Here is a 60948-nt window from a genome sequence, read left to right as displayed (position 1 = left end):
AGTGGCTACCAGTCAAGCCAGGTGATAGTATCTTGAGGTAGTCTTTCTGCTGCCCACACACAGTGTGCTGCCTACCGGGTAGAGGGCAATGCATGATTGCATATACTGGATTTGATGCGTGTGTGTGTGTGTGCAAGGGATTCAAGGGTCCCAAGTTGCCTGGCCACCTTTCCATTCTAACAGTTGGATCTTGGATGTTTCTTTTGCAAACCTAAGGTGCTAATGCAGGACATATAGCTTCGGGCATACAGTAGGTGCTTAGCAAACTTTTGTGGAGCCAGGCATGGTGGTGCAGCCTTATAAATCCCAACAACATAGGAGGCTGAGGCAGGAGGGGTCATGAATTCAAGTTCAGCCTGGGCTACTGAGTAAGTTCAAGACCCACCTTAAATAACTTAGGAAGACCCTATCTCAAATAAAAAAATTAAAACTACAGCTGGGGGTGCTGAAGAGATGGCTTAGGGTAAGGTGTTTGCTTGCAAAGCCCAGGGACCCAGGTTCAAGCCCCCAGGACCCAGGTAAGCCAGATGCACAAAGTGGCACATGTGTCTGGATTTCATTTGCAATGGCTCAAGGCCCTGGAGCACCCATTCTTTCTCTAAGACTCCATAGTGAATTCCAAGTCAGCCTGGGCTAGAGTGAAACTCTACCTTGAAAAAAAAAGGGAGGGTGTTGGAGGAGTGGGGGACTAGGGGCTGGAGAGGTGACTTAGCAGTCAAGTGCCTGCCTGTAAAGCCTAAGGACCCCTGTTTGAAGCTCAATTCCCCAGGACCTATGTAAGCCAGATGCACAAGGTGGCACATGCATCTGGAGTTTGTTTGCAGTGGCTGGAAGACCTGGCGCACCCATTATTTCTCTCTCTATCTGCCTCTTTCTCTCTCATAAATAAATAAACATTACAAAAAAAAATGACCTTTATTGCTAGAGACTCCACATATTTGGGCTGCAAGGCCACTGAGAAATCCTGCTGGAACTGAGCTGATAACCTCCTCCATGTAGACCAACTGACAGAAAGCTGGAAGAAGCCATTCTGCATGCAGTTCAATGGGAGAAAGAGAAATCACCAGGGAAGATACTCAATAGTGGACATTGCAAGCCTTATATTTGGCCAGTCAGGCCAAACGAGCCAACAGGTGCAATAGTGGCACATGTGTCATGGTGGAAACCACCTGCCCTCTAATTGGACTGGAGGCCTGCTCCATGGGAGGGAACACATCCCTGATTGTTGCAGTCAGGTTCGCATTGCTGGTAGAAATCACCCAACCAAGAGCAGCTTCTGCGAAAAAGAGTTTTATTTTGGCTTACAGGCTCAAGGGGAAGCTCCACGATGGCAGGGGAAAACGATGGCATGAGCAGAGGGTGGACATCACCCCCTGGCCAACAGAAGGTGGACCACAGCAACAGGAGGGTGTGCCAAACACTGGCATGGGGAAACTGGCTATAAAGACCATAAGCCTGCCCCCAACAATACACTCCCTCCAGGAGGCATTAATTCCCAAATCTCCATCAGCTGGGAACCTAGCATTCAGAACACCTAAGTTTATGGGGGACACCTGAATCAAACCACCACACTGATACTACTGAAAACTTAAAATGGGTAGTCACAAGCCCTAGGGGTGTAACGTCTGCTGCTGTCTGGCTAATTGTATATACTATGCTTATTAGACTGCCCAGTAAGCACTTCTCTTAGCGTTCATACCCTTATATTAATGCTACTCTCACTTTTGGTAGAGAGTCTTCTCTTTTCAGATGGCAGTGACCTTGGGATGACTCAGAAGGCATCATGGTGCTGGGAAGAAGCGACCGGAGTGCTCAGTACTGTAATATCTCTATCACACCTTCCAAGGCTTAGGGTCTAATGCAAAAGACGTGGCAGAAAGAATGTAAGAGCCAAAGGAAGGGTAGGACTCCTTACAATGTGCTCCCCCCAGACACAAAATGGCCTGGATATCCATGACCTCATAGTGCCTGACACTACCTACACAAGACCATCATAAGAGGAGGAAAAGATCATGACATCAAAATAAAAGAGAGACTGATTGAAATGGGGATGGGATATGATGGAGAATGGAATTTCAAAGGGGAAAGTCGGGGGAGGGAAGGTGTTACTATGGGATATCTTTTATAATCATGGAAGTTGTTAATAAAAATTTGAAAAAAAAATTTAATTAAATTAAACTAAAAAATAAAAAGTCTGGAGACAAAACTCAGCACAAAAGTGCTTGCCTGGCATACATGAAGCCCTGGGTTCCATATCCAATACCAAAAATGAAAAACAGCCTATGAACCCAACTCTCCAGGGCTGAAATGGGGCTGCTGTCATACATGGATATGTTCAAGCAGCTGGAATAACAGTTAGCAGGTGTCTGACAGCCACTTCCAGCACCTTCTGGAAGGCTCCCAGCCCTGAGCACTTCCACACAGCTGTGTGTTAATGACCGGTTTCCTCTCCAGCCTGCAGTTGCTTGGGATGGACTCCTGTCTCCTTCATCTGTTTATCTTTAAAGCCTGGCAAGCTGTCTCAATGAAGTAAAGGCATTCCTTGGAAAACCAAAATTATTACCACAGGATATGCCGAGACCTGACGTGCCTGATTGGGTTGGCTGTATGATTCCCATTCACACGGGAAGTCAGCCAGCCAAAGGCTGTTGCCTGCTTGGTTTATTTTTTTATTTTTTTAATTTTATTTTTATTTATTTATTTATTTTTTTTTTTTTTGAGGTAGGGTCTCACTCTAGCCCAGGCTGACCTGGAATTCACTATGTAGTCTCAGGGTGGCCTTGAACTTATGGTGATCCTCCTACTTCTGCCTCCCGAGTGCTTGGATTAAAGACATGCATCACCACGCCCGGCTTTTCTTTTTCTTTTTCTTTTAGTTTTGACTTAGGGTCTCACTCTGTTACCCAGTCTTCCCTGGAACTCACTATGTAGTCCAGGCTGGCCTGAGCCTCCCGCTGATGCCCCTGCCTTTCGCCTGCTGAGTGCAGAGTTTAGGGCTAAGCCACCGTGCCTGGTTTCTGCAGTGATTACTAGAAGGGAACAAACAACTTCTCCACCGAGACCTTATTGTTTACAGGAGCCCCGCAGAGCCCAGGACAGCGCCGAAGTGGGAGGGAAATACCACAGCTAATATTTGCTATGACTTTGTTGATGAGGCAGACACACCCAAGAGCATCCAAATCGAGCCATGCTAACTTCTTCTTCTTTCTTTTTCTTTTTCTTTTTCTTTTTTTGTTTTTCAAGGTAGGGTCTCACTCAAGTCAAGGCTGACCTGGAATTAACTATGTATCCTCAGGTGGCCTCGAACTCACTCTGCCTACCTCTGCTTCCTGAATGCTGGGATTAAAGGTGTGTGCCACCTTTTCATTTATTTATTTATGACAGAGAAAGAGGGAGAGAGACAGAGAGAGAGAGAGAATGTGTACACCAGGGCTTTCAGCCACTGCAAATGAACTCCAGACACTTGTGCCCCCTTGTGCATCTGGCTAATGTGGGTCCTGGGGAATTGAACCTGGGTCCTTTGGCTTTGCAGGCAAACGCCTTAAACACTAAATTATCCTTCCAGCTTTTTTTTTTTTTTTTAACATTGGAGTAGGATCTTGCTGCGTAGCCCAGGCTGGACTTGACCTCTCAACTCTCTTACCTCTGCCTCCTAGTATTGGGATACAGGTGTGTGGCACCACTCTGAGCATCCTAGCCTTTTGCACATTTCAGAAGGGAGCCAGGCATGGTATCGCATAACTTGTTATCCATCTACTGTTAGGCTGAGGCAAGAAGACCAATACGGGGTCAAGGCCAACCTGGACTACATAGTGAGTTCAAGGCCAACCTAGGCTACACAGGAAGATCCTAACTCAAAAATAAACAAATAAGAACAGAGGCTGGAGGCTGGAGAGATGGCTCAGCGGTTAAGGTGCTTGCCTGGAAAGCCTAAGGATTCATGTTCGACTCTCCAGGTTCCACATAAGCCAGATGCACAGTGACGCAGGAACGCAAGGTCACACGTGCCCACAAGGGGGCGCACACATCTGGAGTTTGATTACAGTGGCTGGAGGCCCTGGCATGCCAATTCTCCCTGTCATTCTTGCATAATAAAAAATAGTGGCTGTCTGTTAGGCTTGATCAAAAAAAAAAAAAAAAAAAACAGGCTGAGGAGATGACTCAGTGGGTAAAAAGTGTTTGCCTTGCAAACATGAGGACCTGAATTCAGATTCCCAGTAGCCACATAAAATGCAGGGTATAGGGCTGGAGAGATGGCTTAGCAGTTAAGCGCTTGCCTGTGAAGCCTGAGGACCCCGGTTCGAGGCTCGATTCTCCAGGACCCACGTTAGGCAGATGCACAAGGGGGCGCACGCGTCTGGAGCTTGGTTTGCAGTGGCTGGAGGCCCTGGCACGCCCAATCTCTCTCTATCTGCCTCTGTCTCTCTCTCTGTCACTCTCAAATAAGTAAAAATAAACAAGAATAAAATAAAATAAAATGCAGGGTATAGTGGTAATATACCTGGGAGGAAGAAACAGGGAATATCTGGGGCTCACTGGCTAACTAGTCTAGCCGAATCAGTGAGTTCTAGGTTTTCTGAGAGAGCCTGTCTCAAAGAATAAGGTGAAGTGGGGCGTGCGGAGACGGCTCAGCAGTTAAAGGCACTTGCTGGCAAAGCCTGCCTGCCTGGGTTCAATTCCCTAACCACTCACATGGAGCTGACAGGCATTCGAGTGTAGCAGCAAGAGAACCTGGCACACTGATGCACAGACACACCCATACAAGTAAATTAAAAGAAAGAAAAAAGGAATAATGTGTGATAACTGCGAAAGACCCTCAATGTCAACCTCCTGCCTCCACAAACACATGTAAACATGTGGACATACAACAACACGCATACAAACTCCCCCACACATACATACTACACATGCACCACATGCACACGCACCAGGAAGCAGCTAGGAATTCTCCCTGCTTCCTGGTTGCCAGGAGTGCTGCCCCCCGCACCTCCCCCCGCCCGCCCCAACCTTCACTGCTCCGGCGGTAGAGCCCTCCGAAAGCACGCCTCCTTACTTGCAAGTTTGCTGAACCCAAACTACTGATTCTCCTGGATCTCCAGCTTGCAGAACTCAGAACTCAGATCTTGGGACTTGTCCGCCTCCATCTCCACAATCATCTAACCACGGTGGCTCTATGCCCTGGGGACCTGGCACATAGATGCCCAGTGGCTGGATGCTGAGATGGAACCTAGGGATGCACACATGCCAGGCAAGTGCACCAACACTGAGTAATGCCCTCAACACTCGTTAGATAATTTTGTGTGTTTGTTTGTTTGGTCAATGTAGGGTCTCACTCTAACCCAGGCTCACCTGGAACTCTGTAGTCCCAGGCTGGCCTCAAACTCACAGCTATCCTTCTACCTTGGCCTCCTGAGTGCTGGGATCAAATGTGTGTACCACCACACCTGGCTTTCAGATAACTTTGTTTGGTTTTGTTTCTCAAGGTAGGGTCTCGCTCTAGCCCAGGCTGACCTGAAATTCACTACATAGTCTCAGGATGGCCTTGAACTCACAGCGTTCCTCCTATCTCTGCCTTCTGAGTGCTGGGATTAGAGGCATGCACCACCACGCCCAGCTACATATATATGTTTTTAATATCTTTATATATTATTTGAGAACAAGAGACAGAAACAGGCAGATAGAGAGAAAATGAACATGCCAGGGCCTCTTGCCACTGCATACGAACTCCAGACACAATGTGCCACCTTATGTATCTAGCTTTTTTTTTAAATTTATTTTTGTTTATTTATTTGAGAATGACAGACAAAGAGAAAGAGGCAGAGAGAGAGAGAGAGAGAATGGGCATGCCAGGGCCTCCAGCCTCTGCAAATGAACTCCAGACGCATCGCCCCATTGTGCATCTGGCTAACGTGAGTCCTGGGAATCAAGCCTCGAACCGGGTCCATAGGCAAGGGCTGAACCACTAAGCCATCTCTCCAGCCCGGATCTGGCTTTTTATATGGATACTGGGGAATCGAGCCCAAGATGTCAGGCTTTGTAAACAAGCTCCGTTAACTGCTGAGCCATCTCTCCAGCCCTCAGATAATTTTTAACATAAATAAAACATCACCAATTTCAAAAAAAAAGAGGAGGCACGCATGCTGGTGTAAGCCGGTAAAGTCCATCACTTGGGAGATAGAAGCAGAAGGATCAAAAGTTCAAAGCCAATCTTGGCTATATAGTGAGTTTGGCTGGGCATGGTGGCACATGCCTTTTATCCCAGCACTTGGGAGGGAGGGGTGGGAGGGCCGCCATGAGTTCGAGGCCACCCGGAGACTCCATAATGAACTCCAGGTCAGCCTGGGCTACAGTGACACCCTACCTTGAAAACCCAAAACACAAAAATAAAACCAAAAAATTTAAAAAGCTATATAGTGAGTTTGCAGCCAGCACAGGGCTACATGACGTCTCAAAACAAAGAAAGAAAAATAACAGTGCAAACTGGGATTAAAGACATGTGTCACCACACCCAACACTGTCCATCTCTTTAAGAGATGGGGGTCTCTCCTCCGCCTGGAGCTCACCAGTTAGGATAGGCTGGCTGAAGAGTGGCCCCTGGGGATCCTCCTGTCTCCGACTCCCCAGTGGTGGACTCACAGGTGCTTGCTGAGCATTCTGCATGGCCTTCGGAAACTGAACTCATGTCATGGTGAGAGACAAGTGTTTCACTAACTGAAGTGTCTTCCCTGTGCTTTTGGCCTGATGAAAATCAACTTCTAATACGCTCCCTGGTGTTCTACAGCTTGAAGCCTTCCTAGCCCATCTCCAGGGGGACTTCGAAAGCCTGTCCGGAAAACATTCACTTCCTGCCTCTGACTGTAAGATGCATTATGTCACATGGGGGATAAGATCCAAATCCTATTTTTGGGGAAAAGAGGTAATATTGAGAGCAAAGAGAAGGAGGCCAAGTGCACCCTGAAGCTGGAAGGCACTTAAGGGCGCCTCAAGAAACCACAGCTCCAGGGGGATGGAGGCTTCTCAAGCCCTGCCTCCCTGGTCCTGGCTCTCATCCACTCTCTCTCGCATGTTGAGGCCCCCAGTGGCTGGGGGAGGGGGTGGACAGTACAGGATGTTCTCATGAATCAGCCCAAGTTTGATGAACTGTCCCAGAACCAAAGCCAAGGTCAAGTTTTAAACGTGAGTGTGCATTTCCTCTGGAGTGCGCTGAGGGTAGCAGGGCCTCCAACTGGAAATTGAATGCTTGAGCTGCAGTAGAACAGAAAACATGATGCTTCATGGGCTGGGGTGTGGCTCAGTGGTAGAGCTCCTGCCTAGAATCCCCCAGTGAGGGGCTGGGGTCTGGCTCAGGGGTAGAGCTCCTGCCTAGAATCCCCCAGTGAGGGGCTGGGGTCTGGCTCAGGGGTAGAGCTCCTGTCTAGAATCCCCCAGTGAGGGGCTGGGGGCGTGGCTCAGCGGTAGAGTTCCTGTCTAGAATCCCCCAGTGAGGGGCTGGGGGTGTGGCTCAGCGGTAGAGTTCCTGCCTAGAATCTCCCAGTGAGGGGCTGGGGTGTGGCTCAGCGGTAGAGTTCCTGCCTAGAATCTCCCAGTGAGGGGCTGGGGTGTGGCTCAGTGGTAGAGCTCCTGCCTAGAATCCCCCAGTGAGGGGTTGGGGGCATGGCTCAGGGGTAGAGCACCTGCCTCACTACACAAGGACCTGGGGAGGGGGAAATGGAAGGAAGGAAAGGAAAGGAAAGAAAGAAGGAAGGGTCGGAGGGAACAAAGGAAAGGCATCTTACACTCACCTGTTATTCCAGTACTCAAGGGTAAAGCAGGAGGAACTGGAGTTCTGAGCTAGTCTGGGCTTCATAAGCAGGCTCTGCAAGCACAGAGCTGGGCATGGTGGTGCACACCTTTAATCCCTGAACTCAGAAGGCAGAGGAAGGAGGATCTCCATGAGTTCAAGGCCACCCTGAGAATACATTGTGAGAGAGAGAGAGAGAGAGAGAGAGAGAGAGAGACAATGGGTGTACCAGGGCCTCCAGCCACTGCAAACGAACTCCAGACGCGTGCACCCCCTTGTGCATCTGGCGTACATGGGTCCTGGGTAATCGAGCCTTGAACCGGCGACCTTAGGCTTCACAGGCAAGTGCTTAACCACTAAGCCATCTCTCTAGCCCTGGTTGTATACACCTTTAAGCTTAGCACCCAGGAGGCAGAGGTAGGAAGATGGCTGTGAGTTTGAGGTCAGCCTGGGACTGCATAATGAGTTTTGAGTTCGCCTGGGGTGGAGTGAGTAAGACCCTACCTCAAAAAAAGCTGTGATGCCATTTCAAAGTGTTTGCCTGAGAAGCCTAAGGACCCATGTAAGCCAGATGGACAAAGGGGTGCATGAGACTGGAGTTCTTTTGCAGTGACTAGAGGCCCTGGCGTGCCCATTCTCTCTCTCTCTCTCTCTCTCTCTCTCTCTCTCCTTTTTTTTTTTTTTTTTTGAGGTAGGGTTACACTCTAGCCCAGGCTGACCTGGAATTCACTATGGAGTCTCAGGGTGGCCTCAAACTCATGGCGATCCTCCTACCTCTGCCTCCCGGGTGCTGGGATTAAAGGCGTGCACCACCACACCCTACTCGCCCATTCTCTTTCAATCTGCCTCTTTCTTTCTTTTTTTTTCTCTCTCTCTCTCTCTTTCTAAATATTTTTATTTGTTTTTTATTTATTTGAGAGAGAGAGGCAGACTGAGAGAGAGAGACAGACAGAGAGACAGAGAGAATGGGTGCACCATGGCCTCCAGCCACTGCAAATGAACTCCAGGCGCATGTGCCCCTTGTGCATCTGGCTAACATGAGTCCTGGGGAATCCAGCCTCGAACCAGGGTCTTTAGGCTTCACAGGCAAACGCTTAACCACTAAGCCATCTCCTCAGCCCTTTTTCTCTCTCTTGAATGAATAAATAAATAAAATATTTTTTTAAAAAAATCAGAGCCAGGCATGGTGGCACATGCCTTTAATTCCAGCACTCTTGAGGCAGAGGTAGGATGATCATAATGAGTTCAAGGCCATCCTGAGACTACATAGTGAATTCCAGGTCAGCCTGGGCTGGAGTGAGACCCTACCTTGAAAAAAAAATCAAAACCTTAAAATTAAACAAAGCATAATGGAGGGTGAGTGTAATCCCAGCATGCAGGAGGTGGAGGCAGGCGGGTCAGGAGATCAAGGTCATCTTCAGCCATATAGTGAGTGTGAGGCCATAGGAACGGAAGACTGTTTCAATAAACAAAACAAGGGGCTGGGGAGATGGCTCAGTGGTAAATGATGCTTGCAAATCCTGTCACTCAGGTTCACTTTTCTAGCCACTCACATAAAGCCAGATGGTTGTTCATTTGCAGCAGCAAGAGACCCTGGCATGCATGTATGTGGTTATATACACACATGCAAAAAAAAAAAAAAAAATCCCTAGAGATAGAACCTTTGTAATAAAAACTGAGTTTGATAGGAAATTCATGTTAGCTTGTGTGATCCTGAAAAACATATCACAGGAGCTTTGAATATTAAAGTTGAATCCAAGCAGAAGACAGGAAGTAAATATCATGGTAATTTTTCTGCAACAGACTAAAACAGAAATATTTAACAAAGAAAAAGTCTGGAGTTTATTCCAGACTCTGCTTTATTTTAACAAGTGCTAAGTGGTACTCAAAACATTTCTCAGACATTAAATAGCTTGCAAGCTATTTTTATATATTCTATTATCTCAACTTTTTTTCATTAAAAGCATTTTTGTGATAGACCTCCTACAAAAATGCATGAGGAAGAACAATAATTCATTGGTGTTTGGACATTTTGCAATATTTTAATAGATTCCTACAGTTTAAGAATATTTCAAGCTGTGCGTGGTGGTGCACGCCTTTAATCCCAGCACTCGGGAGCCAGAGGTAGGAGGATCGCCGTGAGTTCGAGGCCAGCCTGAGACTCCATAGGGAATTCCAGGTCAGCCTGGGCCAGAGTGAGACCCTACCTTGAAAAACCAAAAAAAAAAAAAAAAAAGAAAATTTCAAAGCCAAGGATGGTGGCGCATGCATTTAATTCCAGCACTCGAGAGGCAGAGGTAGGAAGATCTCCATGAGTTCAAGGCCACTCTGAGACTACATAGTGAATTCCAGGTCAGCCTGGGCTAGAGTGAAACCCTACCTAAAAAAAAAAAAAAAAAATTATTTCAGGGCTAGGGACAAGACTCAGTGGATGGGCAAAGTGATTCCACATGGACATGAGGACCCGAGTTTGGATATGCAGTGCCTATGTGAAAACCACAGGGGCCGGGAGTGGTGGCACATGCCTTTGATCCCACACTCAGGAGGCAGAGGCAGGAGGATAGCCGTCAGTTCAAGGCTAACCTGAGACTACCTAGTGAATTCCAGGTCAGCCTGAGCTAGAGTGAAACCCTACCTCAAAAAGCTAATAACTAAAAAAAAAAAAAAAAAAAAAAAAAAAAAAACAGCTAATAATTAAAAAAATAATAAAATAACAATAAAATTTTTCAAATGAGAATATCTGGGCTGGAGGGATGGCTTAGCAGTTAAGTGCTTGCCTTTGAAGCCTAAGGACTCCAGTTCGAGGCTCGATTCCCCAGGACCCACGTTAGCCAGATGCACAAGGGGGCGCACGCGTCTGGAGTTCGTTTGCAGTGGCTGGAGGCCCTGGCACGCCTATTATCTCTCTGTCTCTCTCTCTCTGCCTCTTTCTCCCTCTGTCTGTCACTTTCAAATGAATAAAAATAAACAACTTTTTAAAAAAGATTTAAATGAGAATATTTCATTATGGGCTGAAAAGTAGCTCACTTAGTAGAGGGGTTGGCCAGTGTTCACAAGGCTCTGGGTTCCACCCCTGGCACCACAGAGACCAAGTGTGCTGGTACACACCCATTCCCAGCCCCGAGAAACTGGAAGCAGAAATTCAAGACCATCCTCCTCAATCACACAGTTTGAGGCCAGCCCGGGCTGTGTGTGACCCTGCTTCAAAACAAAAGAGAATGGCTTCATTAAAAGCCACAAAATCAATGTAAGGTTGTGATTTCTGTAATGAAATGAACTTGTTCTGCATGAGAAATCTCCCTTAGACATTCCAACAGTTTCTCATGCAAACATCCCGGGCTGGAAGAGCCCACTGGAATCCCCTGAATCAACACAGGACGCCTCCATTCTTCTTGTTTGTTTTTGTATGCTTGTACATGTCTGTTTGTATGTGTGTAAATGTGAAGGCCAGAGGTTGACATCTAGTGTCTTCCTCAGTCATTATATTTTTTTGTTTGTTTCTTGAGGTAGGGTCTCACTCTAGCCCAGGATGACCTGAAATTCACTATGTAGTCTCAGGGTGGCCTCGAACTCACAGTGATCCTCCTACCTCTGCCTCTCGAGCGCTGGGATTAAAGGCATGTGCCACCATGCCTGGTTCATTATCTTATATTTTTCAATATTTTATTTATTTATTTTCAAGGAGAGAGAGATGGTAGAGGGGTGAATGGGTGCACCAGGGCCTGCAGCCATTGAAAATGAAATCCAGATGCATGCACCACTTTGTGCATTTGGCTTTACGTAGGTACTGGGGAATCAAACCCAGGTTGTTAGGCTTTACAAGCAAGTGCCTTAAGTGCTGAGCCATCTTCCCAGCCCATCTACCTTATTTTTTGAGACAGTTCTGTCATTGAACCAGGTGGTCAAGGATTCTGTTAGACTAGCTATCCAGTCATCTCCAAGGAATCTCTTCTTCTGTCTCTCCTGCTGGAATGCATACCACCATGGCCAGCATTTGTTACATGGGGCCTGGGGAATCTGATTTCAGGTTTTCGCACTTAGGCAGCAAGCATTTTACCCACTGAGCCGGCTCTCAGCTCTCTTAAAAATTCTTGGTCAACCTTTAATCCCAGCATTTGGGAGGTAGAGGTAGGAGGATCACCGTGAGTTCGAGGCCAGCCTGAGACTACATAGTGAATTCCAGGTCAGCCTGGGCTAGAGTGAGATCCTACCTCGAAAAACAAACAAACAAAAATCTTGGTCAGGGCTAGAGAGATGGCTTAGCAGTTAAGGCACTTACCTGTGAAGCCTATGGACCCATGTTCGGCTCTCCAGATCCCATGTAAGCCAGATACACAAAGGTGAGGCAAGCACAAGGTCACACATGCACAAACATCTGGAGTTTGATTGTAGTGGCTAAGGCCCTGGCACACCAGATCTCTCTCCCTCTAAAAAAAAAAAAAAAAAAATTAAAGCCAGGAGTGGTGTTGCATGCATGCCTTTAATCCCAGAACTCAGGAAGCAGAGGTAGGAGGACTGATGTGAATTCAAGGCCATTCTGAGACAACATAGTGAATTCCAGGTCAGACTGGGCTAGAGTAAGAACTTACCTCAACAAACAAACAAACAAAAATTAATAATTCTTGATCAGGGGTTGGAGAGATAGCTTGCTGTTAAGGCTTTTGCCTTCAAAGCCAGAGGACCTTTGTTTGATTTCCAGTACCCACATAAACCAGATACACGAGGTGGAACATGTGTCTGAAGTTTGTTTACAGTGGCTGGAAGCCCTGGCGTGCCCTTTCTCTCTCTTTTTTTTCTCTTTCTCTGCCTCTATCTCTCTCAAAATAAATAAATAAAATATTTTTTAAAAATTCTTGATCAGTTACTTGAAACTTAATTTCTTTTTGTCTTTTTGTTCTAATGTTGTAGTCAATATTCGTTCTTTTCTAGTAATGTCAATATGTGTGTATATATATATATGTACATATATATATATAGTGTGTGTGTGTGTGTGTGTGTGTGTGTGTGTTTATAGGCATGTATATATGATCAGGGACTGGGGAAATGGCTCAGCAGCTAAAGGCACTTGCTTGCAAAATCTCCCAGCCAGCATCCAATTCCCTGGCATCCATGTAAGGCCAGATGCAAAGTGGCGTATGTATAACACACATGTGCCCCCTGCCCCCAACAATAAATAAATAATTTTTTTGTTTGTTTTTTCAGGGTAGGGTCTCACTCTAGCCCAGCCTAACCTGGAATTCACTCTGTAGTCTCAGGGTGGCCTCGAACTCACAGCAATACTCCTACTTCTGCCTCCTGAGTGCTGAGATTAAAGGCGTGCACCACCACTAAACAAAATTTAGCCTGGCTAAATAAAATTTTAATGAACATATACAATATCAGATATATGAATTTATTTAGTTAAGTTGTATTAGTCATGCAAAATAAGTTTTAACAATTTTGCTTTATCTGCAATCTACTGCTTTATCTTTGAGCAAATAAGGAAGACTATGTAAACTCCAGTGTTTATTTGTTTGTTTTAAATTTTTTTTTTTTTTTTTGCGCCCGGCGTGGTGGCAGATGCCTTTAATCTCAGCATTCGGGAGACAGAGGTAGGAGGATCGCTGTGAGTTCGAGGCCAGCCTGAGACTGCATAGCGAATTCCAGGTCAGCCTGGGCTAGAGCGAGACCGTACCTCGAAACAACAACAAAAAAAATTAATTTTTAAAAATTACTTGCAAGCAAAGAGAGAGAAGACAGACTGAGAGAATGGGCACACCAGGGCCTCTAGCCACTGCCAAAGAACTCCGGATGCGTGCACCGCTTTCGGCATCTGGCTTTAAGTGGATACTGGGGAACTGGACCCCTGTCCTTGGGCTTTGCAGGCAAGTGCCCCAACCGCTCAGCCATCTCTCCGGGGCCAAACTCCAGTGTTTTTAAAGGTCCCCTCAAAAGTCTAGGTAGGTTAAGACAGCGTGGCATTGCTGAGCACATCCTGCGCCATGAGAAGTATACAAGTGGAAAACTAATCAGGTATGGAATACAAAGCGCAGGGCGTCGGTTCTCGCTTGTAATCCCCACGCCTACGAAGCAGAGGCTAAACTAAGCCCGGCCCAGGGCTCAACCCAGCCTGGACTTCATAGAGAGTGAGTCCCAGGCCAGTCAGAGGTACACAGCAACTCGCTGCCTCAAAGCAAAGCAAAACAAAACAAAATGAATAGAGCCTGGGATTTAATAAGAAAGGGAGGGAGGGAGGGAAGGAGAGGAAATGAAGAAGGGGAAGAAAGAGGGAGGAAAAAAGGCAATGGGAGGGAAAGGGGGATAGATAGGCATGTAGCGCCCTCTCCTGGCAAGTGCAATCCTTACATGCACAGGCACAGGCCTGCTCACACATTCCCCAAATTAAGTGGCTGACACACACCATCGCCCCAAGGTTCACTGAATAAATACATCCTGTCCTGCTGCAGCTAGCGTCTGTGGTTTCCTTCAGCTCGCCTTCAGAGGGAGGTGAGAAAGTTCTACTGGAATCAATGTTGTTTTCTGTGACGCTGGGGACTGAACCAGGGCCTTGTGTACGCTGAGTGAACACTCCACCATGGGTAGTATACTCACTCCTATGTCCTACAGCCGTGTGTGTGTGTGTGTGTGTGTGTGTGTGTGTGTGTGTGTGTGTGTGTGTTGCCAGGGATTGAACCCAATGTATCGTGCATGCTGGGCAAGTATTCCTAAAACTTTTTGTTTTTTTCCCTTTGGAGCCGAAGTGGCCTCAAGCTTGCTATAGAGTATCCAAGAACTAAGATATAGAGTACCAGGCTGGCCTCAAACTTGCTACAGGGTATCCAAGAACTGGTCTATAAGTACTAGGCTGGCCTTGAACTTGCTATAGAGCATTCAAGAAGCCCAGTAAGCATCATCACATCTGGTTTATGCTGGGGATAGAACCCAAGGCTAGGGCTGCATGCAACCAACTGCTACATTCCAGACCTTCCCTGAAACATTTTTTTGGGGGGGTTCAAGGTAGAGTCTCACTCTAGCCTCTGCCTCACAACTGCTGGGATTAAAGGTGTGTGCCACCATACCCAGCAGCAATTTTTTTTTTTTTTTTAATGAGAGAGGGAGAATTGGTGCACCAGGGTCCACAGCCACTGCAATCAAACTCCACACACGTGTGCCATTTTATGCACATGCGTGACCTTGCGCACTTGTGTCACCTTGTGTGTCTGGCTTGCGTGGGACCTTGAGAATAGAACATGGGTCCTTAGGCTTCACAGGCAAATACCATCACTGCCAATTAAAAAATAACTGGGGGCTAACTCCACAATGCACTACCCATTTTCATTAACAAGGAGGGTCTAATGGGAGGGGGTAGATCACAGATGAGCCTAAATAATGGTACCAAACTGCCTGTATTTGCTGAAAAGAAAACTAATAAATTAAATTAAAAAAAATTTTTTTTGAGGGCTGGAGAGATGGCTTAGCAGTTAAGCGCTTGCCTGTGAAGCCTAAGGACCCCGGTTCGAGGCTCGGTTCCCCAGGTCCCACGTTAGCCAGATGCACAAGGAGGCATACGCGTCTGGAGTTCGTTTGCAGAGGCTGGAAGCCCTGGAGCGCCCATTCTCTCTCTCTCCTTCTATCTGTCTTTCTCTCTGTGTCTGTTGCTCTCAAATAAATAAAATAAAATAAAAAATTTTAAAAAAAATTTTTTTTTGAGCCAGGCGTGGTGGCAACGCCTTTAATCTCAGCACTCAGGAGGCAGAGGTAGGAGGATCACTGTGAGTTTGAGGCTACCCTGAGACTACATAATAAATTCCAGGAGAGCCTGAGCTAGAGTGAAACCCTACCTTGGAAAACCAATAATAATAATAATAATTATTATTATTATAAAGAATTAAATTTATTTGATAGAGGGAGAGACAGAGAGAATGAGAGAGAATGAGCACTTTAAGGCCTTCAGCTGTTGCAAACAAACTCCAGATGCAAGCGCCTTTTGCATCTGGCTTATGTGGGTCCTGGAGAATCAAACCTGAATCCTTTGGCTTTGTAGACAAGCACCTAAACTGCTAAGCCATCGCTCCAGAAAAAAAAAATGCAGACTTTAATCAGTACAAAGTATATGAGGTGGGCTTGTGGAGAAGCCAATCAAGTTACATAAATCAGGTGATACAAGTATCCAGTTAAAGTTTCTATATTTCCCTTTTTTGTGCAGAGTATTTATTTGTTAAGGTTGCTTAATATACAATTCTTCACTTGTGTTTTTGGAAGTCCTTTATTATAAAGATAATTCTTCTGCGTGATGAAAAATAGCAACCACAGTGATCATTCTAGACCTCCACGTTGGCTAAATTCCATTTTTTGTTGAGAGATGAGTTTCCTTCTGTATTTCTGAAGTAAGGTTGTGGTTGTGTTTGCAGGGCCCAGCAGACACATGCATCAGTAAATCTGGTGCTTTGCTTCCTTTAGAATGTTGTGTACTTACAGAGTGGGGCAGGAGCCCTGCTGATCTCGTAGCTTCTGAGGCACCAAGGTTAGGAGTGTCTCTTCTGTCAGGGAGCCTTGTCAGTGGAACGTGTGGCTCTACCACCTGAACCGGGTGGACGCCATCTTGCTGCCCATCATGACCACAGAGAAGGGGCAGCTTCCTGGGTGCAGGTGAGCCACAGAGCCTTTGGGAGTCAGCCCAGCAGTTTTTTAAATGACTATAATTAGAAGGCTATAGAAAAGTCTCAGTGGTTCAAGGCAATTGTTTGCAAAGCCTGATGGCCCAGGTTTGATTTCCCAGAAGCAATGTAAAGACAGACGCACAAAGTGGCACATGCATCTGGAGTTCATTTGCAGCAATAGAGGGCTTACCTATATTTTTTGGCATACCCATGTTTTCTCTCTTACATACGCTGTCTCTCTCTCTCCCTTCTTCCCTTCCTTCCAAGTAAATAATAAAAACAACATAATCAAAACAACCAAAGCCAAACTGCAGTGATACTTTTTATTTGTTTAGCAGTACTGGGATCAAAGCCAGAGCCTTGTACATGCCAGGCAAATGCTGTACCACTGAGCCACATCCACAGCCAGACATTTCTGTTTTTAAAATGTTTTAAATGATTTCTCTCTCTCTCTCTTTTTTAGGTAGGGTCTTGCCCAGGCTGATCTAAAGTTCACTATGTAATTTACTTATTTGCAAGTAGAGAGAGAGAGAGAAATAATGAATATGAATGAGAATGGGCATCCCAGGGCCTCTAGCCACTGCACACAAACTCCAGATGCATGTGTTACCCTGTGCATCTGGCTTTACATGGGTACTGAGGAATCGAATCATTAGGCTCTGGAGGCAAGTGCCTTAATTCTGAGGCATTTCTCTAGCCCCACTTCCGTATTTTTTTTTTATTAATTAATTTTATCTTAAGAAACAGAGAGAATGGTCATGCCAAGGCCTCCAGCCACTGCAACAAACTCTCGATGCTTGCGCTACCTTGTGTGTTTGGCTTACAGAGGTACTGGGGAATTGAACCTGGCTCTTTAGGTTTTGCAGGCAAGCACCTTAACCACTAAGCCATCTCTCCAGCCTCCCATTTCTGTTTTTAAATAACAGTTATGGGGTGTAACTCAGTGGGAAAGCACATGTCTAGCATGGACAAGTCTCTAGGATGGAGAAAGTGTGAGGAGACTCAAGAAATCCTCAGAACTGGGCTTGAGATGTAGCTCAGTTGGTAGAGTGCTTGTCTAGCATGGACCAAGCCCTGGGTTCAATCCTTTATGAGATATAAACGGGGAGTGGTGTTGCCAACCTGTAATCAGTGCTCCAGAGGTGGAGGCAGGAGGATCAGAACTTCAAGGTCATCCTTGGCTACATAGCAATAGCAAGTTTGAGACTAGCCTGACATACATGAGACAAAATACAAAATTCTTGCTGGGCGTGGGGCTGGAGAGGTGACTTAGCAGTTAAGCCTAAGGACCCACGCTCAACTTCCCAGATCCCATGTAATCCAGACGCACAAGGTGATGCATGCACAAAGTCGCACACATCCAGAGTTTGACTACAATGGCTGGAGGCTCTGGAGTGCCAATTCTCTCCCTCTCTCTCTCTGTTTCTCATTAAAAAGAAAATGATTATAGGGGCTGGAGAGATGGCTTAGCAGTTAAGGTGATTGCCTGCAAAGTCCAATGACCCAGGTTCAATTCCCCAGAACCCACATGGTGGCGCATGCGTCTGGAGTTCATTAACAGTGGTTAGAAGCCCTGGCAGTGCCCATTCTCTCCCCCTCTAATAAAAAAATATCAAAATAAAATACTTTAAAAAAATGATTGTATTCAACCTTAGAGCTAGCTTGGGCTACAGCGAGACCCTATCTCACAAAACCAAAAAAAAAAAAAAAGTGGGATGGGGCAGCCATTTTCTTCCACTTGCCCCTGCCCAGACCTACTTCAACTGACCCTAGGAAGTTATATCCTATTATGCAAACTTGAGGTTTTGAAGAGTTGGGTTGGTTTTAGTTGTCGTTTTCAAGGTAGGGTCTCACTGTAACCCAAGCTGGCCTCTAACTTACAGTGATGGTCTAACCTCATCTTCCCAAGTGCAGGCTGGAAGGGTTGTTTGATACGACCCCCTGAAAGGAATCTCAGACTAGGTCTGAGATTTTAGAATCCACGCCTTCTATTATGGTAATTTCTAGGTCCTTCTGTGCCAGAGCTGGGAGAAAACAGCTCTTCCCTCCCAGCCAGCACTCCCGACCCAAAACAAGAGATTAAAAACTGGGCTGGAGCACACCTTTAATCCCAATACTTGGGAGGTGGAGGTACTACTGTCATGAGTTCGAGGCCACCCAGAGACTATATAGTGAATTCCAGGTCAGCATGGGCTGGAGTGAAACCCTACCTTGGGTGGGGGGAACACGGGCTGGAGAGATGGCTTATTAGCAGTTAAGGCCCTTGCTGGCAAAGCCAAAGGACCCATGTTTGCTTCCCCAGAATCTACATAAAGCCAGATGCACAAGGTGGTGCATGTGTTTGGAGTTCATTTGCAGTGGCTAGAGGCCCTGGTGTGCCCATTCTATCTCTCAAATATATATGCATACTTATGGAGAAAAGGCTCAGTGGCTAATGGCACTTCCTGAAGGCCAGTGGTTCGATTACCCAGTACCCATGTAAAGCCAGATACACAAACTGGTGCATATATCTGGAGTTTGTTTGCATTGGCAAGAGGCCCTGGTGCACCCATCCTCTGTCTACCTCTCTCTCAAATAAATATATTTAAAGGGGGGGGGCCTAGAGAGATGGCTTAGTGGTTAAGGTGCCTGCCTACAAAGCCTAAGGACCCAAGTTTTATTTCCCAGTAACCATGTAACGCCAGATGTACAAGATGGCACATGTGTCTGGAGTTCAATTGCAGTGGAGAGAGGCCTTGGAGAACCTATTTTCTCTATCTGTCTCTCTCTCTCTCAAATAAAGAGTCGGGGGGGGGGTGCTGGAGATACGGCTTAGCAGTTAAGGCACATGCCTGTGAAGCCTAAGGACCCAGGTTTGATTCTCCAGGTCCCACGTAAGCCAGATGCATACGGTAGTACATGCATCTGGAGTTCGTTTAGAATGGCTAAGAGGCCCTGGCGTGCCCATTTTCTCTCTCTCTTTCTAATAAAGAAATAATAAAGGGCTGGAGAGATGGTTTAGCAGTTAAGGTGTTTGCCTGCAAAGCCAAAGGATCTGGGTTCGATTCTCTAGGACCCATGTAAGCCAGATGCACAAGGGGACACATGCATCTGGAGTTTGTTTGCAGTAGCTGGAGGCCCTGCCACGGCCATTCTCTCTCTGCCTCTTTCTCTCAAATAAATAAATAAAAAATATATATTTTAAGAAAAAATAAATTTAAAAATTTTTTCTTTAGTTTTTCGAGGTAGGGTCTCCTCTACCTCAGGCTGACCTGGAATTCACTATGTAGTCTCAGGGTGGCCTTGAACTCATGATCCTCCTACCTCTGCCTCCCAAGTGCTGGGATTAAAGGCGTGTGCCACCATGCCCGGCTTCTTTTTTCTTTTTAAGGAATAAGGAGGGCTTGACAAAGAAACCACCCCCATTTTGGATGTCTCCATCAGTGACACAGGAGGAGAGGCAGCGTGTCCCTTCACTAGAGCTTGCTCAGTCAAGACAGCTGTCATTTGGCTGGTTTGAGGTGGTTTTTTGTTTTGTTTTGGTGCTTTGAGACATGGTCTCACCACGTACTCCTCCCTGGCTGGCCTCTGACTCGGTGGTCTTCTTCTTTCACATGCTAGGATTAGTTGTGGGCCACCACACACTTTTTCAGTCTCAGTCTCACTGTATAACCCAGGTTGGCCTTAAACTACATCCTCTGCCTCCCAGGCACTGGGACTAGAGGCTTATGTGCCACCAAACTTAACTTGAGTCAGATGTTTTCCAAGGGCTCCACACACACTTAAATAACGAGTATTTCTTTCCTTCCTTCAAAAAATATTTTAAAAATATTTTTCTTGGGCTGGAGAGATGGTTTAGTGGTTAAAGTACCAAAGGACCCAGGTTTGATTCCCCAGTACCCGTGTAAAGCTAGCTGCATGAGGTGGCACAAGTCTGGGGTTTGTCTGCAACGGCTGGAGGCTCTGGCATGCCCATTCTCCATCTGCCGCTTTCTCTCAAGTAAATAATTTAAATTTTTATTATTTATTTTTGCTCTATGTAGCCCACGTTGGCTTGAATTGTGACATGTAGTTCAGGCCATCCTTGAATTTACTATGTGGTCCAAACTGGCATCAAACTCATGTCGATTCTCCTGTCTCAGCCTCCTGAGTGCTGGGATTCCAAGTGTGTGCTATTACACCCAGCTACGTTATTCCATCTCCTCCTGGGGGAAAAAGTGAAGTTCCAAACTATTAATAATACATTTGGCTTTTTATTTAATTTTTACTTACTTGAGAGACAAAGAGGCCGATATATAGAATGGGTACACCAGGGCTTCTAGCCACTGCAAATGAACTTCAGACACATGTGCCACCTTGTGCATCTAGCTTATGTAGGAACTGGGGAATCGAACCTGAGTTCTTAGGCTTTGCAAGCAAGTGCCTTAGCTGCTAAGCCATCTCTGCAGCCCTGATGATATACTTATTTTGTCAAGATCTGTTGCTGGTCATTTGCTTCAGCAATCTACTTTACCTGGTGTTGAAGGCACTTGCCAGCAAAGCTTGCTGGCCTGGGCTTAATTCCCTAGTACCCACACAAAGCCAGGTGCACAAAGTGGCACATACACCCAGAGTTTGTTTGCAGTGGCAGGATTAGTGGGCTGGAGAGATGGCTTAATGGTTAAGGTACCTGCATGCCAAGCCTAAGGACCTAGGTTCCATTTCCCAGGGCCCATATAAGCCAGATGCACAAGGTGGCGCATGTGTCTAGAGTTACTTTGCGGTGGCTGGAGGCCCTGGCACAGCCATTCTTTCTGTCTTTCTGCCTCTCTCTCTCAACTAAGTAAATAAATGGAAACCAGATGCAAAATAGTGCATGCACCTGTTACCCCAATGTACCTAAGCTATGGAGGCTGAGCCAGGAGAATCTGAACTCACAGGACAGCTGGTCTGATAGTCATGTGTGGTCTGGCAGGTCACTGACAGCGGCAAGAGAGCCTGCCTCTGAGAAGGTGGGGCACAGGCGCCTCGCAGCTGTTCTCTGACCTCCACATGTGCGCCCTGGCGCACACACACAAGTAAGAAAAGCCCCTTTTATGCTTACTTGTTTTTGTCTTTTCGATGCAGGGTCTGTCTCACTCTAGCTCAGGCTGACCTGGAATTCACTATGTAGTCTCAAGTGGCCTTGAAATTGCAGCAATCCTCCCACCTCTGCCTCCCAGTGCTGGTATTAAGGGCGTGCGCCACCACGCCTGGCTAAGAAAAATTCTTATAAGGTGAAGGGAGAACACACATAAAGTAAGGCACATTTGTTATGCTAAAGAACAGACTTTATTCATTTTCCCAAAACACTAAAACAGCACATGGCATAGTAACTTAGCACACAGTATAAATGATGTATGCAATGCATTATCCCTTAAATGGCTGATTTTAACTCTGAGTTCAGGAGTCCTAAAAAAATTATACATTCTTAAATGAATGACCTTTATTAAAGTTATCAACAAACAACAAAAATCTTAATGTAAAAGAGACCTCAATTCCTAGGACCTGGAAACTGTGTCACGGAAATACTTGATTTGCTTTTCTGTTATCTGTGCTATGGAAAATAGACTCATCATTCCTTCATACGCAGGAGAACCCTGTTGGGACTCCTAGCTTGAGAAGATGATTCCAAGGTTAATATTGCAACGTCACCATATGTGTCTCCAATTAAACTGCTTCAAGTGGAGGGAGGAAAAGGAGAGGAAACTTTGCTGCAGGTCAGAGTTATTCTATGAAATGCAGACATGGTAACAGCTCACTGTGAACTGAGCAAAGCTTGCATAATAAAAAGTAGAGCAGGTAGACAGAAAAATCCACTCCCATTAGGCAATCAGAGACCGGCAGAGATGGATGGTGTCTGGGACAGTAGCCCTTTAGAACGGGGATCTGAGAAGATACATAAAGAACCTCACGTGAAGTCACTGCGCTCTCACTGGACGTCATGCTGGATACATCATCTACAGAAAGGGTTTCTCAGTCCTGAGCCTCTTCCCAGCACAACTTAAAACATGCTCGACAATTTCCTTCTGCACCAACCAGCAAGGTCCGTCTAGTCATCCACATGGACTCCTGGGAGCAGGGACTGGATCGCTGTGCTCTAAGCATCCTGGCTCAAGGCAAAAGAAATCCTCCTAAGACAGCTTTCAAAATTAACCTACTGTTTTTATTGTTCTCCTGTACCTTAACTATGGCATGAGAGATTTGCTAATTCCAAAGGTGGTAAAGCCAGTAGCCCCAGTATTATCTGGAGACCATTTGAAGTACTTTTTATACTTGAAACAATTTTCTTGCAGCCTATTGTTTGCTCTGAAAACAAGGGCTTTAATAGGGTAAGGAGAAAACATCTTGTCTCATCTTCCAGGAGAACTTCAGGAAGGTCACCTGGCATCCAGAGCAGATCAGAACGCAGACAAGACAGTTCTAACTCAGGAAAAGCGCTTGGCAGTTCACACTTGAAGAATCCCACATCCCATGGTTTGGGGTGGCCTGGCCATCCCGACACCCAGAGCTCTCCTTTGGGGTACTGTCCTTCGTGGCTGTCTGTGGCTCTGGGTCCTCCCTCCAGCCAGTCCCTCCTCAGGGCTTCCTTCATGGCACCATACACCCCAGCAAGGCGCTCCTCCACTGGGCCAGGAGTCAGACCCTCATCCTTGCGCACAGCAGCGGCCAGGGTTGGACCTCTTCCTGTTGACTCAGTCAGATGTGGATGCAGTTTGTCGCCACTGTGAAGCAAATGATCGGCGCAGCTCAGGTCACTCTTCATTTCCAAGGAGACGGCCTCATCCTGTGATTTTCCATTGGCTCCAACCACAGGCTGGTCCTTCTTGGAAGGCACTGCTGGGCAGGGGCTCCCCCTCTGGGTTCTTTTCTTAAGGCCACTTAAGAGTTTGTCCAGGTCACCTCCTCCAGAGCACTTCACGTTTGCCAGGCAGGTGTCCAGGGTCCCTCTTCTGCCCCCCATGCTTCGTGTCCTCTGATACAGTGAGCTGGGGTGACGCCTGTCAGTCAAGGAATGACCTTCAGTGGATTTCAATATGAACCTGAAAAAGATAATCAAGTTAAGTTCTGCCACAGAAACAGGTTCCAAGAGCATCTGCAAGCAGCAAACATCCCCTAACACTGCTGCTTTGCTATCAGATGTTGGTTCCAAGGATTCCTCCACTAAGGAGAGCAGGAAGCGTATGTACACACACACACACACACACACACACACACACACACACACACACAATTAATTTATTTTATTATTATTTTTTTTTTTTTGGTTTTTCAGGGTAGAGTCTCACTCTGGCTCAGGCTGACCTGGAATTCACTATGTAGTCTCAGGGTGGCCTCAAACTCACAATGATCCTCCTACCTCTGCCTCCCTAGTGCTGGGATTAAAGGCATGAGCCAACACGCCGGCTTAAAATTGTTTTTAAAAACATTATGTGTATATATAAAAACTGTTGGGCTACAGAGATGACTTAGTGGTTAAGGACCTAGGTTTGATTCCCCAGTACCCATGTGAATCAGACACACAAGGTGGAGCATATGTCTGAGGTTTGTATGCAATGGCTGGAGGCCCTGGTATACCCGTTCTTTATATATCTGCCTCTTTCTCTTTCACATTCAAATAAAAAAAAATAAAATAAATTGTCAAAAGAACTGTAGCCGGGTGTGGTGGCGCACACCTTTAATCCCAGCACTCAAGAGGCAGAAGTAGGAAGAGCGCCATGAGTTCGAGGCCACCCTGAGACTACACAGTGAATTCCAGGTCAGCCTGGGCTACAGTGAGACCCTACCTTGAGAAAACCAAACATAATAACAGGTGACTTCCGGTTAAGATGGCGGCATAATTATGCCAAAGCAGACTGGGTGGGGAGAAGCAGAAAAATAACAAAATGCACTCTCCTATATAAAAGTGCGGGTGTATAAGGAATTGCCAACCACAGCAGAGAAGCAGGAGAGACTCAGAGCTTCTAGCAACCACACAAGCAGCCAGAACAATCGGCTCCCGCCACAGTGGCAGCTGTCCCAGTCCATGTGGCCAGTGGGCCCTGCCTGGGCCACAGGAGCAGAAGCCAGGTGAAGCCACTCATGTCAGCTCCTCACAAAGTCAAGAAACCCAAAGGAGACAGCAGGGACCAGCTGAGCAGCTCCGTACAACTCCAGGCACCCTACACGGCCTCCCTTCCCCCAAAGTCCGGTGCCCAGCCACACAGCATCCAGCACAGCTGATCCAAACACCAGATCCAGTGGCCCAAGCAGCCTAACTGAGGCATAGCACAACAGAGAGGGACTGAGGGGGGCACGCAGCATAGGTGAGATTGGAAGCCATCCTAAAGGGTAACAGGGCCTACCTACTTACAGCCAGGTACATAGGCCTGCACGGGAAGTGCTAACCACACCTTGCATGCCAGGGCAGGTTATGTGTTAAGATTTGAATGGTATATTCTTGGCCAACTTTACCATTCTCAAATGAACTGTATTCTGGTGTTGACAACCTTTGCCTTTAATGTGTCCTGATGTACATAAAGGACCTTCACCTTTTACGTGTGCCATTACTGGGGGCAGGATCTCACTCAGCCCCAGGCTAATTAATATGGAACCCATTTCAGACCAGAAATCTCAGCCTCCCAGTTGACAGAATTAAGGGTATATGACAACACACAACCTTACGGACTTTGACTTTATTACATCATCCATTTATTTTATTTTATTTTGATTTAAAATTTTTTAAAGATATTTTATTATTTGTTTGTGAGAGAGAGGTAGAGGCAGATAGAGATACAGTGAGAGAGAATGGGTGTGCCAGGGCCTCCATCCACTGCAAACAAACTAGATGCATGCTCTACTTTGTGCATCTGGCTTATGTAGATCCTGGGGAATTGAACCTGGGTCCTTTGGCTTTGAAGTGCCTTAACCACTAAGCCATTTCTCCAGCCCAATTTTTAAATTTTTTATTTTATTTTTATTTTTCAAGGTAGTGTCTCACTCTATGCCAGGCTGACCCAGAATTCACTGTGGAGTGTTAGGGTGGCCTCAAACTCACAGCGATCCTCCTACCTCTGCCTCCCCTTGGGATTAAAGGCGTACACCACCATGCCTGGCCAGAGATGATCTGTTTTCTTGCATAAATACTCTGTGCTGGTTTTAGTTGAATATGTATAATGCTCAGTTGAGTTTTAGAATTTACCAGTAATTTGTTCCACCCAGCCTACTAGGATACTTTCATAGCAGACAAACTCAACACTCAGGGTTGCTGCTGCTGTTATTCTAGAAGTAATATAAGAGCCACACCTGCCACCTTAATTAAGCTCCTACCCTGAAGACATATAAAGTCGGATTTACACATCTAAGAATACTGCAGATAATTAGAAAACCCAAGCATCAAATTAACCCAAGATACAAAAATCTCTACATTATAATACATGAAACAAAAAATTAAGACAATACAATTCCACCAAAAATACATCAGAAATGACCTCCAATGAAACTGATTGAAATGAAATGGCTGACAAAGAATTAAAAAATGATTATATGCATGTTCAAAGAAATCAAAAGAATCAAAGAAGAAAACCAACTCCTGAAGGAATCCCAAGAGAACACAGGTGGTCAATACAAGACATGAGTAAGGAAACAGAAATAATGAAAAAATACCAATCAGAAATACAAATATGACAAACAGAGTAAGTCAAATAAAAAAAAACTCTGGGGCTGGAGAGATGGCTTAGCGGTTAAGCGCTTGCCTGTGAAGCCTAAGGACCCCGGTTCGAGGCTCGGTTCCCCAGGACCCACGTTAGCCAGATGCACAAGGAGGCACAACGCATCTGGAGTTCGTTTGCAGTGGCTGGAAGCCCTGGCTCGCCCATTCTCTCTCTCCCTCTGTCTTTCTCTCTGTGTCTGTCACTCTCAAATAAATAAATAAAAAATGAACAAAAAATATTTAAAAAAAAAAACTCTGTAGAAAGTCTCACCAGCAAAATGGATGAAGGAGAGAACAGAATATCTAAACTAGAAGACCAGGTGGCATATCTAATACAGTCCACCAAAGAGAAAGACAAACTAATAGGAAGACATGAATGGGAATTCCTAGACATTTGGGACACTATGAAGAGATCAAACGTAAGAATTCAGGGTATAGTAGAAGGAGAAGAATTTTATTCCAAAGGCTTAGTATTAGTAGGTCCTAATCTCAACAAAATCAAAAAAGAAAAGTTACCCCAAATAGGGAAAGAGATGCCAATGCCTTTAGAAGCCTTTAGAGAAAATCAGGGAAGACCCTCTCACCACCATGTCACAATTAAACTACTAAACACAAATCAAAGAAAATATATTGAAAACAGGGGGAAAAATCAAGTCACATATAAAGGCAAGCCTATTAGGGTAACAGCAGATTATTCAACACAAAGTTTACAAACCAGAAGGGCTTAGAGTTCTGAAAGATAACTGTCAACCAAGATTACTTTATTCTACAAAGCTACTCGTCCAAACTGATGAAGAAATAAGGACATTTCACAACAATAATAACAACAACAAAAAGGCTAAAGGAATATATGACCACTAAGCCAGCAGTACAGAAAATACCTGAAGAGACCCTTTAGGCCGAAGAAAGGAAAAGCAAACACATAAAGAAATAGGAGAACATAAACCATACTCAAATAATACATAATACAAGAGAGTAAAGGAAAAACAGGAAGAACTACAAAACACAAAGAATATCAAGATTCAGTCCACACCTTTCAATAACTTTTTTTTTGAGGCAAGCCCAACAGACTAGTCTTTTTGTGTGTATGTGTGTGTGTGTGTGTGTGCGCGCGCGTGTGAGAAAGAGAGAGAGCAAGAGTGCGCGAGCACTGATTGGCACACCAGGGCTCCAGATGTGTGTGCCCCTTGTGTGCATGTGCAACCTTGTGCGCTTGGTCATTTTGTTGTTTGGCTTAGGAGGGACGTGAAGAGTTGAACCTGAGTCCTTGGGCTTCTCAGGCAAGCACCTTAACCACTAAGCCATTTCTCCAGCCCTCAATAATAACTTTTAGTATCAATGAACACATGGCCCCAACCAAAAGACACAGTATTGCTGACTGAGTTAAAAGGCAGAATTTGCCAGGCATAGGGGCACTCACTTTTAATCTCAGCACTCTGGAGGCAGAGGTAGGAGGTCGCTGTGAGTTCAGGGCCACCCTGAGACTACACAGTGAATTCCACGTCAGCCTGAGCTAGAGACCCTACCTCAAAAAAAAAAAAAAGGAAGGGGGGCTGGAGAGACGGCTTAGCAGTTAAGACACTTGCCTGCAAAGCCAGGTTCGAGTCCCCAGGACCCACGTAAGCCAGATGCACAAGGTAATGCAAATGCAAGGTCACACACGCCCACTAAGTGTCACAAGCATCTGGAGTTTGAATGCAGTGGCTGAAACCCTGGCATGCCAATTCTTTCTTGCTCTCTTTCCCTCTCTCTCTCTCTAAACTAAAATTTTAAAAATACTTTAAAAGTCTTCCAATTAAAAAAGTCCAGGTCCAGATGTATTCACAAGTAAATTTTACCAGACCTTCACAGAAGAACTAAGACCAATGCTTCTCAAACTTTTCCATAAGAAAAGGAAGGAATATACTAAACTTCTTCTATGAAACTAGTTGCCCTGATACCAAAATGAGATAAAGACAGAACAATAACAACAAAATACAGACCACTCTTCCTCATGAACATAGTTGTGAAAATTCTCAAAGAAATACTGGCAAACAGAACATAGAAATATATCAAAAAGACCATTTACCCTAGTCAAGAAGTTTTATCCCAGAGATTCAGGGATGGTTAAACATATACACATTGGCAAATGTAATATACCATATAAATGGACTGAAGGACAAAAATCACATGATCATCTCAATAGATGCAGAAAAGGTGTTTGGCAAAATCCAACATCCCTTCATGGTAAAAGTACTACAGAAACTGGGAACAGAAGGAACACATATCAACATAATAAGGCTAATGATGACAAACCTACAGTCAACTAATACAAAGTGGGGAAACACTTGAAGCTTTTCCACTAAAACCAGGAACAAGACAAGAGTGTCCCCTGTGCCCACTTTTATTTAATATAGCACTGAAGTCTTAGCCATAGCAATAAGGCAAGAGACACACATAAAAGGGATACAAATGGGAAAGGAAGAGATCAAATATTCATTATTTGCAGATGATATGATTCTATACATAAAGGACCCTAAAGACTCTACCAGCAAACTGTTAGAGCTGATCAACACCTATAGCCATGTAACAGGATACAAAATAAACACAGAGGAATCAGTAGCCTTCCTACATGCTAACAACAAACATGCTAAGAGGATGAAGTCAGGGAATCACTCCCGTTCACACTTGCCTCAAAAATAAATAAAGTACCTTGAAATAAACTTAACCAAGAAGTGAAGAATCTCCTCAATGAAAACTTTAAAACACTCGAGAGAAGACAGAAGCTGGTGGTACATGCCTTTAATCCCAGCACTTGGAAGGCAGAGGTAGGAGGACTGCTGAGAGTTTGAGGTCAGCCAGAGCTAAAGTGAGACCCTACCTTGAAAAACCAAAACCAGAAAAAAAAAAAAAAACAACTAAAGAGAGAAGTTGCAGAAGACACAAGGAATGGGAAGACATCCCATGTTCTTGGATTAGAAGAATCAATATTGTGAAATTATCAGTCTTACCCAAAACAATCTACACATTTAATGCAATCTAATGGCATTCTTCAGAGAAATAAAATAATCCTAAAATTCATTTGAAACACCAAATAGCCAAAACAATTTTAAGCAACAAATATAAGGCTAGTGGTATTATTATATCTGATTTTAAGCTATATTACAGAGCCATCATAGCAAAAACAGCATGGTACTGGCCCAAAACCAGACATATAGATCAATGGAACAGAATAGAGAACTCAGATTAAGTCTAGGCAGCTATAGCCATCTGATTTTTGACAAAAATCTTAATTGGATAAAAGACAACCTCTTTCATAAATGCTGCTCGGAAAACTGGATATCTATATATAGAAGGACAAAAATAGATTCTTATCTCTCGCCACATACAAGAATCAAATCCAAGTGGATCACAGACCTTAACATCAGATCTGAAACTCTGAAACGGCTGGAGGAAAAACCAGGAGGAACCCTTCAACAGACTGGCATAGACAATGACTTTCTGAATATAATTCTAATTGTTCAGGAAATAAAACTACTAATCAAGCTAGGATTGGTGGCGCACACCTTTAATCCCAGCACTCAGGAGGCAGAGGTAGGAGGATCGCTGTGAGTTTGAGGCCACCCTGAGACTACATAGGAAATTCAGTCAGTCTGAGCTAGAGAGAGACCCTACCTTGAAAAAATTCTACATCTTTAGCCATCAGGGAAAGGCAAATTAAAACTACTTTGAAGCCAGGCATGGTGGTACACGCCTTTAATCCCAGCACTTGGGAGGCAGAGGTAGGAGAATTGCTGTGAGTTTGAGGCCACCCTGAGAGTACAGAGTGAATTCCAGGTCATCCTGGCCTACATTGAGACCCTACCTCAAAAAACAACAACAAAACAAAACAAAAAAAAAAAAAAAACCTACTTTGAGATTCCATCTCACTCCTGTCACAATAGCTACCATAAAGAAAACAAATGAATTTGCAGAAAAATGGATGGACTTGGAAAGGATTATACTAAGTGAGGTAACCCAGGCCCAGAAAGCCAAGCGCCACATGTTCTCTCTCATATGTGGATCCTAGCTACAGATGATTGGGCTTCTGCGTGAGAAGGAAAATACTTAGTAGCAGAGGCCAGTAAGTTAAAAAGGAGACATAAAGGGAAGAGAAAGGAAGGGAGGAGGGTACTTAATAGGTTGATATTGTATATATGTAAGTACAATGATTGAGATGGGGCGGTAATATGATGGAGAATGGAATTTCAAAGGGGAAAGTGCGGGGGGAGGGAGGGAATTACCATGGGATATTTTTTTATAATCATGGAAAATGCTAATAAAAATTTAAAAAAAAAGAGATATAACCAATTGCCAAAAAAAAAAAAAAAAAGAAAAAGAAAACAAATGACAAAAAATGTTGAGGATGTGGAAAAGAGGAACGCTTCTACAATATTGGTGGGAATGCAATCTGGTCCAGCCATTGTGGAAATCAGTGTGGAGGTTCCTGAAACAGCTAATGGTAGATCTACCATATACCCAGCTGTACCATTCCTAGGCCTGAATCCTAAGGACTCGTCTCACTACCTCAGACGTAGACAACCTGCTCAACCACGCTTATTGCCGCTCTATTCACAATAACTAGGAACTGGAACCAGCCTAGATGTCCCTCAACTGATGAGTGGATAATGAAGATATGGCACATTTATACAATAGAAATTTGCAGGGGAATGGATGGATCTGGAAAGGATTATACTAAGTGAGGTAACCCAAGCCCAGAAAGCCAAACACTGCATGTCTCTCATATGTGGATCCTAGCTACACATGTTTAGACTTGTGAGTTGGAATAAAAATTGGTAGCAGAGGCTAGTAAGCTAGAAAGGGAGGAGCAGTGAGGGCTTAAGGGGATGGCTATATATATGTAAGTAGATGAACAGATTACTGGGGATGGAATGGCCTAAGTGAGATCAGGGGAAGAGATTGAGAAAAGGAAAGGTGGGAGGAGAGTTAATCAAAATTTAAGATGTTATGAATAAACGGCATGGAAACCTACTTTTTTGGATAATGGCATACCAAGAAGCCATAGATTGTTACTAGAAAATTTTCAGTGCCAGGGATGGGATATATGTTAGTGAGTTGCTGAGGCCCTTGGTTTCCCACCAGGAATAGATGGTAAGACCCTATTGCTGAAGACTCCACATGCTTGTGCTACAAGGTCACTGAGAAATCAAGCTGGTGCTGAGCTGAAAAGCTCCTCCCTGTAGACCAGCTGACAGAAAGCTACAGCCCTATGGGAGAGAAAAATCATCAATGGAGAGAAACAACAGCGGACACATCAAGTCTTAAATTTGACCAGCCAGGCCACATGAGCTAACAGGTACAATAGTGGCATGTCTGTCAGGGGGAAACCAACTGCTCTTGAACTGGGCTGGTGGCCCACTCCATGGGAGAGAATACATACCTGGTACTGAAAACCTAGTCAAAAGCCCGTGACTGAGCCAGGTGTGATGGTGCACTGCACGCCTTTAATCCCAGCACCAGGAGGCACAGGTAGGAAGACTGCCGTGAGTTCAAGGCCACCCTGGGACTACATAGTTAATTCCAGGACAGCCTGGACCAGAGTAAGACCCTACCTCAAAAAACCAAAAAACAAACAAACAAAAAAGTCTGTGATGGGGGCTAGAGAGATGGCTTGTGGTTAAGGCACTTGCCTGCAAAGCCAAGGGACCCAGGTTTGATTCCCCAGGACCCATGTAAGCCATATGCACAAGGTGACGCATGTGTATGGATTTCGTTTGCAATGGCTGGATGCCCTGGAATGTCCATTCTCTCTCTTATAAATAAATAAATAAAATATTTTTAAAGCCTATGACAAGTGAGGTCATGAGCCCTAGGCAGGTAACGTCTGCTGGTGTCTGGCTAAATGCATATATTATGTTCACCGAACTGTCCAGTAAGCATCTCTCTTAATGTTCATACTCATATATGAATGCTACTCTCACTTTTGGTTAGAGCAGCTCCTTTTCAGATGGCAGTGACCTCTGGGATGACTCAAAAGGCACCACAGTGCTGAGAAGAAGTGATAGAGGAGTCCTCAGCACTGAAACATCTCTATCACACCTTCCAAGGCTCAGGGTCCATTGCAGAAGAGGTGGCAGAAAAAATGTAAGAGCCAGAAGAAGGGTAGGACTCCTTACAACATGCTCCTGCAGACACAAAATGGCCTTTATATCCATGACCTCACAGCACCTGACACTACCTACACAAGACCATCGAAACAGAAGGAAAAGATGATGACATCAAAATAAAAGAGAGACTGAGAGGGGGTAATGGATATGATGGAGTGGATTTGTGAAGGGGAAAGTGGGGGAGGGGAGGAAATGATCATGGTTTATTGTCTATAATTATGGAGGCTGTAAAAAATTTTTTTTATAATTTTTTTTTGTTTATTTTTACTTATTTGAAAGCGACAGACAGAGAGAAAGAGGCAGATAGAGAGAGAGACAGAATGGGCATGCCAGGGCCTCTGGCCACTGCAAATGAACTCCAGACGCATGTGCCCCCTTGTGCATCTGGCTAACGTGGGTCCTGGAGAATTGAGCCTCGAACTGGGATCCTTAAGCTTCACAGGCAAGTGCTTAACCACTAAGCCATCTCTCCAGCCCCCAAAAATTTTTTTTAAATGATACCAGGTGGCAAGCACGGTGGTGTATACCTTTAACCCCCACACTGGGGAGGCAGAGGTAGAAGGCCACCCTAAGACTACATAGTGAATTCCAGGTCATCCTGGACTATAGTGAGATGTTATCTCAAAAAATAAAGAGGGGGAGCTGGAGAGACGGCTTAGCATTACTTAGCTTCACTTGCCTGTGAAGCCTAAGGGCCAGGTTCAATTCCCTAGTACCCATGTAAGCCAGAGGCACAAGGTGGTGCATGCATCCAGAGTTTGTTTGCAGTGGTTGGAGGCCCTGGCGCACTGACTCCCTCTCTCTGTATCTGCCTCTCTCTCTCAAATAATAAATAGAAACATTTAAAATTTTTTGTTTGTTTTTATTTATTTGAGAGTGACAGACAGAGAAAGTAGCAGAGAGAGCAAGAGAGAGAATGGGCGCACTGCAAACGAACTCCAGATGCACGCACCACCTTGTGCATCTGGTTAACATGGGTCCCGGGGAATCGAGCCTCTAACTGGGGACCTCAGGCTTCACAGGCAAGCACTTAACTGCTAAGCCATCTCTCCAGCCCCTAAAAAAATATTTTTCTAGAAAGGGCTGAAAATGGAACCATGGGGGAGAGGTTGCCCAGGTATGCCCTGGATCCTCAGGGCAGCAGGAGGAAGTTATCTTACACACACACAAATACCAGCCCTGTGAGACAGCCAGCCTGCTGGGTGACAATAGGCCTGACCCAATTAGGTAGCTGCTGCCCTCTTGGCTGCCTGTCCCCTCACCTTCCCTAACCCAGGCTATTAATGGCCTCCGGCACCTGACAGTCCAGGCTACCACTGCTTTGTAACCTAAAAATATCCTGGCCCCAAAGTTTTCCAAAGCAAGCGGCAAGCCTGTCTGTCCTAAGGGACAGCATCAAGCATCAGGACTGTGTGTACTGACGGCCTGGATACATGCTCCAAGGCAGCCCAGCCTCACCCATCTGTAGGTGTGGGCGCTGGCATGTGCACCTTGGTCTCACTGTACCCTAAGGGGATCAGATGGCAGGCAGCTCAACACCAACCCCCATTTCTAGGCAGTTACAGGATGGGAACTAGGACCAACCCCACTCATTGAATAGAGCTGGCTCTGGTGCAGAAGACATGGCCCTCAGCTCCTACAGCAGCTGAGACACCACCTCTACACTGCCCTGCCTTATAGAACGAGCTATGCCCTGTCTACAACCTCCATCGTTTCCTGGCCACCAGTTCAAAAGGACATGTGGTGGCGCACGCCTTTAATCCCAGCACTCAGGATCAGAGGTAGGAGGATCTCTGTGAGTTCAAGGCCACCCTGAGAGTGCAGAGTGAATTCCTGGTCAGCCTGAGCTAGAGTGAGACCCTACCTCGAAAAACAAACAAACAAAAAAAGCCTTCCTTTCTGAAGGGAAGCTCATAAGATTAAAGCTAACAAAACATTCAAGGCTCAGAAAGCTTCTGAAACTTACCAGACCCAGAGAGCTCAAAAAGCTAAAACAGGGCTGGAGAAATGGCTTAGCAGTTAAGGCGTTTTCCTTGGAAGCCTATGGACCCAGGTTCAATTCCCCAGGACACACATAACCCAGATACACAAGGGGGTGCACATGTCTGGAGTTCGTGTGCAGTGACTGGAGGCCCTGGCATGCCCGTTCTCTCTACCTCTTTCTCTCAAATAAATAAATACATTATATATATATATATATATATATATATATATATATATATATATATATTTGTTGTTGTTGTTCATTTTTTATTTTTATTTATTTGAGAGCAACAGACACAGGGAGAAAGACAGATAGAGGGAGAGAGAGAGAATGGGCGATGGGCGTGCCAGGGCTTCCAGCCACTGCAAACAAACTCCAGACGTGTGCGCCCCCTATGCATCTGGCTAACGTGGGTCCTGGGGAACTGAACCTCGAACCGGAGTCCTTAGGCTTCACAGGCAAGCGCTTAACCGCTAAGCCATCTCTCCAGCCCACATAAAATATTTTTAAATTTTTTTGTTTATTATTTTTATTTATTTATTTGAGAGTGACAGACAGAGAGAAAGAGGCAGATAAAGAGAGAGAATGGGCGCACCAGGGCCTCCAGCCACTGCAGATAAATTCCAGATGTGTGCACCCCCTTGTGCATCTGGCTAACATGGGTCCTGGGGAACCGAGCCTCGAACCGCAGTCCTTAGGCTTCACAGGCAAGCGCTTAACCGCTAAGCCATCTCTCCAGCCCACATAAAATATTTTTTAAAAGAAAAGCTAGAAGAGCCCTTCCCCAAGATTCTATAGGTTGTAAGTAAGTGCTAGGGAGGAGAGACTCCAGTAGAGCTGCCTACAAGCTGTGCAGGAAGCGGCAGGAATGCAACTTCATTGACTTGTCATTCACGCTGGGGCGGCTTCTCACTAATGCAGCTGCCTTTAAGTCAACTCACTGGTTCACACAAATTTTGTAGTTTTGGCTTTTCAAGGTAGGGTCTCACTCTGGCCCAGGCTGACCTGGAATTCACTATGCAGTCTCAGGGTGGCGTCGAACTCACGGTGATCCTACCTCTGCCTCCTGAGTGCTGGGATGAAAGGCATGTGCCACCACGCCTGGCTCCTACAAAAATTTTTTAAGTCTTTTTTTGAATTTTTATTTTAGAGAGGGCAAGCGAGAGACAGAGAGAGAGGAAAGATAGAGAACTGGCGTGCCAGGGCCTCAGCCATTGGAACTGAACACCAGATGCTTGTGTCACCTAGTGGGCATGTGTGACCTTGCACTTGCCTCACTTTTGTGCATCTGGCTAACATGGGACCTGGAGAGTAGAACATGGGTCCTTTGACTTCACAGGCAAATGCCTTAACTGCTAAGCCATCTCTCCAGCTCCCTCCCACAAAAAAAAATCACTTAAAAAAAAGGAGGAAGAAACCAGGTATGGTGGTGCACATCTTTCATCCCAGCACCCGGGAGGTAGAGGTAGGAGGACTGTGGTGAGTTCAAGGCCACCCTGAGACTACACAGTAAATTCCAGGTCAGCCTGGACTACAGTGAAAACCTACCTCAAAAAACCAAAAACAAAAGAAAAGGTGGGGGGAGCCAGGAGATTGATATCTGCTTGAAAAGACTGCCAGCCTGAGTTTAATTCCCCAACATCCATGTAAAGCTGGACCCACAGAGATGCATGTGTCAGTGACCCCAGCGCGCCTACAGAAGCGTGAAGAGGAGCAGGAGAATCTGAAGCTTGCAAGCTAGATTCGTTGCAGCAGCAAAACACCCTGTCTTTAAGAAAGTGGACCTCTGCTGGGGGTGGTGGCACATGCTTTTAAGCCCAGCACTTGGGAGGCTGAGGTACGAGGATAGCCATGAGTTCAAGGCCACCCTGAAACAAACTACAGAGTTCCAGGACAGTCTGTGCTAGAGAGTGAGACCTTGTCTTGAAAAACAAAAAACAAACAAAAAAAAAGTGTGGACTTCTGACCTCCACATGCATGCCACGACATGTGTACACACACACACACAAACACAAGAATTAATGTGTACGTGTAGATTCCCTGTTCCTGGTTGGATCCCTGTTGCTAGCTCAGGGCTGCCTGGACCTTGTGAGCTTGCTGCAGAGCAGGCCCCTTGGTCCGCCTTCCTAACTGAATGGTCCCTGGGTCCCCAACACCCAGATCCCCTGCTCTGGAGGATGCACACGTGAAAAGGTAGTGAGACCAGAGGAGATTAACTGCCCCTCACACTTCAGCCAAGCCACAGATGAAACCACAGACGAACTGGAGAAACAAGCATAATTGCTGCTTCCATGCTGAACCTAATAATCAGCGCCAGGGTGGAGGAGACAGACCCTGAGGATACTCAACACCTACCAAAGCAACGGAGGCTCCTAAGAGCTCATCACTGAAGTAGAATTAATTCCATCCCCCCCCAAAATAATTGACTGCTGCTCTCACAGCACATAAACCACAGCCCTATAGAGAATATCTGCAACCCCACTGAGGAGTGTACCCAACGGAATGGGGGCAAGAACAAGGGAAAAGAGGGTACCCAAAGATAATGTTTCCATACAAAATATGTTGTTAATAATAAACATAAAAAAATTAAGTTAAAAAAAGAATTTAAAAAAGTTTTAAAAAGAGGGGAAAAAAGCTGGGCATTTTAATCCCAGCACTTGGAAGGCAGAGTAGGAGGATAGCTGTGAGTTCAAGGCCAGCCTGAGACTGCACAGTGAATACTAGGTCAGCCTTGGCCAGAGCAAGACCCTACCTCAGGGGGCGGGGGAGGAGAAGCCAGGTCCATCTCTGGAGGGCCCAGGCAACTCTGCACTCTCAGAAGAGTCCCTCTTCCTCCCAGGACGCTGTGAGGACCCTGCAGAGCATCTTCTCTGGCCAGCATCACACAGCCAGTATCGACAGCAGCTTCTGTTACCAACACTGACAACAGTGTTCCAGGGAATGATTGCAAAAGGGTTCTCAGAGAGGGCTGGGAAGATGGCTCAGTAGTTAAAGGCACTTACTTGCAAGCTTGCCCGCCTGAGTGACTCCCCAGCACCAAGTACACCTGGCACATGTGCCTGTGATCCCAATGCACTGATGGTACTGATACAACAACACAGTAATTTAAAAAGCAAATGCTGGGCTGGAGAGAGGGCTTAACACTTAAGTGCTTGCCTGTGAAGCCTAAGGCCTCAGGTTCAAGGCTCCATTCCCCAGGACCCACATTAGCCAGATGCACACGGGGGCGCACACATCTGGAGTTCGTTTGCAGTGGCTGGAGGTCCTGGTGTACCCATTCTCTCCCTCCCTCCCTCTCTCTCTCTCTCCCTCTCTGCCTCTTTCTCTCTCTGTCACTCTCAACTAAATAAATAAAAATGAACAAAGAAAGTTAAAAAAAAAAAGCAAAGGCCGCTGAGAGTCAGAGGACGGAGACCAAGACAAACCTCAGCACAGACAAGTCATCACAGTAGAGCAGCAGAGGCCAGGGCTGGACTGTGTGTGGGCGTGAAGATGAAGAGCACCCACCCAGGGCACCCTCTGCACGGCCGGTGAGAACACACCTGGGGACAGCCTCCCTGGGGGTGGGATGAAGCTACAGATGTTCCAAACCCCAATACCCGGTGAGCAGACGTTCAGAGCCCTTCCTGAGCCAGGCGCTGTTCAAGGTGCTGACGCTAGGACAGTGTAGCCAACAGACGAGATGGACTGTTTTAATCAAAGCTTGCTTTTTCTAATGAATCATTATCTTTGCAAGGAAGGTCATCTACACCCAGACCAAACAAACCCCACTGAAAAGTTAAAATGGGGCTGGAGAGATGGCTTAGCGGCTAAGGCACTTGCCTGCGAAGCCTAAGGATCCATGTTAAACTCTTCAGGTCCCATGTAAGCCAGATGCACAAAGTATCACACACACATGGAGTTCTATTACAGTGGCTGAAGGCTCTGACACACCAACTTTCTCTCACTCTTATATTTTTTTTAAAAAGCTGGGCATGGTGGCGTGCATCTTTAATCCCAGTACTTGGAAGGCAGAGGTAAGAGGATTGCCATGAGTTTGAGGCCACCTGAGACTGCATAGTGATTCTAGGTCACCCTGAGCTAGAGTGAAACCCTACCTCGAAAAACCAAAAAAGCCGGATGTGGTGGAGCACACCTTTAATCCCAGCACTCGGGAGGCAGAGGTAGGAGGAGGATCACTGTAAGTACAAGGCCACCTTGAATTCCAGGTCAGCCTACCTCAAAAAAAAAATTATTTGAGAGAATGGCAGTGTCAGTCTAGGCATGCCAGGGCCTCCTGCCACTGCAAACAAATTCCAGATGCATGCACCACCACTTTATGCATCTGGCTTTACACGGGCACTGAGGAATTTAACTTGGCCAACAGGCTCTACAAATAAAGCAAGCACCTGTAGCCACTCAGCCACCTCTCCAGCCCCTTTCCCTTTTTTTTTTGGTTTTCCATTCTAGCCCAGACTGACCTCAAATTCCCTATGTAGTCTCAGAGTGGCCTTGAACTCACAGGATCCTTCTACCTCTTCCTACCTCTGCCTCCTGAGTGCTGGAATTAAAGGCATGCACCACCACGTCTGGCTACCTCTTTCCTTTAAATATATATATGGTGCTCGCTTCGGCAGCACATATACTAAAATTGGAACGATACAGAGAAGATTAGCATGGCCCCTGCGCAAGGATGAGATGCAAATTCGTGAAGCGTTCCTTTTTTTTCTGATGCTCGATGAAACTGAAACTACAGAAGTGTCTTAATTTGTCTCATTAAAGTTTCCCATTATTGTATAGCCTTTGGGTTAGCATACTTATGAGTACCACTGTGTATGTATAATTTCATTTTATAAACAAGATTGTATTTTAATACTCTGTACAAAGAAATTTTGGTTTGCTGTGAGTTTTAATTTATTATATAATCTGGCATACAATGAGGAATAAAATTGCTTCTCTAATCAAAAAAAAATATATATATGTATGTGTGTGTGTATAAATATATAGATAGATAGATATCTATATATATATATATAGATATCTATATCTATATATATATAGATATAGATATCTATATATTTACAATCAGAGAGAGACAGAACAGGCGTGCCAGGACCTCCAGCCACCGCACACAAACTCTAGATGCACATGTCACCTTGTGCATGTGGCTTTACGTGGGCACTTGGGAATTAAACACTGGTCATCAGGCGTTGCAGGGAAGTGCCTTAACCACTGAACCATCTCTCTAGTTCCCTTTGCTTCTTTTTGAGTCAGGGTCTCATGTAGCCCCAGATTGTCCTTAAACTGATGTCACCAAGGATAACCTTGAACATCTGATCATCTACTTTTTCAATACCAGGATTAGAGACCATCACCATGAGGCCTGGGTTTATGCGGTGCTGGGGGTGGAACCCAGGGTTTTGTGCATGCTAGGTAAGCAGTTCACCAACTGAGCCACATTCCCAGTCCCTACTTCTATGAACTTTTCTGTAAGGCAAATTACTTCAAAAAAGAGAAAGGAAAAGAAAAAAAAAAATGTTTAGCTGGGTGTGATGGCCCATGCTCAGCATGATGGATTTTAACATTAGTAAAAACAGGCTGAATTTATATACTTTAAGGCCTGCTTGAACCATTAGATTATTTGCAAGACTCTTTAAAAATGAGTCAAGGGCTGGAGGGATGGCTTAGCAGTTAAGGTACTTGCCTGCAAAGTCAAAGGACCCAAGTTTGTTTCCCCAGGACCCATGTAAGCCAGATATATAGGATGGCACAGGCATCTGGAGATCATTTGCACTGGCTGGAGGCTTTGGTGCACCCATTCTCTCTATCTGTCTGTCTATCTCTTTCTATGACTCTCTCAAATAAATAAATAAAAATTTTAAAAAATGAGACAAGCTGGGTGTGGTGGCACATGCCTTTAATCCCAGCACTCAAGAAGCAGAGGTAGGAGGATCACCATGAGTTTAAGGCCAGCCTAAGACTACAGAGTGAATTCCAGGTCATCCTGGGCTAGAGCAAGACCCTACCTCCGGAAAAAATAAATAAAAAGAAAAAGTCAAGGATGCTGGGTATGTTGGTGTATAATTTTAATCCTAGCACTTGGGAGGCAGAGATAGGAGGATCACTGTGAATTCCAGGCCTCCCTGAGACTACAGAGTGAATTCCAGGTCAGCATGGACTAGAGAGAGACCCTCAAAAAACAAAAAATAGTAATAAATATACATGTATATATTTAAAAGATATAAAAATACATAAGATCTGTTTTAAATAATAAACAAATATAAAATCTGTTTTAAAAACCACACAAGTAGGCAGGTAGGACTAGAGAGATGGCTTATTGACTAAGGCGCTTGCCTGTGAAACCTAAAGACCCAATACCCACATAAGCCAGATACACATGGAGATTGCAGTGGCTGGAGGTCCTGGTGTATCCATATATTCCACGCCCCCCCCCCTTATCTGCTTCTTCTTCCTCTCTCTCGCTCAAATAAATAAATAATATTCTTTTTAAGCCGGGCATGGTGGCACATGCCTTTAATCCCAGCACTCGGAAGGCAGAGGTAGGAGGATCGCCATGAGTTCAAGGACACCCTAAGAAAACAGAGTGAATTCCAGGTCAACCTGGGCTACAGTGAGACCCTACCTTGAAAACCCAAATTAATTAATTTTTTTTAAAAAAAACACACAAATTGCCAGGTGTGGTGGCACATGCCTACAATCCCAGCTCTTGGAAGGCAGAGGTAGGAGGATCACCATGAGTTCAAGGCCACTCTGAGACTATATAGTAAATTCCAGGTCAGCCTGGGCTAGAGTGAGACCCTACCTGGGGGGGGGGGGGGGAAGGCTGGAGAAGATTTCTCAGTGGTTAATGGTTAGAGGCACTTATTTACAAACCCAAACTCAATTTCCCAGTACCCACATAAAGTCAAAGTGGCACATGCATCTGGGGTTTGTCTGCCATGGCAAGAGGCCCAGACACCCCTATATTCTCTATTTCTCTCTCTCTCTCAAATAAATAAATGAAAATGGGGGGCAGGACGGGAATTACCATGGGTTATTGTCTTCAATTATGGAAGTTGTCAATAAAAAATAAATTTAAAAATATTTATGTTTAAAAACCACACAAAATCAAGGACACAGTATTTACTATCCTATTCTTTTAAATTTTTACATAGTGTTAAAATTTTCAAAACAAAACTATGAATAAAACATTCACTTGAAAGACAGGAAAAATTCCATAGTATCTGTATTTCCTTTATGTTCAGTAGTTTTGCTCTGGGACACAGATACTCAGTATCTCAGAAGTCAGAACAAACTTCCAAGTTTAAGTGTGTTTATGGCTTTGACCTTGCCTAGTCATATTTACCAAAGTCTATGTGTTTTTATAAAGTTTATGTTGTTGTTTTGAGGTTGACCTGGCATTCACTATGTAGTCTCAGGATGACCTTGAACACACAGCAATCCTCCCAACTGTGCCTGCCAAATGCTGGGATTAAAGGAGTGTGTCACTATGCCTGGCCATATTATAAGGTTTTCTTTAAAATGTTGGGGGGGGGGGCAGGGCTTTTTCGAGGTAGGTCTCACTCCAGCCCAGGCTGACCTGGAATTCACTATATAGTCTCAGCCTTGAACTCACAGCAATCCTCCTACCTCTGCCTCCCGAATTCTGGAACTAAAGGTGTGCGCCACCACGCCTAGAATAAGGTTTTCTTAATAACTGATCACTTCTTCAATTGTTTTTAATTTTTATTAACATTTTCCATGATTATAAAAAAAATCCCATGGTAATTCCCTCCCCCCCCAACTTTCCCCTTTGAAAGTCCATTCTCCATCATATTACCTCCCCAACTCAATCATTGTACTTACATATATACAATACCAACCTACTAAGTACCCTCCTCCCTTCCTTTCTCTTCCCTTTATATCTCCTTTTTAAGTTACTGGCCTCACTTCTTCAATTTTAAGGGGCCCAACATAAACCCATTTCCAGCTGCATTTGAAGCTAGGATCTTTACCATTGCTTCTGGGTGGGAACTAGGCTGACCCGAAATTCCCTAGCCCAGGCTGGCCTTGAACTCCTGAAGATTCTTCTACCTCAGCCTCTCAGAGTGCTAGGATTAAAGAAAGTCATGTGCCACAATGCCTGGTTTGGAGACTTCATGCTATCTAAACGGATCCCAGCCCCCTGTAAGGAAGACAAATAGGAACAGTATGCTGGGGGAAAAGACCAGTGGGCTAGGCTGCCCCTTAGTCAGATTCTCTTTCCCACGCACTTCCATTTACCAGAAGACAGGCTTAACGAAACCCTCAAGTCAGGTAAGTTAGTTGAATAAAAACTCTTAAAACTTGCTGAGGTGGCTGGGCATGGTGGCATACCTCTTTAATTCCAGCACAACAGAAGCAGAGAGGAAGCAGGACCACTGTGAGCTCAAGGCCAGCGTGGAACTACAGAGTGAATTCCAGGGCAGCCTAGGCTACAGTGAAACCCTGCCTCAGGTGGGGGGAAAAATCAACTCAAAACAGATCAGCAAGTAACAAGACTACAGGTATGATAAGGCACCTGACTCCGTAAATCCCAGTATTGGATCAGGTCCAAGATCAAGCCTAAAAGCTCTCGCAGTTCATAGAAAGCCCTTCCCGCAGTAGCTAATGAGTACCCTACCCTCTACCTGTGTGTGTCCACTTCTCTGAACTGAGAGACCCACCTTCCCAGACTCTCAAAAGCTGTGTGGTCCCTGATCCATGACTTGTTCTCAAGCCCACCAAGTCGCTGATTGTGGGTGGGCCTTTGGAACTGACGCATCTGCACTCACAAACTGCCCACATTGCCCTTATTATAGATCCCAACTTTCCACCTCCAAAACGCACTTCCTTCACTCTCTACAGTGTGCACTCAAGCTATGACATATGGATCTGAATAAGCTTCCCAGAGACAATCTCACTGTTCTACAAACAAAGGAGTAGTGTGGAAACACTGGAAATGGAGGTCAGCTAGTTTACTGCCCATAAAACCAACGAGCCGTCGACACTACAGCAATGAGGATGGCAACTGCAAGATCATGGTGACAGGGTGATCACAGAAGTCCTCTCTGAGAACCCACCTATGTGAATGGACTCAGTCCAAGAGTCGGGGAAGAGCACTCAGAGCAGATACCAGCCTGTGCGAATGCCCAAGGGCGGGAAAGGGGCTTAGTGCAGGCAAGAGTAGGTGGAAAAGCCTGAGAAAGCCAGCAAGCATGAGTCAGGTGAGAGGTCAGTGGGAGCTGCACGCTATAAATGGAGTTTAAGGGTGCTGCTTAAAAATGACATGACCTGGGGTTGGAGAGATGGCTCAGCGGTTAAGGTACTTTCCTGTAAAGCCTAATGTTCCAGCCCAAATCCCCAGTACCCATGTAAAGCCAGACGCACAAAGTAGCCGTATGCATCAGGAGTTCGTTTGCAGTGGCCGGATGCCCTGGTGTGCCCATTCGCTTGGTCTGTTTTTCTTCTCTCTACCTCTCTCTCTGATTGCAGATAAAAATATTTTTTGAGCCGGGCGTGGTGGTGCACGCCTTTAATCCCAGCACTGGGGAGGCAGAGGTAGGAGGATCGCCGTGAGTTCAAGGCCAGCCTGAGACTACATAGTGCATTCCAGGTCAGCCTGGGCTAGAGTGAGACCCTACTTTGAAAAACCAAAAAAAAAAAAAAAAAAAAAAAAATATATATATATATATATATATATATATATATATATATATATATATATATATATATATTTTGAAGTTGCTGTCACCAGCCAGAGGTGATGGCATGCCTTTAATCCCAGCACTTGGGAGGCAGAGGTAGGAGGATCACTGGGAAGTCGAGGCCACCCTGAGACTACATAGTGAATTCCAGGTCAGCCTGAGCTAGAGCGAGACCATACCTCAAAAAAAAAAGGTGCTTACTTGCAAAGTCTGCCAGTCTGGGTTCAATTCCCTAGTACCCATGTAAAGTCAGATCATATGCACAATGTGATATATGCATCTGGAGTTTGTCTGCAGTGGCAAGAAGCCCTGGTGCACCATATTCATATATTCTCCCCCGACCCTCTCTAAAATACCGATTTTTAAAAGAATGACATTGGGCTGGAGGGATGGCTTGGTGGTTAAGGTGCTTGCCTGCAAAGCCAAAGGACCCAGGTTCCATTCCTCAGGACCCCCATAAGCCAGATGCTCAGGTGGCACACAAGCCTTGAGTTTGCAGTAGCTGAAGGCCCTGGTGTGCCCATTCTCTCTATATCTGCCTCTCCCTCTCTCTCAAATAAATAATTAAAAACTAAAATTAAAAAAATAAAAAGAATGGCATGACTGACTTAGTGTTTAAAGACTTCTCCTACTGATCAGTATGCAGAGGGGAACCACAATAGTCCAGGCTAGTGACTGAAGAGGCCTGGACTAGAGGTGGACATAAATTGAAAAGTGAATATAGAGTAGCTTCTGTTTGGTTAATTTTGAGGTTTTCTGGGAGGGTAGGGGGGGTCTCATATAGCTCAGACTAGCATCAAACTTGTTAGGTAGACAAGGATGGGCTTGAGTTTCTGATTCTCCTGCCTCCATCTCCCAAGTGCTGGGATTATAGGCATGCGCCACTACACCTGGCTGCTGCTTTTCTGTTTTTTCTTTTCCTTTATTTTATTTTTTTTTTAATTTATTTGAGAGCGACAGACACAGAGAGAAAGACAGATAGAGGGAGAGAGAGAATGGGCACACCAAGGCCTCCAGCCTCTGCAAACGAACTCCAGACACATGCGCCCTGTGCATCTGGCTAACGTGGGACCTGGGGAACCGAGCCTCGAACCAGGGTCCTTAGGCTTCACAGGCAAGCGCTTAACCGCTAAGCCATCTCTCCAGCCCATGGTTTTGGTTTCGCTTTTTCTTAAATGCTAGAACACATGGCAATTTTCTTTTCTTTTTTTTCTTTCTTTCTTTCTTTTTTTTTTTTTGAGGCAAGCCCAACAGACTGCCCTTTCTGTAATGCAAGACAGGAAGAGCGAGAGTAAAAGAGAGAATTGGCACACCAGGGCCTCCAGCCACTGCAATCAAACTCAAAACACATGTGCCACCTTGTACACATGTGCCACCTTGTGCTTGCATCACTTTGTGCATCTGGCTTATGTGGGACCTGGAGAGTCACACATGGGTCCTTGGGCTTCACAGGCAAGGGCTTTAAGCAATAAGCAATCTCTTCAGCCCCAATTTTCTTTTTCTTTGTTAAGAGTGTGTGTGATGTGTGAGTGTGCACATGTTTGCAGGTAGAGGTTGAAATTGAGTGTCTTGGTTCTCCTCCACCTTATTCAACAAGGCAGGGTCTCTAAGCAGAACACAGCACTCACTCATTCAGCTAGTCTAGGCAGTTCTGTGTGTCTCAAAGGGATGCTATGTTTGCCCAGCATCTATGTGGATGCCAGGGATCCAAATAAGCACGGCAAGCACTTCACTGACTATGCCATCTTCCCAGCCTCAAAACAAATCTCACCATCTTTCCTGTCAGTTTCTGAACAGCTAGAAATTAATTATATGTAACTGTAGACAAGGAGGTTAGGAAATGGGAACTTGGGTGGGTGAGGGGCAAGACTGACCACAGCCTGCAGACACATTCTGTTTTCCTTTAAGGTTTCTTTCTTTCTTTCTTTTTTAAATTTTAGAGAGAAATAGAAAGAGGAAGACACAGAGAGACAGACAGAGAGAGAGAATGAGCACACCAGGGCCTTCAGCCACTGCAAACGAACTCCAGATGCATATAACACCTTGTACAGCTAGCTTACATGGGTCCTGGGGAATCAAACCTAGGTCCTTTTGGTTCACAGGCAAGCACCTTAACCACTAAGCCATCTCACCAGCCCAAAGGGGTTTTTTTTTTGTGTGTGTTTTTTTTTAAACCAGTACAAAGTGACACATACATCTGGAGTTCCTTTGCAATAGCAAGAGGCCCTGGTGTGCCCACTCTTTCTTTTTCTCTGCTTGCAAATAAATAAGTGAATAGAGAAACTTTAAAAAACTGAGTTATTTTTTTTCAATAATTTTTTTGTTCATTTTTTATTTATTTATTTGAAAGTGACAGAGAGAGAGGGAGAGAAAGAGACAGATAGAGAGGGAATGGGCGTGCCAGGGCTTCCAGCCACTGCAAACGAACTCCAGACACTTGCGCCCCCTTGTGCATCTGGCTAACATGGGTCCTGGGGAATCGAACCTTGAACCAGGGTCCTTAGGCTTCACAGGCAAGCACTTAACCGCTAAGCCATCTCTCCAGCCCGAAAACTGAGTTATTTTGATACCTAAAAATAAGGATATCTGATTTCTCATGGAGATAACCTGATCTGGCAGAAACCATGGGCCCATGTTTCCACAGGCTGGTAATTGGCAAGAGTACAGGCTTTTTGGTTTACCTCAGTCCCCATACCCAGCACCCTTTACTCATCTGTATCACCTGCTACAAAGACTTCGGCTATTTTTTAAGATTTTATTTATTTATTAGAGAAAAAGAGAGGGAGGGAGAGATAATGAGTGAGTGCGAATAGGCAAACCAGGGCCTTTAGCCACTGCAAATGAACTCCAGATACATGTGCCACCATGTGTATTGAGCTTATGTGGGACCTGAAGAATCAAACCTAGGTCCTTAGGCTTCGCAGGCATGCACCTTAGCCATCTATACAGCCCAAGACGTTGGCTTTTCTACTCCCATGGCCTGGTAGCTACAAGTCCTTGTTCACAAGACAGTGTCTTGATTTGGACCTTAGATTTATATCTATCTTTACACAATTTTAATCAACATCTCTGGCTTTAGGTTTCATGCTTCACGTGGTCAGCCATCATCGGTGTCAGGGATGGCAAACCTGAAGATACATGCACTGGGACAAGTATACTCTGATTTGACCAGACAAGAGAAAAACGTAGCATGACTGTTCAGACCTGGCTCATTTTGCCTATCAGGGTACAATGTAAGAGCTGTCAGACTGGAGCTCAGTGGTAGGGAGCTTCTGGGCATCACAAAAACAAACAATAGGTACTGCCAGACTACACGCTCCCCAAGGACGATGGAGTCCTTCCTCCATCACAGGGCCTTGTGACACTCCCAGATGTGTAAACAGAACTCAGAGAACGTCAGTAAGTTAGCCATCTTTCTTTGAGACACAGCTCTTTCTCTTCTACTAGAAAAAGGCATCTATAATTCCTAAGGTGTACAACGTCGGATTCGTTTTGGGGGCTCCTGAAGCCTTTCCCCTACCTCTACCTCATCATCTCATCTCACCTTCACCCCCACCACATATCCACCAGCTACCCGTTGTCGGAATAAATCAGATACACCGATCACAACACACCACTGACTTCCAATCTATTTTAAACTTCACGGACAGAGAGGGAAAGCCTTCACAAAGTTTGGGAAGCCAATTCATCTATAAACCCCACCGATGGGTGCCAAATATATACATATACATGTGTATATCTCTGACATTTCTCAGGACCAAATGTCCTGTCGGGAGTAAGGGCTGGGGAGGGAGAATCTTTCTAGCCTCCTGGGACCTCTCCCCACAAGATGAGCCCCGGCCTGCAGAGGAAATGCACGGTGCCCAGCACACAACTTGAGCATCCCTTGACCCAAGTTACCCGGCCGGGAGCTCCTGGCCTGCCCGCCGGGCGAAGTGGGGCCTCGGGGCGGCGGCGGCGGGGGAGAAGGATGCGGAGGGACGGAAGAGAGCGCGGCTCACCCACCTGCAGGCGCACGTTGAGCATCATGGACGCCACGATGTACAGGTAGGGGAAGTTGATGCGCAGCCTCCAAGCCAGGTCGAAGAAGATGAGCAGCGTGCGGGTGAGCCCCTTGCAGAAGACCCCATAGGAGCGCGCGGCGGCCGAGCGCGAGAGCCGGACAGCCAGGCCCGACAGAGCCGCCGCCATATAGAGACCGGCGCTCCCTCCCACCGCCTCCCCCGCTCGGCCGCGTCGCCTCGCGTCGTCCGGGACCTCGGCCCCGGGCCGCTGGCCTGCGCTCGGCGCTCTCAGGCAATCCCGGAGGCGGCGTCGAGGCCGGCCGGCCGGCGGGAGCCGAGGACGCTCGTCACGCTCCGCCAGCCGCTGCCTGGTCCCCGCCCGACCGCTGCTCCGCCTGACGTCACAAAGCCCGCCCGCGCCTGCGCACACTCCCCGCCCGGCCCGGCCCGGCCCCGCCCCCTGCCGGCTTGCTCCCGCCCACCCCCGCCCACGCACGCCGCCGGTGAGCGCGCATGCGTAAAGTGAAGAGGGCGTGGCAGGGGGGCGGGAAGCGGCGAGGCTGCTGCGTTGTGTGCTGGCGCCCTCTGCTGATGAAACCGAAAAGACACGCGGAGGGCGTGGTGGCCGCGAGCCTAGGGCAGGGTGGGGAGAGGGTCCTAAAACGGAAACCGAAGCGGTGAACCGCTGTCTCTTCTCTCTTTCACTGTCTGCTTGCAAAAAAAAATATTTTTTAAAAATTTGTATTCATGTGCAAGCAGAGGGAGAAGAGAGACAGAGAGAGGATGGGCGCACCAGGGCCTCTAGCCACTGCAAACGAACTCCCAATGCATGCGTCCCATGTGCATCTGGCTTACGTGGGTCTTGGGGATTCGAACCTGGGTTCTTTGGCTTCGCAGGCAAACGACTTAACTGCTAAGCCATTTCTCCAGACCCCCCCCCAATAAAATATTTTTAAAAAGAGATAAAGCCGGGCGTGGTAGTGTATGCCTTTAATCCCAGCACTCTGTAGGCAGAGGTAGGGGGATCACCGTGAGTTCAAGGCCAGCCTGACACTACATAGTGAATTCCAGGTCAACCTGGGCTACAATGAGAGCCTACCTCAGAATAAAAAGAGAGCGAGTGAGAGAGAGAGAGAGAGAGAGAGAGAAAGCAAGAGAGACTAACGACCGCCATGTCCTCAGGACAATGAAAATACTTGCCTCTGAATTACAGTCTTTCAAAATATTTTCAAAACTTTACTTGAGAGACGGTGAGAGAATGGGTATACCAGGACTGGTTTAGCTTATTTTCTCAATTTTTACTAACATTTTCCATGATTATAAAAAGTATCCCATGGTAATACCCTCCCTCCCCCACCACTTTCCCCTTTGAAATTCCATTCTCCATCATATTACCTCCCCATCTCAATCAGTCTCTCTTTTACTTTGATGTCACGATCTTTTCCTCCTCTTATGATGGTCTTGTGTAGGTAGTGTCAGGCACTGTGAGGTCATGGATATCCAGGCTATTTTGTGTCTGGAGGGAGCACGTTGTAAGGAGTCCTATCCTTCCTTTTGCTCTTACATTCTTTCCGCCACCTCTTCCACATTAGACCGTGAGCCTTGGAAGGTGTGATCGAGATGTTACTCAGTACTCCAGTCACTTCTTTCCAGCACTGATACCTTCTGAGTCATCTCAAAGTCACTGCCCTCTGAAAAGAGAAGATTCTCTACCCAAAGTGAGAGTAGCATTAATAAGTGCTTACTGGGCAGTTTGATAAGCATAGTATATACATTTTTCCAGACATCAGCAGATGTTACACCCCTAGGGCTCATGACTACCCCTGTTTTAAGTTTTCAGTATCAGGGATGTGTTTCCCCCCATGGAGCGGGCCTCCAGTCCAATTGGAAGGCAGTTGGTTTCCACCATGACAGACGTGCCACTATTGCACCCGTTGGCTCATTTGGGATGGCTGGCCAATTATAAGGCTTGCAGTGTCCACTGTTGAGTATCTTCATTGGTGGTATCTCTTTCTCCCATTGAACTACATGTATAGAATGGCTTCTTCCAGCTTTCTGTCAGCTGGTCTACATGGGGGAGGTTATCAGCTTAGTTACATCAGGATTTCTCAGTGGCCTTGCAGCCCAATATGTGAAGTCTTCAGCAATAGGGTCTTACCATCTATTCCTGTGGGAAACCAAGGGCCTCGGCAATGGCCTGTAATGTTTTGGGGGCATCAGGGACCTCCCTGGCCAACAACTCACTGGAAGGTATCCCATCTCTAGCACTGAAAATTTTCTAATAACCATCTATGGCTCCAGTGTGTTCCATTGTCCAAAAAAGTAGGTTTCCATATGATTTATTTATATCCTCTTAGATTTTGATTAGCCCTCCCTCCACCTTTCCTTACTCAATCTCTTCCCCTGACCTCACTTAGACCATTTCACCCCCATTTATCTGCTCTTCTACTTACATATGTACAATACCATTCTATTAAGTACCCTCCTCCCTTCCTTTCTCTTCCCTTTTCACCTCATTTTTTTAATCCCAGGCTGTGGGAGGCGAAGGTAGGAGGATCGCCATGAGTTCAAGGCTACCCTGAGACTATATAGTGAATTCCAGATCAGCCTGGGCTAGAGTGAGACCCTACCTCAAAAAAAAAAAAAAAGATAGATAGATAGATATTGTTGATTAATTTGCAAGGAGAGAGAGAATGGACTTTCCAAGACCTCTTGCCACTGTAAATGAATTCCAGACACATGTGACACTTTGTATGTTGGCTTTCTGTGGGTACTGGGGAATCAAACCCAGGCCATCAGGTTTTTCAAACAAGTGTCTTTAACCATACAGCCATCTCTCCAGCTCCTGTTTTTCCTTTTGAGACAGGGTCTCTAGCCCAAGCTAGCTCCAAACTCACAATGCAACCAAGGATGACCTTGAACTTCTGATTTCTGATAGAGCTAATGATAGAACCTAGGGCTCCATTCCTGTTGGGCAAGCACTCTAACCAACTGAACTACAACGCCAGAAAAAAAAAAAGAACAAAAAAACTTTAGGGCTGGAGAGATGGCTTAGTGGTTACACCCTTGCCTGTGAAACCTAAGGGCCCCAGTTTGAGGCGCAGTTCCCCAGAACCCACGTAATCCAGATGCATAAGGGGGCACATGCATCTCGAGTTTGTTTGCAGTGGCTGGAGGCCCTGGCATGCCCATTCTCTCTCTCTCTCTCTCAAATAAATACATAAAAATAAACAAAAAGAGTTTTAAAAACTTTATTTGTGTTTTCTGGCAAATTTACTTATTTTATAGTGCTTGGGGTCAAACCCAGCGTTTTGCACGTATTAGGCAAGTACTCTACCACCAAGCTATAGCCACAGATCAAGAATCATACTTTAGGACACGTAACAAAAGTTTATTTACTGGGCTGGAGAGATGGCTTAGTGGTTAAGCACTTGCCTGTGAAGCCTAAGGACCCCGGTTCGAGGCTCGATTTCCCAGGTCCCATGTTAGCCAGAGTCACAAGGGAGCGTACGTGTCTGGAGTTCATTTGCTGTGGCTGGAGGCCCTGGTGCGCCCATTCTCTCTCTCTCTCCCTCTGCCTCTTTCTCTCTCTATCACTCTCAAATAAATAAAGAAAAAAAAAATTTAAAAAAAAGTTTATTTACTAAGTTGGGTGTGGGGATCACACCTTTCATCTCAGCACACAGAAGGCTAAAGTAAGAGGCCGGTTTGGACTACAAAGTGAATTCCAGGTCAGTCTGGGCTAGCATGAGACACTACTTAAAAAAAAAAAAAACTGCTAGGAGTGGCATATGCCTTTAGTACTCAGTAGGCAGATACACACACACACACACACACACACACACACACACACACACACTCACACACAGAGTGGTGGTTTGATTCAGGTGTCCCCCATAAACTTAGGTGTTCAGAATGCTGGGTTCCCAGCTGATGGAGATTTGGGAATTAATGCCTCATGGAGGGAGTGTATTTTGGGGGATAGGCTTAAAGGTGTTATAGCCAGTTTCCCCAAGCCAGTGTTTGGCACACTCTCCTGTTGCTATGGTCCACCTTATGTTGGCCAGGGGTTGATGTCCACCCTCTGCTCATGTCGTCATTTTCCATGCCATCATGGAGCTTCCCCCTCAAGCCTATAAGGCAAAATAAACCTTTTTTCCCACAAGCTGCTCTTGGTCAGGTGATTTCTACCAGCAATGTGAACCTGACTGCAACAGTAAAGTGATACCGAGGAGTGGTATTGCTGCTAGACATCTGACTGTGTGGCTTTGGCCTTTTGGAGCTGATTTTCAAGAGGACTGTGGAAGGATTTGAAACCTTGGCCTAAGAGATGCCTTGCAGTGCTGTAAGTACAGCTTGATGGACTATTCTGGTCTAAGCTGCAAGACCTGAATGCAGTAAGAACTATGGACTTAAGGTTTGGCTTCTGAGGGTGAGAAAGAGCTTTGCCTGGACTGGGCTAGCAGTTTGTGTGAGAAGCTTGCTGTTATACCCGTGTCCTGAGAAGTTGTGCAGGGTTGCTTTGCGTAGAAATGAACTGATGTAAGCAGAGAGATATGGAACAGGAAAAAAAATCTTTGGGTGAACTGCTGCCCATTCAGCTGCAACTGAGAGATTACAACCTTTGAGACTGGGCTAGCTGACCTGCACTGGGCAACAGGAAGAATATAGACCCTTGAAGGGGTCTGAGTGCTCAAGGAGTGACCTGTTCTTCAAAGTCGGCTTTATTCCCCCCTGGACTAACAAATTGACACCCTACCTGGTATTGTGGAGTATAAGAAATATAGGAAAGAGAGGGTCATTGAGTTTGCAACACGGTCTTGTGTTTTGGAAATGGCCATGGGCAGTGTGAAGCAGGTTTGCTGGATGGCTGCATAGAGACCCCATGGAGCCATGAGGATGAACCGTGGCTTGCAGTGGAGACCCAGTGGAGATGACAGAACCACAAGATGGCTGCTAAGGAAAGCTACCAGCCCCGATGAAGTTTTCTAGGACTGTGAGTAGCCTAGCTGGAGGGGCGGAATTGGAATGCAGAGACTTGTTGCTGGTTAGAATTATCAGACTTGGAGATTTGTCACTGGCTAGAGTTGTTGGACTTGAAGCTACAGCGTTTGATGTTTGCCCTGGTTGTTTTAAATTTTGTATTGGCTGAATGTTTCTTTGCTATGCCCAATGCCATCTTCTGCAGTGTGAATGTTTGTTCTGTGCCATTATGGGTTTTTTGAGGTTATTTTTTGGTATTATAGCTCAGTTAAAAGATCTTGGACTATGGGGATGTATGAACATCATTGGAAATGATAAAAACTATGGGGATTTAAAAAATTAGATGGAGGGAATTACCATGGGATATATTTTATAATCATGGAAAATGTTAATAAAAATTAAAAAAAAATTAGATGAATGTATTGCATTTTACATCATGTCTGGTTGTCAGTTTATGGGGCCAGGGGTGGAATGTGGTAGTTTGATTCAGGTGTCTCCCATGAACTTAGGCGTTCTGAATGTCAGGTTCCCAGTTGATAGAGATTTGGTAATTAACACCTCCTGGAGGGAGTGTATTGGGAGCGAGCTTATGGGTGCTATAGCCAATTTCCCCATGCCAGTGTTTGGCACACTCTCCTGTTGCTATGGTCCACCTTATGTAGACCAGGGGGTGATGTCCACCCTATTCTCATGTTGTCATTTTCCCTGCCATTGTGGAGCTTCCCTCTCAAGCGTGTAAGCCAAAATAAACCTTTTTCCCACAAGCTGCCCTTGGTTGGGTGATTTCTACCAGCAATGCAGACCTGACTGCAATACATACACACACATATGATAATGTCATAATGGATCTGGTATTCTCACCCAATTTCAATAAACAAGACAAATATGGGGGGATTATCATGGTCTATTGTCTATAATTATGGAAGTTGTCAATAATAAAAAAAAAATTACCGCTGGGCATGATGGTGCACAGCTTTAACCCCAGCACTCAGGAGACAGAGATTGGAGGATCATTATGAGTTTGAGGCCAGCCTGAGACTACATAGTAAATTCTAGGTCAGCCTTGGCTAAAGCAAGACCCTGCCTGGAAGAGAAAAAATAATAATAACCAAAAAAAAAAAAAAGAAACAGGGCTGACAAGATGGTTCAAAAAAATGCACTTGGGCTGGAGAGATAGCTTAGCGGTTAAGCGCTTGCCTGTGAAGCCTAAGAACCCCGGTTTGAGGCTCGGTTCCCCAGGTCCCACATTAGCCAGATGCACAAGGGGCGCACGCGTTTGGAGTTTGTTTGCAGAGGCTGGAAGCCCTGGCACGCCCATTCCCTCTCTCTCCCTCTATCTGTCTTTCTCTCTGTCTCTGTCGCTCTCAAATAAATAAATAAATTTTTTTTAAAAACTCACTTAATTGTAAAGGCTGATGGTCAGATTCAACTCAAAACCCATGTTTTGTTAGATGCAAAATAGTGGCCAGGTATGGTGGTGCACACCTTTAATCCCAGCCCTTGGAAAGCAGAGGTAGGAGGATCACCATGAGTTCGAGGCCAGCCTGAGACTACATAGGAAATTCCAAGCCAGCTTGGGCTACAGTGAGATCCTGTCTCGGAAAAAAAAAAAAAATAGTGGTACATTCATCTGGTATTTGTTCAAGACTCTGGCACACTGCACACACACAAATATCAAGCAAATAATTTTTTAAAAACAGTAAACTCCACAAAGCTATATTTATTACCTATTGTACTCTAGGACAAAAGCATACCTTTTATTAAAATCTTTAACATATGAACACACAGTAATTTGATCATGGTCCCATCCATTTTTCCCTTTTTTTTTTTTTTTGCCCTCTCTCCCCTGCACACCCCCCTGCCATAGGACAAGTTCATATTACAGCTGGAGAAATAGCTTAGTAGTTAAGGTGTTGCTTGCAAAGCCTAAGGACCCAGGTTTGATTCCCCAGGACCAACATGAGCCAGACACACAAGGTGGTTCATGCACCTGGAGTTCATTTGCAGGGGCTGAAGGCCCTAGCATGTCCATTCTCTCCTCTCTCTCTCTCTCTCTCTCTCTCTCTCTCTCTCTCTTTCTCTTTCTCTCTCTGTCTCATAAATAAGTAACTAAAAATAAAATATTCAATAGATAATGTCAAGACTTTTAGTTTTAGGCTAGCTTTATTAATAAAATAGTACTCAAAAAATTTTCATAAAGTGTTAGTTTTTCTTATTTTTACAGCATTACATCTTAGTACATCGATGGTTGACATTAAAAAACTCACTCCTCTTTAATCCCAGCACTCGGGAGGCAGAGGTAGGAGGATCGCAGTGAGTTCAAGGCCACCCTGAGACTACAGAGTTAATTCCAAGTCAGCCTGGGCTAGAGTGAGACCCTACCTCGAAAATCAAAAAAAAAAAAAAAAAAAAAAGCCTCACTCCTTTTTTGCAAGCTATTTTTTCCTATTTTGTGCACATTGGTTGCTATCTTTGAGCATTTTAGAACACTTGTTACTGAATTAATGTTTTTTTTTTAAGCTGGCCCCTCAAAACCAGAAGAATGAAAAAGTCTTTTTTGCCATGTTTAGGAAAATGAAGATTTTCTTTAAAGGCTAGAGTTTTCAATGGGAAGTTTGTCAGAAGACACAAAATCAGTTTTGTGGCTTGTCTACAGGTTTCGTTTCCGGTGGGTATGGTCTACATAGTCTGGGCGCAGGTGCACGCGCCCCATGCACAGGTGTACAGTATGTATGGATGCAGACATCGGGTCATCTCTACCACCCTTGCGCCTCATTTCTGTGAGACAGTCTCTCACTGAACCTGGAGCTCTCCCCATTTTTCAGCTAGACTGGCTGACCAGGGGCCCCAGTGACCCTCTTGTCTTCATCCACTTAGAACTGGGCTTTCAGGCATGCATGGTCAAGCTCTGCTTTTCATGTGGGCATGACACTGTAAATAACCTTCAGATGTATGCGTCACTTTGTGCATCTGGCTTTACATGGGTACTGGGGATTCGAACCCAGGCCAGTAGACTTTGCAAACGAGCAACTTTCATAGCTGAGCCATCCCAGTTTTGATATTTGTTTGTTTTCAGAATACAAGAATATATCAGAAAGATTATTCATCCCGACTAAGTAGGCTTTATCCCAGAGATGCAGGGATGGTTCAACATATGCAAATCGATAAATGTAATACATTATCTAAATGGACTGAAGGACAAAAATCACATGATCATCTCATTAGATGCAGAGAAAGCATTTGAGCCGGGCGTGGTGGCTCACGCCTTTAATCCCAGCACTCGGGAGGCAGAGGTAGGAGGATCGCCATGAGTTCAAGGCCACCCTGAGATGACAGAGTTAATTCCAGGTCAGCCTGAACCAGAGTGAGACCCTACCTTGAAAAACCAAAAAAAAAAAAAAAAAAAAAAAAAGAAAGCATTTGACAAAAATCCAACATCCCTTCATGATAAAAGTCCTATAGAGACTGGGTGTGGTGGCACACACCTTTAATCCCAGCTCTCGGGAGGCAGAGGTAGGAGGATCACCGTGAGTTCGAGGCTATCCTGAGACTCTATAGTGAATTCCAGGTCAGCCTGGGCTACAGTGAGACCCTACATTGAAAAAAAAAGTCTTATAGAGACTAGGAATAGAAGGAACATATCTCAACATAATAAAGGCTATTTATGACAAGCCTACAGCCAACATAATACTAAATGGAGAAAAACTCGCAGCTTTTCCACTAAAATCAGGAACCAGACAAGGGTATCCACTGTCCCCAGTTTTATTTAATATAGTACTAGAAGTCTTAGCCATAGCAATAAGGCAAGAGACACACATAAAAGGGATACAAATTGGAAAGGAAGAGATCAAGTCATCATTATTAGCAGATGACATGATTCTATACATAAAGGACCCTAAACACTCTACCAGCGAACTGTTAGAGCTGATAAACACCTATAGCCATGTAGCAGGATACAAAATAAATACACAGAAATCAGTAGCCTTCCTATATGTTAACAACAAACACAGAGAATGAAATCAGAGAATCACTCCCATTCACAATTGTATCAAAAAAAAATAATAAAGTACCTTGGAATAAAACTAACTAAGGAAGTGAAGGATCTCTACAATGAAAACTTTAAAACACTCAAGCGAGAAATTGCAGAAGACACTAGGAAATGGAAAGATATCCCTTGTTCTTGGATCAGAAGAATCAATATTGTGAAAATGGCAATCTTACCAAAAGCAATCTACATATTTAATGCAATTGCCATCAGAATTCCATGGCATTCTTTGTGGAACAGGAAAAACAATCCAAAAAAATCATTTGGAAGCATAAAAAACCTCAAATATCTAAAACAATTTTGAGCAACAAAAATAAGGCTGGTGGTATCACCATACCTGATTTTAACCTATACTACAGAGCCATAGTAACAAAAACAGCATGGTGCTGGCACAAAAGCAGACATGTAGATCAATGGAACAGAATAGAGGACCCAGATGTAAGTCTATGTAGCTATAGCCACCTGATATTCAATAAAAATGCCAAAAATACTCATTGGAGAAAAGACAGCCTCTTCAGAAAATGGTGTTGGCAAAACTGGATATGTATCTGTAGAAGGATGAAAGGGAGGAGGACCTAACAGGATGGTATTGTATATATGTAACTAGAAGAACAGATTAATGTGGGTGAAAAGGTATAAGGGAGGTCAGGGGAAGAGATTGAATAAGAAAAGGTGGAAGGAAGGCTAGTCAAAATCTAAGAGGACAGAAATAAGTCATATGGAAATCTACTTTTTAGGACAATGGAACCCACAGGAGCCATAGATTGTTGCTAGAAAATTTTCAGTGCCAGGAGTGGGACACTTTTCAGTGAGTTGTTGGTCAGGATGGTCCCTGATGTCCCCCAAACATTACAGGCCATTGCTAAGGCCCTTGGTTTCCCACCAGGAATAGATGGCAAGACCCTATTGCTGAAGACTCCACATACTTGGTCTGCAAGGTCACTGAGAAACCTCCTCCATAGACCAACTGACAGAAAGCTGGAAGAAGCCATTCTGCATGCAGTTCAGTGGGAAAGAGAGATCACCAGTGAAGATAGCCAACAGTGGACACTGCAAGCTTTATATTTGGCCAGCCAGGCCAAACGAGCCAATGGATGCAATAGTGGCACATCTGTTATGGGGGAAACCAACAGCCCTCTTTCAAAGGGGAAAGTGGGGGGAGGGAGGGAATTACCATGGGATACTGTTTATAAGTATAGAAGTTGTCAATAAAAAATTATTTTAAGGGCTGGAGAGATGGCTTAGCGGTTAAACACTTGCCTGTGAAGCCTAAGGACCCTGGTTCGAGGCTTGATTCCCCAGGACCCACGTTAGCCAGATGCACAAGGGGGCGCACACATCTGGAGTTCATTTGCAGTGGCTGGAGCCCTGGCATACCCATTCCCTCCCCCCCCCTCTCTTTCTGTGTGTCTATGGCTCTCAAATAAATAAAAATAAAACAAAAAATTTAAAAAGTTATTTTAAAAATATTTGTTTCTTTTAATATTTTATTCATTTATTTATTTGAGAGAGAGGCAGATAAAGAAAAAGAGAGAGAATGGGTGGCCTCTAGACACCGTAAATTCCAGACACATGTGCCGCCTTGTACATCTCACTTATGTGGGTACTGGTGGATCAAACCTGGGCCCTTAGGCTTTGCAGCCAACTGCCTTAACCACTAAGCCATCTCTCCAGCCCCAGTTATTTTATGTTTGAAAAAAAAAAATTTTAAGCCGGGCATGGTGGCTCACGCCTTTAATCCCAGCTCTCGGGAGGCAGAGGTGGTAGTATCACCATGAGTTTGAGGCCAACCTAAGAGTACAGAGTGAATTCCAGGTCAGCCTGGGCTAGAGTGAGACCCTACCTCAAAATACCAAAAAAAAAAAAAAAAAAAAAAATTATTTGAGAAAGAGACAGAGGGGGATGGAGAAAGAGGCAGACACAGACAGAAAGTGGGCATGCCAGGGCCTTCCGCTGCTACAAATGAACTCCAGACACATGCACCACAAAAACAGGAGAGAGAGACACACAGATAGAGAGAGAATGGGCACACCAGAACCTTCAGCCCTGCAAATGAACTCCAGACACATATGCCACATTATGCATCTGGCTTATGTGGGTCCTGGGGAATCAAACCTAAGTCCTTTAACTTTGCAGGCAAGCAACTTAATGGCTAAGCCATCTCCCCAACCCCCAACAGTCTTGTTTTGTTTTTTGAAACTGGGTGAGAAGACCAGATGAGTTATGGCATTGTTCTGTGTGTGTGTGTGTGTGTGTGTGTGTGTGTGTATGTATGGACAGATAGATAGGAACGCACCACCTTTAATCTCAGCACTTGGGAGGCAGGGCACGAGGATCGCTGTCAGTTTAAGGCCAGCCTGAGACTACATAGTGAATTCTAGGTCAGCCTGTCAGCCTGGGCTAGAGTGAGACTCTATCACAAAAAAAAAAAAAAAAAAAAAAAAAAGATAACTATTACTATCCAGAGCCAGGCATGGTGGTGCATGCCTTTAATCCCAGCACTGGGGAGGCAGAGGTAGGAGGATTGTCCAGAGTTCGAGGCCACCCTGAGACTCCATAGTGAACTCCAGGTCAGTGTGGGCTACAGTGAGACCCTCCCTTGAAAAACCAATACTTACATATTACTATCTAGAGTGGTGGTGCAAACCTGTCATCCTACCATTTGACCATGTAGGAAATGAAGGTAGGAGGATCAGAAATTCAAGGTCATCCTCAGCTACATAGATTCTAGGCCATTCTCTCTCTTTCCTTGCAAATAAATCAAAAAATATGATTCTAAATCTTTATTTAAGGGCTGGAGGAATGGCTTAGCAGTCAAAGCATTTGTCTACAAAGTCAAAGGATCCAGGTTCGATTCCCCAGGACACACCTTAGCCAGACGCACAAGGGGATGCAGGCGTCTGGAGTTCCTTTGCAGGGGCTTAGAGCCCTGATGCGCCCATTCTCTCTCTCTCTCTCCCTCCCTCCCTCCTCTTTCTCTGTCAAATAAATAAATAAAAATAAATCTTTATTTATAAAAAAAAAAGAAAAAAAGGAGGGCTGGAGAGATGGCTTAGCGGTTAAGGCACTTGCCTGCGAAGCCTAACTTCTTCGAATTCCGAGGTCCCAGGTCCAGCCAGACACAAATGTGATGCAAACATGCAATATTGCACATGCACACAAGGGGGCGCATGTGTCGCGTTCTTCACAGCAGCTGAAAGGCCCTGCGGTGCCCATATTCTGTCTCTCTGTCCTTCCCTCCCTCGCTCTCAAAAGTAAAATAGCTGGACATGGCGAAACATGCCCTTGATCCCAGCACTCAGGAGGCAGAGGTGAGAGGATTGCCGTGAGTTCGAGGCCACCCTGAGACTCCATAGTGAATTCCAAGTGAGCCTGGGCTAGAGGGAGACCCTACCTCGAAAAACCAATAAATAAATAAATAGGCAGGAGAGATGGCTTAGTGGTTAAGGCATATGCCTGCAAAGCCAAAGGACCCAAGTTCAATTCCCCAGCACCCACATAAGCCAGATGCACAAAGTGGTTACATGCATCTGGAGTTCGTTTGCAGTTGCTAGAGGCCCTGGTGCACCCATTTTCTCTCTCTCTCTCTCTCTCTCTCTCTCTCTCTGTCCCTGTCAAATAAATAAATAACTAAATAAATCTGTAAAAGAAACTGAGAAGTCAGGCACGGTGGCACACACCTTTAATTCCAGCACTTGGAAGGCAAAAGTATGAGGATTGCCATGGGTTCGATGCTGCCCTGAAATGACATAATGAATTCCAGGTCAGCCTGGGCTTAAGTGAGACCCTACCTCAAGAAAACAAACAAAATCTTTATAAAAAGAAAGTTTAAACCAGGTGTGGTAGCACACACCTTTAATCCCAGCACTCGGGAGGTGAATCACTGTGATTCTATATAGTGAATTCTAGGTCAGCCTGAGCTAGAGTGAGACCCTACCTCAAAAAAATATAAAATAAAATAAAAAGTCCAGCCTG

General features: G+C 45.3%; 1 protein-coding gene, 1 non-coding gene and 1 pseudogene across 2 annotated transcripts; 1 reads left to right on the top strand and 2 right to left on the bottom strand.

Annotated features, from left to right (window-relative positions):
• Positions 1–16075: 16075 nt before the first annotated feature.
• Positions 16076–16375, bottom strand: LOC101597434 (annotated as a pseudogene).
• Positions 16376–21685: 5310 nt separating this feature from the next.
• LOC123458632 (small integral membrane protein 10-like protein 2A) lies at positions 21686–48192 on the bottom strand. The gene is made up of 2 exons (XM_045143407.1): positions 47947–48192; positions 21686–23459 (listed from the first exon to the last, which is right to left on the bottom strand). The coding sequence occupies exons 1-2, from the start codon at positions 48130–48132 to the stop codon at positions 23439–23441; spliced, it is 207 nt and encodes a 68-aa protein (XP_044999342.1). The 5' UTR covers positions 48133–48192; the 3' UTR covers positions 21686–23438.
• On the top strand, positions 38838–38944 carry LOC123458942. Its single transcript, XR_006635876.1, has one exon. It is a non-coding gene; the product is annotated as a U6 spliceosomal RNA (small nuclear RNA).
• Positions 48193–60948: the final 12756 nt, after the last annotated feature.

This window comes from Jaculus jaculus, chromosome 2 (assembly GCF_020740685.1).
Source record: "Jaculus jaculus isolate mJacJac1 chromosome 2, mJacJac1.mat.Y.cur, whole genome shotgun sequence".
In the NCBI taxonomy this organism is placed as follows: domain Eukaryota; kingdom Metazoa; phylum Chordata; class Mammalia; order Rodentia; family Dipodidae; genus Jaculus; species Jaculus jaculus.
The sequence above is the reverse complement of the archived record's forward strand: the minus strand, read 5'-3'. Positions and strand labels throughout refer to the sequence as shown.

What these genes read in the sequence shown, in the direction of transcription:
- LOC123458632 (XM_045143407.1), bottom strand. Translation starts at nt 48,132, where the DNA reads ATGGCGGCGGCTCTGTCGGGCCTGGCTGTCCGGCTCTCGCGCTCGGCC. An exon ending in TGCTCAACGTGCGCCTGCAG is followed by an intron (nt 23,460 to 47,946) that starts GTGGGTGAGCCG and finishes TATCTTTTTCAG; the next exon opens with GTTCATATTGAAATCCACTG.